The following is a 68523-nucleotide window of genomic DNA, read 5'->3' as shown; positions in this document are numbered from 1 at the left end:
GGATGCCTAGTATGGTAACATGGGATACCAAGGATGGTAACATATGATACCCAGTATGGTAACATGGCATACCTAGTTTGGCAATATGGGATACCTAGTATGGTAACGTGGAATACCCAGGAATGGTAACATGGGATACTAAGTATAACTTGCTTCACCAACACCATGTCATTCCTGTACCGAATACATCGTCAAAATCTTCAAATCACTAAATCCATCCCATAACATTCAATAACAAGCTCACTAAAAAACACTTAAGTGATACAGCAAAAATCTTAAGAACTATTACTCGACCTCCCGACGACTACTATCGCAAGTAATAGTCTCATTATTCTCTAACAGAGCTCAATGTAATTACTTCAGTTGGAATCTACACACAAAAAAGAAAATTTATTTATTCATGCCGCGTTCGATGATATCCATCAAGAAGATAACAGCCATTTGTTTGCGTACAAAGCATTGAAGCTTGAAAATGCTCAAATATCAAGAGTTATTTCGAAATGAAATTGACTTTTGTTAAACAGGAAATAATTTTTGACTCAACAGGCAATGCTTAACATGTAAAACTATAATTCAACCCCCAACTATGCCGTTTAATCTGACGGCATTTAACATATTTTATTCAAAAGCTCGAATATTTGTGGCTGTTTTTAATTTTTTTCAGGCATTGCAATAAACATTAAATTTTGGTATACCGCACAAGAATATTCCTCATTTCAACAGCAAGTGGAAGATTCATTTCCTACTCGAATAACCTGTTGAGTGAAATTTCCTTGCTATAAGCATAGATAAGTTTCGGTAAAGTCTTTATTAAGTTGAATGAGATGAGAAGTTATGAGCTTTATTTATGGGAATTAAATTTAATAATTTTTGCGATGCGACGAGGACTAGCATTATAGTTCTTAAGGTAAGAGGAATAAGTGCTTGACGTCTGTGTGAACTAATGAAGTGAATGAGTTATAATGTGAAGATATTTTGTAGTTTCGTTGCTGATATTTTGTAGTTTATAGGGATGAGAGGGTTTGAATTGAAGATTAAGTGGATTTTTGGATAGATTTTGATAGAATCTGATAAATTTTATGATATTTTTGGGTAAAATGAACAATTTTGGAAAGACTCTGAGCTCTGATGAAGAAATAAAGTTATGAAAATGTCTTATAAATGCTCGAGAGCAACTTGAGTGCATCTGTATTCACATTAATTGATAATTGGACGATTTTATTCTTGAACTTGCAAAATATATTGCTTTTAAAGTCAAAGTCACATCCCCATTACACACGGAAGTTTGATCACGATGATCCTAGTTATTATTATATTATATTTCAGCATTTTAGGATAAATTGTCATAAACCAGATTAGACAGCGAAAAAGCAGCAGTGGCGTGGCAGTTATAATGTCGGACAACCGAACCTTCCGACCCTGGGTCCGACCCTAGGGTTAGTCTAGTGGTATTCGGGTGCTTTTTCGCTGTTTTTTGCTTTAAAAACTTGGTTTGTGTATTTAAGACACACAAATTATGACTAGGTACATTGTTTTGGACTAAGCTGTGATTAATCTGTTTACTGTAGACAACCTTCCAATATTGAGGCAATTTACCCAATAAAACAGTCAATTCCTCTACCAGCTCACCATATATACGCCATTAAATATTAGTGCATCTTTAAATTTAGATTTTTTTTTGTCATTAAGATTTCTGAATTAAGCTTTTTTGTTTTTGCATAAATTTTCTTTATATTATTTTTTAAAAATCTATAATTTCTTCTTTTGTCTGAATTTTTTATTAATTTTTTTTTTCATTTGGAAGACAGCTTAATATTGTTTTATTTATTGAATTTCTTTATTTTTCGCTATAAGTTCTGCGTTATTACTTTCTTTTTATTAATTTATCCATTATTGAGTTGATGCAATCCAAATTGTACTCAAATGCTTTTTTAATACTTTGAATTTGAGAAAAATAAGAGGTTAGTAAGGAAAATTTTTAAAAAGTTTTAAATTTTGCGATTAAGTTGGATTATTTTTTGTGGATGATGCTGGATTTTTATGGAAAGATTTAGGATTTATTTGAATTTTTAATTAATTGAAAAATTTAATAAATTCGTTTAAGCTTTAAAATTTTAAAAATAAATTAAATTTTTTTTAAAGATTTAAATTTTCAAAATTTGTAAATTTAAATTACGAAATCACAAATTTTATATTTTTAAATTTTCAATTTAAAATTTCAGTTTAAAAAGTTTAAGTTTTTAATTTATTAAGCTTATTTTGAATTCTGTGAATTGTTAAAGTTAAAGCATCTGAATTTCTAAATTCAAAATTTCAAAATATTGCTTTAAATTTAAACTTTTTATTCTAAAATTTTTAAAATTTACTAACTAATTAATTAAAACATTAAATTTTTAATCATTTTGAAAAAAATTTACTTTTTTTTTTAAATTTAATTTTATAAAATTTTCTATTTTCTTTAATTTAGAAATTTAATGATAGAGGTTCAAAAAAGTTGAAAATTTTTTTCACAATAAAAAACCCCAATTTCAAACACTTTTCATTCCTTATTTACATGACTCAACCATATTCTGAACCTCAAAAACCTCAATTCTCATTCCGCAAAAAAATCCAACATACACAAAAAATAATTCTATCCTTTATCTCGAGCTTCCCACATTGAAGCCAATATAAGTTATTTTACTATATTCTCAAATTTTTTAATTAGCAGAGCTAGTCCATGCCAGCAAAAGTGAATGGAAAAAAATTTTTATTAAGTTTTTTTTGTCACTAGTTTGTAAATTCTCACTCAAATCGTACATTGAAAAAGTTCATATTTTTTTTTGTGTATATTAAAATCATAGCGTCATATGTTAATTATGGCTGATAATTAGCATCATTACGCCAGATTGTAAATCCTCGTCAAATAGTTATCATTAAGCCATAATTATCCCTCACAGTGGACAAATGTTTATAACAATTAGATTTATGCCACCCAAAAAAAACAGCCGTGAATGACTATTAATTTTTAATTTGTAACAATTAAAACAGCTTTAATGGGATGGTCGTTTAATTTTTAATTATTATGATCGTTTGCCCACCGGTCGTGTTCAATCCGTATTTGATTACTGTCGCAAAGTGTTTTATTTAGTTAGATTACTCAGATTACGGGCATCTAAGTTAATTTCAAATTTTTGAATTTTTAACGGTGTAAAGAATTTTGAATTTTTCAAACTGTCAAAAATTTGAACTTCAAATTCAAAAATATTTTAACTTTTCAAAATTTTATTTTTTCAATTTTGAACTTTTCAAGGTTCAATTTTCTGAATTTTGAACATTACAAAGTTCAATTTTTTTAATTTTGAACTTCACAAGGTTCAATTTTTTTAATTTTGAACTTTTCAAGGTTCAATTTGTCTCGAATATTGAAAGGTTAAAAAAAATTGAATTTTTAACGGTTAAAATAAATTTAAAATTTTTTGAATTCCTCAACGTTCAAATTTTTTTTGAACTTTTCGGAATTCAAAAAAATTTTGAACTTTTCAACGTTTCGGAGTTCAATTTTTTTTGAACTTTTCGAAATTCAAAAATTTTTTGAACTTTTTAAAGTTAATTTTTTTTTTGAACATTTCAAAGTTCAAATATATTTTGAATTTCCAACGGTCCAAAAAGATTTGAATTTTTTAACGGCCAAAATAGTTCAATTTTCAAAATTTCCCACCAGATTCCCGCACTCTGAGTTAGTAATTAATAAAAAATGTTCTAACTACTTAGATACAAAGAAGATATTAAGATCCGAAATAGAAATTTACACTTATCGATACATAATAAAAAGGGGGATGAAATAGAGATAAAGATAGAGCATCTATACATAGCATTTAATTTAATTAATTCTAATTTCTCATCTAAAAAATGATTGTTTCCATCGGAATTTTTTTCACAGAACCTTGATTTTTTTTTTATTTTTTTGATGAAATGATTTTTTTCTTCTTATGTCACGACTAAAAGCTATTTGGTTTTCACTTTATTATTTTTCACCTTATTACTCAATCAATCTTATTAAGGATTGTTATTCTTAATTTTTGTTGGCAAAAAAAAAAAATCTACAAATTTAATTTCACTTGTTTTTAATTCAAAATTCTAGCTACAAAAATAGATTCTATTTCGTAGTTCCTTCTATCATCATTATTATTTATTTATTTATTTATTTATTATTATTATTTTTGTATTTCTAGTTTTATTTTTGTAAATTTTTACATTTTTTTTTATTATTTTTTCACCGTCATTTATTTTTGTTTACTTTGAAATTCCGAAGAATATCTTCAACTGCCGACGACAATCTTGACTTGAATTTTATGTTTTGTTCAGATAAACAAACTCAATCCTCAACCACGACAGCAAAGTTTTATTTCTGTCTCTTAAGCATGAATTTTCAATAACATACAATTATTTTCACTGAATTTTATAACCCAGAATAATTGCAGGATCCCAAAATAGAAATAAAGCTATTCAATTTCTAGAGACACATTAAAGATTTATAGCTTTTAACCCCTGAAAATAGGGTTAATCCCTTCTAAATGAAATGGCTTGTGAATAACCGATGAATCATAAATTACCAATAGTGGATCCACTATTTTGAATTTTTAATGGGATGTAAAAGTTGCTGTAAGAAAATATTGGATTGGCACTTGTAGTTGCTGCTTGTGATGTTGAAAAGATTGTATGGATTCTAGTCCTATCGACAACTTTATTTACTTCCTTGGCTAAGGCGCAAGGTGTCCCATTGCCGCGTTTAAAGAACGTTTGTAGACAGCCTTATCTTTCGACAGCTGCTGCCAATTCGAGATATTGAGAAGCAGAGTTGCAAAACTGGCACTTGTGACAGGCAAAAACCTTACAAATTCCTGATAATTTATATGGTTTTGTAAAGAAAACCTTACAAGTTATCGAGAATTTGTACGGTTTTTGCCTGTCAAATGTGCCTGTTTTAAAACTCTGTTGAGGCAGAGTCAACACATCCAATCCAGGACATTTTCGATTTTCCTCTTGATCTTTTGCGGTCCGCAAAGTAAAATATCGACAACAATATGTAATAATTGAGCGATTTAGTTCCTAATGGGAATTGAACTCATGTCCTTAGAGATCAGAGCTTCAACTTCTCGATCTGTTGCCTAACTACTTGACCACCAACTGGCAGAAGGTTTCGAAGGATAGAGCTGTCTTCAGACATTCCCTACGCGCGGCAATGGACCTTCGTGCGCCCCAGCCAAGGAACTAACTAACTTAACAGAGAAGCCTTGCTCTAGTATTGGCTTAATGGCCTACATATGATTAAATTCTTATAGGATTTTTGAAATTTTGTTCACAAAAAGGATGGAGGATTGATCTTAAGGCCTCCCTCTCCCTAGATGCACCCCATATGTTCAGTAAATTAAGTCATGATATAGAATACCAATACATCCGATTCCGAATTCAATTCAGTTCAGATAACACAGCTCTTATTCTATTCTATCATTGTATACCCATAGCTAGCCATGAATCACAATTGATCTGAACGACCAGCGAAGTAAGCATCTATTCCATACCCAAACAAAAGTAGTATACTAGTGTAACACCCTTTAGATCAATAATTTTAAAATAGATCGCAATCTAATCAGCACAAACAAAAAATTCCAAAAAGCATTTCAGATTTATGAGCAATAAAATTAATTTAATTCGATGCATGCATATGTGCATTAATGTTTTAAAATACTCAAATAACAAATTTTTCCATGCTGTGATAGGAAATTTTTCATCGGAAAACCACATAGAGCTTTTACATATAAATGTGAAAATATTCCCATTTGGTTTCGAGTACGATGAAAGGTTTTTAAATATTTAATGTAAAAAGCTCAGTTAGACCAAATTATTTAAATTGGATTGGAACGAATGGAAAATTGTTTGAATTGTACTAATTTGTAGATAAACATTCATTAATGTATGTGCAATTTGAGAGGTAAACATTCGTGATATCGAATGTCAATTACTTGTCCTGTGAGTAAGCCTAGTTTGGAAGTATTAGTCAATTGATGTAGGTTGATTGAATGCCATAATCTGGATTAAAGGTCGAAGTTGAGTCGGATTTTGGATTGGAAAGTCAACTTTTGAGTTCTGTCCAGGACTAGACTTGATTACGTATCAAAATTGCTCTTTGTGCCTGTATGCTGAAGAATCTTGAGGTCTATGTCAATTCTTGTACCAGATTTTGAGTCTTTTCGACAAAATCCCCGTTAAATTTAAGCTTTGATTCCAGTTTCTTATACTCATAGCTTAAAGATCCAGCTCAGCCAAGTTTCGAAATCAAGACTTGCCCAAAGATCCCAATTATGTCTACCAACGCCATATCCACTTCACCACAAACCCTCATACATACTTCTATAGAGAATAGCACCACATCTTTCTGATTCAAATACAACACATGTGTTCCTTACTAAGGAAATTCTTACGTGCCAGCAACAAAGCATATAAAAACCGCAAGTGTCATCACTGTTTTTATTGTTTTCTGTTATTTTGTCGCCAATGACGTCAGCAAAATGACAATAACAGGATGCCTTAGCAACTGTGGAACCGACGAGCTTGTTTTTTATTCAGTTAACCAATTGTTTATTCTCGAATTGCTGACTAAACCATAAAGTATCTTAAGGCAATGCATCGCTGCTACAGAAGTTTGACATTCTGCGAGATTTACAGCTTTAATGTTACCCTCAAGGTTGAGGATTCACCTTACTGCAGCGACTATAGTGCCAATCATTCTCAAAAAATGTTTCAACCTTAAATACATCTCTCTTAACGCTTAATGCCGCATTAAAATTTACAACTTATGGCTGCACCAAAAAAAAAACGAGAAAATTTCTTCATTTCAATGCGGATGTTCTGTATTCAAATGAAATAAAAAAAAAAAGTTTATCTTTTGCTTTGAACATTACAAAAAAAAACAGTTTATTCTGAAGACATTCGCATCCAATAATACCTTCGTTGAATATTGAAAAGATCATAACATTAATATAATGATGATCTTTAAAGCATACTTTGCTATGATATGAGTTGGCATAAAAGTTTCATCAGGAAACTTCAGAATCATCTTGTTACGAGATGATTAATCAAAAATTGTATGGAACTGAAGTGTAATTTGTTCATTGTATTGCAGGAATAAAAGTTTTTTTTGTTTATTTTAATGAAATTTTTGGATGATGAAAGAAGTTGAAATTTTGCTATTTTAACAAGATTTCTACTTTTCGAGCTCATCATCTAAATTTAAATTAATTTTTTGAATTGATAGAATTTGTTTAAATTTAAAAAGTTTTAAATTTGGATTTCGAACATTGAGCAACATGAATTTCGAAAAACTTCGAAAATCGAACTCAGAAAAAATTTGAAATTTGAAATATTTGAATATCTCAACATTCTAAATTCGAAAATTACAGTTTCCGAATCTTTAAAATTCAAAAATCTAACGATTTGTAAAATTTAGAAATTTCAAATTATCATGGTTTTTAAAATTTAAATAATCTTAAATTCGAAAAATTCAAATACGATTCATAATACTTAAATTGTATTCAAAATATCAAAAAATCTAAAACTTTGAATTTCATGAGTATCAAAGCATAAAAAAATAGAAAAAAATTGAATTTTTTAAAATTTTACATTTTCAAAAATTCAAATTCGAAAAAATTCAAAATTCGAAATTTAAATATTCGAAAAATTATTTAAATTCGAATAATTTAAAAATTCAAAAAATTTTGTATTTTCAAAATTTTGGGATTTATTGATTTGAAAATTAAAAAATTTCAAAATTTTGCAATTTTTAAAATTCAACAACATTAAAAATTTGAAACAATTTGAAAAACTTTTCATGTTTAAAAATCAAGTTTGCTCATCACAGAACAATATTCTTTACAAAATTCAAGTCAAAATCATCACACAACTTTACAAGATGTTACTTAAAATTAGAATAAACATTTAAAAAGGTTTCTATTAGAAAGAATGAAAAAGGAAATTCGAATTTTTAAATTTTACAGCCAGATTAATAAGAATTTATATCATTTTTTTTATATCTTCGATTATACAAAATAGAAGTAGGAAGTAAGACAATATAGATATTGATAGGGGGAAGATAAAGGTGGGGGGACATATAGAGAGCCTTAAAAAAGTTTTTAAATACAAAAAAATCAGAAAGTCTATAAATTGAGTTAAACTCTCATACAACAGGTACAAAATGAATGAATTAAATTAATCGCATTCATTTGAAAAAGTCTACGAATTTTTAATATTTTTTTTTATCGAAACATTTAGATACGTTTTCATCTTTTTTTTATACTTTGTCATAAAGATATTCACGAAGAACACGAAGTGATAATGTAGGAATTTCATCTTAAAAATATATATTTTTAATATTTTTTAATAAAAATGATTATTGAAAATTTTTAAAGTTTTTTTTTTTGCATTCACTAACCTCTGAATTGTCTGAAATGTTCAAACTTTATTATTATTATTACTTATTAATTTATTTATTACTTTATTATTTTTTTTCATCAGCATAAAGCGATTCTTTATGCTTTCTATTTATATGTATATGAATGAGTCTCTATGTCTAATAAAAAATTATTGACGATTTACAAAAAATTTTCTTCATCTTCTTGCATCTCTTTTTTTAAAACTTTTGATTTCTTATTTGCCACATTATTTTTTATTTTAATTTTATGAAATTATAGCTAATTTAATGGATTTGGAGACGGGCGAAGAGAATGTTTATGACTCATGAACATGAAAAGTCATGTTTTATATGGAGTCAAATCCATACAAAATCCGAGAACTTCGAGTTGTTGAATCTTCAATATAGTCAGAGATTGACATCAACTTAGCGTAAGCAACTCTGCCTCAATAAATATTTGAATTCACCTTACTTCGCTGATTTCGATCTCTATTTAACTATTCCCAGCAGGCAAAGAGACTGCTTTTAGATACCATAGTCATATTTTTATACCACGAAAGCATGCTTTTGCCTGTTAGGGTATCATGATCCTCGAGTAGACAAAAATACGATATGACAAGTTAAAGACAAGTAAATGCCTAGTTTTAACATATTTTTGTCTACTTGAGCTCTTCGCAGGTTGGCATTTCGTACTTTGGTGGTTGAGAATCTAATGAGCTCTATTTTATTTTATTCTACAACAGATCAAAACTGTACTTGACTCGAATTTAGTATTCAAAAGTCGATTCGACTCCAGATAGATTTAAGTCGATGTCAAGCTATCTATCAAACTATTTAGTTTTAGTACAGTAGATTATTGATTCAATGCTTTCTATTGGTAGTGAAAAACTTATATTTCGAACCAGTTGCACTTAACTCTCGATTTGCTTAATCACTGAACAATAAGCATTTGTTACTGAGGATATTCGATTGAATTCAGTTAGGAAATTCAATTAATTGATACTCAGACTTTCTGCCTTGCTTCAACAGCTTTGTTAGACAATATCAGAATCTCTCCTTTCTAAAAAAGAGTCTGATACAGGTACTTTCTTGGTTATATGGGTAGAATAACCTATGATCTTTGTTAATTTGAATAGTCAAACTAATCTTAGACTGATATTATCTTAGTCAGACGATCTATTCCATATATCACCTTACTGGATGAATCTGTCTAAGATATCTGCATCTAGAATAGATGGTAGATTGCCCGAGTAGCACATCATGAGCTGAGTAAAGACTCAAAATAGCTCAAAATTGCGTTTTCAAGCTACAAAATGTAAGACAGTCTGTCATAAAAATGAGTTAAATTCTTCATAATATTTTTCTCAAGAAGCTTCCCTAGAACTTCCTATAAAAATCAATATTTTGATTCTACTTCATAAATTTCAAATCTCTTTGTCGACTCTAAGCTCCAAACAAAATTCCATTATTTCCCACCAAAGTCATTCAACCCCTCTCCAAAATGTCCTTAAAATAATAATCAAGACTTAACATAAATATCATTAAACAACATTAAATTCGAATGAATAAATACTCTTATAATTTTAAAAAAATATTAAAACTATATAAAAATCATAATCGAGTATACGATGTACTTGATTTCCACACCAGTGGCACAAAAATTATTTCGCTTCTTTGGGGATATTATACGCTCTTTAACCGCCTTGAATAAATGAATATATACAGTTTTAAAAAAATTATTCAAGGCGTGTATCGCACCTACAATCCTTTTTCCTCATTGAATTAATAGCTCCGATTTTTGCTGTTTGTTGTTGTTGCTTTTTTATGGTTTTTAACAGAGTTGTCAGATATGTGCCTTTATAAATGTGCTTTGGTAGCCTTGACATTGTCTATGCATGTGGGAATGCAAAGTTAGACATATGCAGTGCCTTATTGATAATTGGCAAGCAGTAGCTAGATTCAAGCGGAATCTAAGGTTGGTCTCGGATCACAATTGATCTGTATGACCAGCGAAGTAAGTTAACATAGACATAGGCCTGACCTGATACTACCCATGGCAAAGTCAGTGTCTGCCACACATTCTAACCATCCATAGGTAGTCGTCAGGCGACAACTCTGTCCTTTAATTTAAGCAATCACTTTTTATCGTTGTTTTGGAGTCAACAAAAGGACATAAAATGTCCCATAAATTCAATTGGATGAGAATTATATTATTTTTTCGTGTATGTTGACGATTTATTTCTGATAAATTGTTATTAAATTACCTGATGACCGGCGTATTATAGTCGATAAATTGCTAATTTATTCATTCATCGACTTTTTAAACAATAACAAAATTTAATTATCAGAAAAATATTTTTTTGCATTTTGTTGGATGTAGCAAAATATGTGCATGCTAATGATGGAATTCTATGAATATTTATGGTTTGCCAGGCCATAATTTTCATTGCATAGCTTAACAAATTTTTTTTAATAGATTGCTATGATGTTCAGCATAAAAAATTTGTAATGCACAAAAATCGCCAATACACTATGTAGATGTATCCCCTTTTTAATTGTGCCGCTGGTTTTCCTTCTTCTATTAAAATAATAAGAATGAAACACGCGTCCTTCGGGCGTCGCCTTTACCGCGACGCATCCCGTACTGTCACATGTTCGCTTCGCTTGTTGACGAGCCCTTGGAATCTGATCCTTGCATTCCTGAATTTCCTTCTTCGTCTCGTGCATTTCCAGCTGTCGAGCGTCCTAGACCACTGAAATCCAGCTTATACTGTTGGTTGTGGATTAAGAAAAAAGAGAAAAAGCAAAAAAAGTGTTGAAAAAAATTTTATCTATTGTAAAAAACAGTTTTTGGTCGACAATCAAAATCAATAAATTCATTAGTGTCTTCAAAAAGCAAAAAGATAAAGTTGGAGGAAAAAATGTAAAAAGTGGTCGTTCATAAATGACGTCAGTGTAAAAATTAGTGTGTCTAATATAGCCAAGAGATAACTGAGTATTAGACATTCTTGAGCGAGTGCAAGTAATATCCAAAAAGGCAAATAGTATGCTTATATGGTCTATAAAAGAATTAAGCTATAGAGCAGAACTGAAGCCATGGATCTCAATTTTTAACACTATATTGTAAAATCCATGAATTTAAGATTGTGTAGTGACTGAGTGAAAGTAAAGTGACTGTCATATTGGTAGCAAGGTGCCTGAGACCGAGTTACTAGGGTTCGATTCCCACTACAAGCCAATTTATCAATCATTTTATAGAATGTTGTCAATATCATCAGATTCTATTCGCCCAATGCTCATGAGTCATGACATTACAAGCTTTAATGGCTAACCAATGTGCCCTGCATCATTAAGAATCCGTATGGAACCATTGTATCACTTGAATCAGAAGCTGATCCAAGCAAAGTGTCAAATATTGAGCATTTGCTCTAAAAATTTCCTCAATTTCTTTAAAATTCCTGAATTTTCCAGACACTAGTTTGACAGATTTAAAGACACTCCTTTTCAAAAAACTGTATTTATCTCAATTACTCATTAAACCTGAACAGACAAGGAGCGCATATTCTCATGTATATACCAACAAAATTGAGCATTTTCAATCATATGGATCGAGTACACTCACAAGGACGCTAATTTAGGTGGGTATATCTTCATTGTCTGTTTGAGAAAGCTATTCAAAGTATACGTCATTTATGAACGAAACCCCAAAAAATATATAAAAAAAAAACAAAAAAATTTGTAACAAAAAACAGTGTTAGAAATATAAGACAAATTATGTGGGCTCTTAAAAATCTCAAGTGAATGTACAGAAAGAAGAAATAAGTAAGAGAAATGTATCCACATTGCCAGCAAAAAAAAAAACTTGTTGGTTTTGGCAATGCAAGGATAAAGTTGTTGCGCTTAATAGCAATAAGCTTGGGTTAAAAAGAAATATTGAGAACATATTTTTAGGTAAAGTTTGGTCACATATATATTTATGTTCCTTGTTACGTACGGAATCAAGCATGGAAAGGAAAATTATTTCACATTAGTCATTGTTAGCATTAAATCATCCAATTCGCAATGTGTTATGGCATGTGAGGTTAGAAGCACGTCACAAACAACACCTACAGTATGTACCTTTAAATTTATGCTCATCAAATTTATGCTCTTTACAAAAAATCATAATTTTTTAATGAATAATCGATGAAGTCAGTTACGAAAATTAAGATGAAAAAATTAAAGTCATAAATAATAATTGAAAAAGTCCGTGGACCTGCCAATATCATATCCAAGGTAATTGTCGGAATTATTTTGTGTAAATGGCTACTTGTTGAGGCAGACATAATCTATGCTAAAATATTCAATGAAAAATTTAAAGAAAAATGATGGAAATAATGAAAAGTGACAAAATAATAATTAAGTAGGCGGGTATGGACAACGAATGACTATTGTGGCTTAACAAGGAAAAACTATAATTTTCAATGTCGTCCAAAAAAAAAGTAAAGAGTGAAGAGGAAGTAAAAGCAACAATAATCATTTGTCCACGTGAAATAGTCATAAATACAAGAGCAGTAAAAGAAATGGAAGTAATAAAGATTGAAAGCATTTTTAGGTGAGTGATGAGTGAGTAGTTGTGGACTACAACCTGTAGTTTTGATATTCTTAGGACGCATTTTTCGAAAAAAGACGCATTTTTTTAAAAGAAGAACTGAAACTGGTCTGCATGTTCAGAAACTGTCTGTATTATTGTGGAAAATTACTTGTTCATTACTAAAGCAGCAAGGAAGAATGAATTTTGAATACAATAATTGACTAAACTCGACTTCAAAGTCAAAAATAGTTAGAGGCAACTCAGGAAATACTAAACACTACTAAAGAGTTATAAAAATACTAAACACTAACTCTTGACAAGCCCAAGTGGAAGAAATTCTAAAGCAAGACTATACACTGTCGGATTGAGCATGATTCCAGCACGACGATATTCAAATGTCACATTTTTAGTGTTTTAGGTATGTCATATGTCATTTAAGACCTTGTTATATCCTAACAGACAAAAAGTGTGCTCTTAAGAACATGCTTTACTTAAGTTTGTTAGCTGAACATGCTCGCTAGCATTACTTTTAGCTTGTTCGCTCTTTTTCTGTAAGGTATAATGTCGAAATACAGCTAAAAGTAAGAAACTTGCTGAAGTTATCTAAAGACAGATCCGGCTTTCGACGAATTCTAAATGCGGAAATGGGCCCCGTGCGCCTTCGCCAAGGAAGACAAGAAAGACAGCTTAAAGTATAAGAATTTGGACCAGAATAGTTCACCGGATTGAGAAATTAGGTCAAGAGTTCTTAATAATATTTGGAATTCAATTGGAGTTTAATTGGAAAAGAGGCATGAATCTTAAGTGTCTTGAAAACGCAGTTGATGAAGGAGTTAGTGTGAAATTTAAATTTCCAGGTTTGAGTCCCACTGTCAGCTTAGTAGTTTACATACTTTCTTCCTTTGTTTAGAGTTAGCAGGACTTTGAAAGTCTGTACTCCAAAATTTCTAAAAGGCACTTCTATTGGAATCCGGACTTCACTGGAACTCCACTTTCTGCTTTTGTAATTTCAAAATGCCAAAGATCTCTCAGAAAAATGCGCCTTCTTCACCTTTTGTTCTCAATCTAATTTACATAAATTAATTTGTCTGCCTTGAAAACAGAACCATGAATTTTTACGACTCTAATAGGTCTCGAAAGTGCGAAAGAAACTATCACACCACTCACAAAAAATAAAATAAAACTAATAAAAAAATTGCTTTTTTTTCTAAGAAGATAAAACAATGGTCATAAAAATTTTTTATAAGGAACTAACTAAAAACTTTCTCAATTTCATAAAATGGCAAATAAAAAAATAAAAGCCTTGAATGAATGAGGAGGAGGGGATTGTAAGAGTCAGGGCATAATTTACAGTTTCCTTAGATGATATCAATAAATTCATGAATCGAGTAAATTAATTCAATGAAAACGGAGGAACGGAATTTTTCATGAGCTTTTCTCTTCTTTACCCGTCGGTAAGCTTGAATAAATTGAAAGAGGTAACAACAAAAAAGAACAAAATGGAACCGACATCAATTTTATCAGGGTGCAGACATTTTTAGAATATAAGGTAGTTTCTTGGAATATTTTACTATTGGGTCTGTTTCTTTGGCAGTGCTGTCCAGACTGTGTTCTTCGATATCCTGATGCAGTGGTGGACAACCATTTATTTTTCAAGGCACACCTTTGTGGTAAGTCACGACCGAAACCACACACAGCATACGGTTCATGGTATTTGCAAACATTTTTGGGCAGCGCATTGGTTTGCCGCGGCACAAAGGTTGCCCACGATTGGGCTAGTGTGCCGCTGCAAACAAGTTGCGCACGACTGTGCTAGTGTGCCGCGGCTTACAAGTTGCTCACAACTGTCCTAGCGTGCCGACAATTTATTTGAAATACTAAACTGTATGCTGTGAGCAGTTTAACTCCTAACTTACCACCAAGGCGTGTCATGGCACAAAAAAGTTTGATCTACACTGCTCTTTGAGGACACACTTCTGTTAATATGTAAGGAAATTCTGAAAAATGATCCAAAATGAACCAAGAACTTCGACCCTTACTTCTTTTCCTTTTCTAATATCGAAGGACGTTCCTTTTTGACTACGTGACTCAATATTTTGTAATGAAATGTAGATACATGTGTGTAGTTTTCATTATGTAAAATGAATTAATATTAATTTGTTATCGTAGGTATATACTTTTGTAGATTATGGCAGGATAATAAAAGGCAATGGATTTTTATCGGTACGAAGGCCACTTTTCCTTTTTTTTTGGTGATTTATTTGATGTTTTAGTAGCAATGGACTGGAATGTAATGTTTATGGAATGAATTGAATAAGATTGAAATTTGGTAGATTTGCATGGATAAGCAATGGAGTTATTGGGGATTATGTATTGATTTTTGGAGATACTAGGGCAGTTAGAGGTCGAAGTCGAGCCGGATTTTGTATGGAAAAGTCTATTCGAATCGATTCGACTTCTTCATACACAATTCAAGTCGACTTTGAGTTCTAAGGCCAGTGGTGGGCAACCTGTGTGGCTCGATATACTGTTGTGTCTTGAAACATCTCAGATATGCCACAAAAAATGTCTAGCACCAAAAAAAAATTCCCCCAAATAAGCAAAAAACTTCCAATAATCAATGTTAAGCCCCGGAAAAGCTTTGACCAAGGTCAGGAAGAACTACGTCATCAACAATATTCTTTAAGAGCCGCCTTGAATCACCAAAAAATGTTATCAAAAAGGGATTTTAATTCAAAAGGACATAGGAGGAATATCAATGAAAAGTTTATTAAGCTGCAGTCCAGATATACTCCATCTGGGTACGATAAAAAAGTTAGACAATGAGACAACTGAGTGCTCATTGTGGAATTACAACAAAATTGTTTTTTTAGTTTAGTTTTTTCTATTTTAGAAACAAAACAACTAAATTTACAAAATTTATAATTTTGTTTTCATGTCATTTGTACATAAATTGGACATTTTTATGTTACAGGAATGAATATTGTAACTACTTTTTTTACAAGAAAACAAAAAAACAGTTTTTAACTATTTGAAAAAGTATTTTACAGCAAAAAAAGACGTCAAAGATTTCACGCCAAGGAAAAAAAGTCTAAAGAAGAATCTAAAATGCCTTTTTAAGAGGAAGAAAAGAAGTCTAAAGAAGGGCGAATCGATTCCAGATCCCATCTACCATCGCTTAGAGTAAAAACTACAGTTTTCTTTTTTTGCATCTGCCGGAAAGAAACGAGAAGGGAGAGAAAAGAAAAAAAAGTAAAAGAAAATGAAGACAAAAACATAATTGAAAATGAAAATAACACAAAAAAAAAGCTTGGATGCCTGTCAAACCTAACAATTGTTCGTGTGTGTGCAATTTAATTAAAATGAAACAAGGATAAATTGTTTTTGAAATAAAACAAACGAGGTGAAATCAATAAGAAAATTATTTTGATATTAAATTCTTTTTTTTGGCATTCTGCTTATGAAAAGCTTTAAAATTTATTAGATTTTCGTTTTTTTTTTTGGGTGATTTATTCTCTTTGTTGCATTAAAAATTGCGTTTGGGATTTGTTTTGTATTTTTTTTTTTAAATTTATAAGCTTTTAGAATTGTCAGACTTGGAATGTTTTTTATTGCAAAATCTTTAATCTAATAAATATGTTTCTGAAGTTTTGTATTAGATCCGGAAAATTTATTTAAAATAATTGTATAAAATAAACATAAATTTCAAGAATTTTGACTTCAAGATCGTAAAATTTGACCTTAATTTCGAAAAATTGTCAATAATTCCAAAAATGCGACTTTAATCTCCAAAAATTCGATCTTAATTTCGAAAAATTGTCAATAATTCTGAATATTTGACTTCAAACTTGCATTAAATTTTGAAAAATTCATCCTTAATTTCGAAAAACTCGTCTTAAATCTTGAAAAATTGAACCTCAAAAACAGTTCCTATAAATATTAAGTTCTCCAAAGTTATTCAAAACATCCCAAGCCTGAGAGATATCGCTCCCTACAGCACTTATCTCCTTTTTTTGATTTTATATAAACTTTCGTCCCCTACTACTGAGTAGCTCAAATGACAGTTGTTTGACTGCAAAATTGTAGCTTCTCTTAAATCACTCAGCAATTTATTTCACTTGGTTAAATTTTTGATTGTCACTTCAAACTTTTTTTTTAGTCACTGCAATTCACGAGATTTTCATGAATCTAGCAAATGACAGTGTACATAATTTAAGCCACAATGAGAAAAAAAAATCTCCACTGTAAATGCATGTTTAATTAGTTTTAGCCAAGTTGTGCATTTAAATAATGCACTGACATAAAAAAAATCTCCAATTCCCAACAAAACCAAACCATAAATTTCCATATACAAGAGAGAATAAACCACTTGCGTCATGATATCCCATATGAAAATAAGCTTACCTTATTTGCACAGTCAAAACATGTAGATACAACCTTTGATATGATATTCATTAAGTTTTTAGTTTCTTGTATGACATGGTCAACTTTTACGAATGTTGCTGACTTTCCTACGGTTGGCTCTTTCACTTGGAATTGGAGTGTCTGAACGTATGTAGGAACCTTGTCTAAATGATCTAGCAGTTCTTTCTTTGGTTGACCAGCTGGCACCTAAAGGCGGTAAATAAAGAATAATTTTTAATTAGATTCTGTTATTAAATGGGAAAGGTTAAAGTATGATGACTTGACGCTGTGGGAAATTAACGTGAATGTGAAGCTTGTGAGAGTTGCAGGCTGATTGACCTTGTGTCTTTTAAAGAGAATTTAAGAGCAATTTGTCGTAGATGAAATGGGGTTGTGCACTTATTATGTAATGTTCTTGACATGGGGAGGTGGACGAGGGAGGAGAAGACGTGGGGATGTGGACGAGGGAGGAGAAGATGTCGGGAAGTGGGTCGAAATTAAGCTACGCTTTAAACGATGGAATTTGCTTCTAAAAGGAGGTGGATGGGGTCAAAAAGCCGATTTTTCGCGTTACATAGGAAATGAACGATCCCTTACTTATACGGATACTTATACTGATTCCAGGTATACACACAATCAACACCACTTAACCCTTAAAAATTAAAATAAATTTGAATATTCAGAATTATAACTTTTATGAGCTTTAATTAAAAATTTTAATGCTGCGGTTGGAGTGTCCAAAAAATATAATCTCAAATTTACATAAATGTTGATGAAAAGGATGTTACCAAACAGTCACCAAATGTCTAACATCGAGAACTAAAACTATAATTCATAACAATTCGAATAAATCCTACAAATAATCCCCAAAATTATTTGTAACAAATCAGAAACAAAAGTTCCTCAAAACACATTTAATCCCAAGATAAATCAGACCAAGACACAAAATTCAGCTCATTTATGAGAAACAAAAGCATCCAAAATGTTTTTGTCACTTCCAAACCCTCTCAACATCACAAGAGTCATGAAAATTTTCCACAGTTGTCATCAAAATATGATGAAGAGTATAAAAAATGTCATAAAAGGAGTCACAGAATGAAAAAAAACAAACAAGTCATACCTGATATGAAAATTGTCGCACAACTTTATACAATCGATTTGCTTCCTCAGCAAAATACTCAGCTTGAGTAAATAAGTCTTGTGTTGTACGTAAGCTGCCTTGGCCTTTCGTAAACTGATACATTGAGAATGCCATTGCTGACATATTCTTTGCTCTCTTCACTATATCATTATTCTCATCTGTTGTACTATTCCATTTATCTGTTTCTGCATCCATTTCGTTTGTTATCTGATATGTGAATTAATATAATATTGAGAATAGTGAGTCAAATGGGAGAAGTGGTGGAGAAATTAAGTTCAGGGGTGGGTATCTTGGGTATTAGGTATTGATATGCAATATCTAGTCTTAGTTGGGTCTAAGCTAACTAACTCCGATTTCCTGTATGTTCTGAATTTAATTTAGAATATTCAGAAAATAGCCAAATTATAGATAAAATATCAACAAACTTCAATTTCTAGTCATGTTCTATAACATTTCACCAATAAACTATCAAAATTGGTCGTAACTTTTAATTTAATTCACAAAAATCCAATTTAATTAAAAATTTACATTTATGTTAGTTTTTATGAAGTTTTAGCATTAACAAAACTTTATTCCTGTACTTTTAATCGTTATTTATGTAGTTTACTTCTTCTTTTCACTTTAACTTACTCTTTTCCTGACTATAATTAACTTTTTTCACTTTTATTTACATTCATGAACGCGTTTTTGATGTTTTTCTTCTGCTAGAACCCTACAATTTATATGGTTTTGATCTTTTCATTTGTATGGTTTTCGATAATTCAAAATTTCAATGACAGATAAAATTCAAATTACAAAAGTTCGTTATTTTTTCATCATAATTCTTTAATTTTCAATCAACTAACTTCTTTAAATATCAACAGCTACCTCCAACCTTACCCAATATCAACCCAACACTGATTCAAATAACAAAAGAAAATCGAATCAAGAAATATATGAACAGAATATTGTAATTTAATCTTTTTTATATCTCCTTAATGTCACTAATTGGCATTATTTATGTACATTTCTTCCATTTTTTTTCTATGTTGTATAATTGACTTACCATTTTCATTTCCAATCCACTTTTTGCTATCTTTTCTTGCTCTTCAGTGTCCAACCTTGTTGGTTTTAAAGGCTTTGATGTCGTTCCGTGTTTCTATTTAAGTGTAGAAATAAACAAACAAAAAGATTTTTACGTCATTAGTCAGCAGTGCCAGATAATAAATAAATTAAGTATGACATACTCCAGGTCGTGGCAAACTAAGATAGCCCTGCTTTTCCGGTTTTAGATTTGTCTGTGCTAAATCCAATATGTCCTTTGATATTGCTGTGATGTCAGTTGTCAGCCATTGCCACATGTCAACAAACACCTCAAGATTCTCCTTCATTGCTTTCGAATTTGGATATGAGCATAATGCCTTCGATGCCGTAACAACTTGCGGTCCATAAATTCGTACATTTATTTCTGAAAATTTTGCTTGCACTTGAAATGTTTCCGTCATTGCGATATGTCTTAATAGCTTGCATATTTCCAACATATGATCGATATGTTCATGAAAACGATCAGCACTATTTTGTAGTCTATCGATTTCGTGATTTAAGGCGATTGTCCTGAGTAATGTCACCAATTCGATGCCAGATTTTGTTAGATGGGGTAAATCTGATGCTTGATCTTGTGCCGTTAAATATAATTGATTTATGAGATCCTGTGATGCACCAAGTACACTATCGACACATGAGTCAATGTCAAATGTTGAATTTGGATGTTGTTCCATATTAACTGCTATCCTCAACAATTGATTTAATTCCAACTTGGCACGATCACATAACAGTAGAATATTCTCACGATGCTCGTGTGTCGTATAAGCTGAATCGGTAAAGTCTTGTGTACGTTCACATACCTTGTCGAGTGCTAATATGAGCTTCTCCCTTGTGTCCGGTAGGAATATTGATATAGCGGCCTAGATTGTTAATTAAAAAAATATAAAGTTCAAGAGCAATTAATTAAAAAGAAAGAATCGGATATGAAAAGAAATATATGCTAGGTCATCGCATCGTTGGTGGATGACTATAGCGCATTATGTCTCTAAGATGCATAAAGAATGGATTGAAAAAAATTTTCAATTAAATAAAAAGCTTCTGCATCTATTGATCATATCCGTACGTTTAGTAATTTTGTTAAGTGTATGAGTCAGCCCGTCTAGACTCAATGTTGAGTAACTTCCCCATCAATCAATAATCTGTCAACCTAGTCAGTTAGGCAATCTATTATGCGACTAATAAGCTAGATAAAGTATGGTGAAAAATTCGTGTTGGTTTTTTTTTTTTGTTGATATGACAATCAAGTCAATTAAGTGATGATATTTTTTAGTGAAAATTGTGGATAGTTGCTTGTGGGAATGTCGATGCTGATGTATTAGGATATGTCTTGGAATGTTGGGAATCACTAGGAATGCAAGATCCTTACATTATGCTTTGAATCAGGTTCTATATAGCTCTATATAGCTCTATCAGAACATTTAAAGGCATGTGACCTTGAATTTTATATGCTATACACAGCTATGAAGCTGGAGTCAAAGTGTGGAGAGCTTTGGAGGAATGGATAATGGGGCATGGAGTCACGAAGACTAATCAGCTCTACCAGGGGTCAAAGTTGCAAAAAAAGGCATCTGTCACATGCAAAAACCGTACAACTTCTTAATAATGTGTATGACTTTTCTTAAGAATTTGTATGGTTTTTGCATATGGCAGGTGCCTGTTTTGCAATTCTGTTAGGTGATTATAAAACTTTCTGGCTTCGCCCCTGCATAACTACATCAGATTTCATCTGCAATATGAATTCCCTTTGAAAATATGAGTAGCTATAAGTCTATTCCAGTGCTGTCCAAACTTTACTGTGATTTGGTACATCTTGGTGGTATGACTCTACCAAAACCCTACAACATATACGGTTCATGGAATTTTGAAGGAATCTATGCAGCCCTCTTGTATCCCGCAGCACAAAGTTTAGACAATCCTGCAACTATCCCTTGAAATCAAGGACATTCATCCAATAAATCAGTTCTACTTCAATAAAAATGCTTCCCATAAACATTATTTAACACACCCACAACAAAAGTCTACCTAATAAGTCCCATAAAAAGCCCAAAATGTCCATAATTCAAATTTATTTACCAAAAAACTAAGTTAAAAACTTAGAAAAAAAAAGGCAAAAAACTTTTCCATCCAAGTCATATCGAAACCGAGTATGTCTAGTAGAACATACATAAGTGCTTTATGAGTATTCTTTACGTTTATTTACCTCTCCACGACAGCTATATTTTGCCAGACACACATCACGTTGATGATTACTATCATTAAACTCTCTCGGGTGACTATTACGATCTCTCTCGCTATTACTGCGCATGAGTTGTTCTCCTCTCCTCTCAGCATTCGCATCTTTATTGTCTATGTTCGTAGTGGCATTGACATTAACTATACACAATTTTTTTTTTTTCGAGGAGCGAGAATAAACGAGAGAAAGGAACAGAAATAAATAAATTTTTATGTGTTTGCGTAGAGAAAGAAAAAAAAAAGGAAAATTGAAAAAAATTGTAAGAAAAGAAAAAGTCATCATCAGTTCTCACATACACAATACATAATTATAAGGTGAAGTCTCAATTTCCACTTCATTAATGTGAAGACTTTATACCAATAAGACCATAAGACAAGTCTCTTCCACTTACCAGTTCCTTGTGCAAGGGATGCATTCGATATCATTGCTGGTGGCTTATCGAAACGAGGTCGTGCCATTTCAACAAGTCTAGAGAAATGCTTTAAACATGTATATGCTGTGTTACGTTCAGCATCCCATTCAATTGTCTGCTGCTTTGTATTAGCGAACGAGACGAGATGACAATGGAAAAAAAGTTATGTAAAATTAAAAATTCATAAATGATTTAATTTTTTTTGTGTGTCTGTTAAGAAAAACAACGAGTTTTTGGTAGGCGCTGTTTTTGGATGTTTGGGGTGATGTTGGCGTGAGATTTAGGGGTGGCTGTATGGGTGAATGTGGCAAAATTTTCAAGGTCTAAGAACCGATTCTTTAAGTTTTTTCTTGGAAAAGAAATCTTTAAGGTATCTCCTTAGATGGCTAAGGAGATAAAGCGTGCAATAGCGTTAACATTGCCAACACTCAAAGGGTATGCAGCACTCAGCGATGAATTCATTGAAATCGTACCCTGCACAACCTTAGCCATACATTCATGTAATGCTCAATTTTAGCGATACTTTAAGGATAATTCCTGATATTCCGACCTTAGCTGAGCATCATATCTGTCAAAGGCATGGCAAGAATTCAACAATTTAGGGTTCTTCACTCAAATCGCGAGCAACAGCTTATAAAGGAGCCACAAACTACCCAAAACAGCTTTAAGCTAGTATTGAGGTTTGAACTCCTTGAAATAAATTGAATAAATCTTCAAGAACGAAACCATTACGCCACCGACCCACTTTATCTCTAATAGTAAACCCTGCTATAATTCTACCTTAAAGCCAAACATAACCCTAATCAACAAATCAACCTAATTCAAGCCAACTTCACACTAGGGTTTCCAAAAACGGGAATTTTTCAGGGAAATCCCGTTCCCAATTACCGAAATTTCAAGGGAACGTGAATTCTGGAATCCCTACTTCACACAAATATCCATTACAAGATCTTCTTGAATTTTCATCTAAACTTTCACGTTTAATCAACATCCACAGAGGGGTTAATTCCCCTAAAAACATTTTTTTCTCATTCGCTTACCTGCCGCGAAACATTACGATCATTTGTCGATTCTAGCACTCCGTCCTTAACTACATAATGAATTAAATCCATGGCACGTCGCATTTGGCAGAAAACGGTATCGCGATTTTCTTTTGAATAAGTACATTGTGGATGTCTTAGAGTTGTCTGTTGGGATGGAAAAAAAGGAAGGACAAAGAAAAAAATAATCTTGCATAAATTTCAATTCTATTCACTATTGAATAAAAGGAATCATACTTTTGATGATGTAAGCAACATCATAGTTGATCGCTCTAATACTAATCTAGCTGCTGACATCTGTGCTCTTCTTCGTTCATCCTTCAGATCATTTTGTCTATCCCCTGCAAATTTTTTTGTGTTGAAAAAAAGACAGAATAAAAGGAAATAAAATTAGAGAGGAAGTTTGGTATATATAGACATTGCCTGCTTTCATTCCTCATCAATTTTATTTTCAGCGAGCTTTTCTGAAGACAAAATATAAAAAAAATTTTGTGCTTGGCATTCATTTTGGAAGAATAATAGATTGAGGTTATGAGATCTTGTGAGTTTTTCTTAAATTACGGTTTCGAGCATCAGCCATCAACATTTATGTTACGAATGGGAATTTGATAAAGTATTGTCCTGGGAAAGTGATTACTAAACATTTTGAAAGGTTTTTCTGATGAATATTGCTTGATTTTTTGTTGAATTATTGAACAAATTTGTGAATTTTTGATTTTATGAGCTGTTGAGCTTTGTTGAGAGTTAATTGCTAAGTTGTTGCCATGTTTTTGAACTTGATAATTTGAGTTGTTACTTAGAATTCATGATTTTCACGTTTAAATCTCAAAATTAGAATTCGAAGTGAGAAAATCCGCCATCTTTGTTTTGTTTTTCACAAACATTGAAAATTTAAATTTCAAAAATCCGTTAAAATTGCAAAATGTCTCAACTTACTAAAATCGCCTTAAAAACCAAAACAATCTAATCCGCAACTCATTCTTCCGACAGTAATAGACATAACAAAGACGTTAATCGATTGATGAAGAAGATGCGTCGCTATCATTAAGCCGAAATATGATAATGTGGTAAGCTATATACAAAATTCCTTTTGTGTTTTTTTCTTTCGTAAAGGAGTTACCGCGAACAATCGATTTGGAATGATATAATTTTTCCTAATATCTTTGCTGTCTTTTCATTCCCTCCTTCTATTTTGTTGTTTCTTTCTAGGTAGGCAATAAGTAGCTTTCGTTCGATAACGATGAACTTTTTGATGACCGTAGTCGTTCATGTATAGTATTGAACACACCCACTTATTCTCATTCGAATGAATTTTTTTTTTTTTTTGCAATTATAGAAATTCTAAGGACTTCTTCAATTAAATGGAATTATGTTAATTGATTTTCATTCGGTCTAGAAAATAATGTTTTTTAATATTGGTTCATGGACTGTTTTGTTCACGAACATATAAATAATATTGGAATGAAATTCTTGATTAAAGGGGTTTGTTTGTAAATGATGTCGCTACATACGCTATCCTCGCTCTAGGGACCATCTGCGGATGGAGCATTGATGGGGGCAAAATCAGGTTCTTGTCAACTCTGGTTACAGTCATGAGAAATCTAACTTTTGACATAAATGGCGTATTCAAGGGTTTGTTTTGGGGCACACTCCAAGGCTTACTAAGGTGTACTTAGGTATTCTAAAGTGTACTTAGGTATTCTAAAGTGTACTTAGGTGTACTAAGTTGTCCTAAATTGTACTAAGGTGTACTAAGTTGTACTAAGGTGTACTAAGGTGTACTAAGAAGTCCTAAGGTATACTAACGCATACTCAACTAGTGAAAGTTGGGATTAACAGAGTACTAAAGTCCTGTAGTACCTAAGATTGATATCGAGTACCAAGGATGGATCATCACCTTAAATTTTTCAGCTATTGAGTATTGAGGATTGAATATAATCAAAGCATCAATACCTGCTTCTAACCCTATTCCTCAACCTTATATTTCTCTCGTAACTACCAAGCAGCTCTATATCCCCTCAATTCTATCAAACATTCGACGTCATTCACGAACGAACATTAAAGACGAAATTGGTAATTTGAAGAACTATCGTTCACATTCATTGATCTCGAAAAAGCAATCGGAAAACATTTGGAGTGGGAAAAAGCCATTAAACATGAAAAGCATTTGCTGTATATACTTTTTAAATTATTCGCAATTTTCGTTGTCCCGTTGACAAATATCGGCGGATCGGCTATGAATTTTTGATAAAGGAAAATTATAAAGCAGTGTTGTTAGCTGATTTGGCACAAAAAATCCGCAAAATATTGAATTATATAGGATTATCAGGCATTTGCAATTAGTTTTGGGATCATTTGAACTTCAAGTCCCATCCTATAACTTCAATTACGGTTAGGATGGAAAACATTCCGGTTTGCCTTAATAAAAATTATGATTCTTGTGCTTTAGGGATCTTTGGGGGCGTGAAAAATGTTTTGAAATTAAAGTGCACTTTTGGAGATGAAAATGCTCATATGTAGTTATGGATGAAAATGTGGAAAATTTCTCATATTTTAGAGATTATTTCCCATAAGCAATTTTCCTTGTTGTGCCTTAATTCTAAACAAATTTATCATGCAAGAGATTTTTATGCTTTAAGCTATAAATGAAAAATCATTTGCTGCTTCAGAAAAGCTTGCATTTTAGGTCATAAATATTGTCTTGAGTGCAGCAGCTTATCATACCTGTTATATGCGCCAATTCAACCATCTCCGCTCCAAATACTGAAAATGCTTTCACAAATTCTGTAAATGTTGCTACTGATTCTAGTCTACCTAATGTCCTCGTTATCTGATGAAGAGAAGATGGAATATGGAAATTGGATATTGATTGAATTTTGAATTCAATGTCTGTGCTGTACATGGACGGAAGTGGAAATTTCTTCATTTGGATGCTATCTTGTTAGTTGAGCTCGAAGTCGACTTGAGCTTCCTATGGACTCATGCCGAGCAACAAAATGTAGTGGCTAGGACACCAGGGAGTTGCTTTTTTGACGACAAGACGCAAGGGTGCCCTGACGGCTGTTTAAGGCTCTTTAATCGCTAAAAGTCAAACTTGCTACTTTTTCCTTTAAAAATCTCGATTAAACCAGTCAAAAAGTCTAAATACAGCTCTGCAACAGCACCCTCAAGATGAATCAAGTTCCACTTCCCCATCCTGCACACCTCAAGTCCCCCATACTCACTCTATCCTTAGCTAATAGTAATTGTTTAACGACTACAATATCTGCTAATAATAATACACGAGTCACTGAACCCAGTAGTGACCTAGCCGCACGCACCATTGGCCCTCGATCATCCAACTGTGCATATCCCATTGGATCACTAGCTGCAACATCACAAAGTCGTTCAATTGATGATCCTGCATGATAGAAAATGAAAATAAAATTTTATTGTCTACAGCAATAAGCAACATTAATGCTTATTTATATTACCAGCAGCTCTTGCCTCTTTGCAAGCATCATACATATCTTGCTTAATATCAGGATTGTCATCTGCTATCGTTTCACCAACAGTCACAAATCTTTCAACAGCAAGATTTACACCTTGTCCTACACGTCCTATAGCACGTAACGTTCTCTCCGATGTTCCTATATGTGATCGCTCCGAACGATGCTGTACGAGTGTTGATATCTGTTTGGGGACAATAATAGTCGGAATTGAGTCACAGACACAAGAATACTCATGAACTTCACAATAATTTTTGCCGTAGCTTAATCAATTTGATTTATATGACAATTCTCAAAATTACCTGTCCTTGCCGATTATTATACGTTTTAGACATTTTTTGTTTTTAATTGGCTGTGTTTGTCAGTGAAAATCTTTTTATGCCAGTAAGATAATGAGTCAGTAACTCACAACGCGAAATATCTTATTATATCCCCCCCTTTTCTTTCTTGTTGATTCTCGCTTGGCAATTAGACGATGAAATGAAACTTTTTTTTTCAGTTCTCTTGCCACTTTTTTTTAAAAATATTTATTGCGAGCAATATTCTTGCCTTTATGTCGTTGTCTTCTGTTTCATTTAGTTGCTTACGAAATTATTTTTATTGGATGTTGTCTTGATATGGAGATGAAATTCTACGCAATTATCTGTTGCTTCTTAATAATCCTTAATTCTTCTTTATTTTTTTTTGGCGTTATTAGTCGTATTATAAGCTAAGCATGTAGATAGATTAATGAAATATATATATACATTATTTTATCTGTCAATAATGTCTGTTGTTACTTGATAGCATTTAATTAAATTATAATTATTATTGGAGTGATTTTGATTTTAATTTATTATCCCCATTGGAGAAGGGTTTGTGAATAAATGACGTTTATTGAGAGGAATTAGAGTGATGGTCAGTGGAATTTTTGGGACTCTTCGTCCTCACCCTGCTCCTTTGGTGTCCATTCTGGCGCTTGGTCCTGATTTTGGCTCTTCGTCCTCACCCTGTTTCAACATAACTATTCAATTCTCTATGGTCAATCAATTTCTGACTATGCCATTAGATATTATAGACCGCCTTTGTTAAATAAGTAAGGGGTTGGCTAAGGGTCCAGATAGCGAAAAAGCAGCCGTGGCGAAGTGGTTAGACTGTCGGCCTACCGACCCTAACAACTCAGGTTCGATTCCTTGGAAGGTCTAGTCGGATTAGGGTGCTTTTTCGTTGTTTCTAGTCATATCAACTAGAATTGTGTATTTGAGACACACAAATTGTGATTAGGTCTATTGTATTGGTTATACCCTGGGTCAAGCAACTGTACAGAGTTTGAAAAAAGGTAAGCGCCATAAAAAGGTCCAAGGCTCCTTGAGATGCAATGGTATTTTAGCTAATATTCTAGACTTATTTCGGTATCAATTACATCGATAATGTCCAATTTGGGCCCTACAGCCTAGCTAGACACTTACATCTCGATTTCAATAATTTGTTAAATTCAATACATCGAGAATCTTAGCATCTACACTCTAATGACTTTCTTTGAAAGACAGCGAGGACCATTAGTTAGTCAACCACCTCTACTAATCCTGTATTTTTTTGTCAGAGGTTTTTCACTCACTTTTTGGAGTACCAAACATCTTCCAAGTCTTAAGATCAACGATTGATGCTTGATTAACTTTTTAGTACTAGAATGTTGAGTACTGTATTGAGTTCAAAGTAGAACCTAGTCCAATTGAGTATTTTCAATGTACTTCAAGTCAAAAACAAATGTGTCGACTTCGAGCTTTGATACTGTATAATTTTGTCAACATATTGTGTAATTCGAGGACTGTGAATCAATTCTGTCAAGATTATCAATGCTAACTCTCAATTAGACGTCATTTATTAACAACCCCACCTAATAAAACTCTCCTTGTAGAGCATTAGAAGCATGAAAATTATGAAGGCGTATATCGTTTATGGAAAATAATTTAAGATGATTTAGAATATGTATATACTTTTTTGGAGCAATTTAGGGCATTCAATTCCATTATAGAAAATGTTCTATTATTCCATAATTGTTATTACAAGACATTTTATGTATATGCGTAATATTTTCTCAAAGTACTTAACATCAGCTTAGTTCAATCAAGAAATTGTTTCTCTCTCCTGATCGTCTGTGGTTAAGTGCTTGGAAGGGAGATTTTTTTTTGTTTTGGAATGTTTCCATTTTTATGTGAGAAAAAAATCGAGTCTAAGCAGAAGACTTTTGGGTTAATTTTCAGGTATCCGATATCTAATATGGAATGAATTCATACGTTTTATGATAGCAATTTTGAGTAGATTCTGTTGTTATAATAATGAAGATCAAAGAGGCTTTTTATCCTATTTTAAAATTACTATCTTATTTATAGCTCAATGAGAGGCATTCAATAGTGTTTTTAGGATGATTAGTAAAGAGTTTCGAGGAAGGATATGATGAGGTAGATATAATGGAAATTTAAGTGGATGGAAATGTATTTTTAATCATTTTGGCAGGCTTGGATACATGGAGGTATGTTGCCAAGATCTGTACAATTCTGAAGACTTTTATTGTATACTAACTAATTCTCTTAAGGACGAAGCTTGTAATGCTGTCCAAACTGTGTACCGTGGATAGAAATGCCATAAACTCCGTGTCATGTGCTGTTTAAATCGGGGCTTATCCCCAAGGTGTGCCGTGACACAAAAAAGTTTAGACAACACTGGCATTCTGTATGGGTAGTGTGATTCTGACTTCGACTCGGATTCGATGCCCGAGTGGACAAAAATACGTTCAAAAGACAAGTTTGTATCTAGTAAATGACAAGTTCTAACGGTTTCTTGTCCACTCATAATGAATCCTGGGACCACACTAGAATCACACTGATTTGAAGCACTAGATTTCGACAGTTCAAGCTATGTGCTTTTAGGATGACATTTCATAAGATTAAATTTCACAGATGGTCTCTTACTACTTCATATCTTCAATCATATTTTTGAAAAACAATCATCATAATACTTATTTTACATTCGACTGATTCAAAACAACTAGAACATATTCTTATATTTTTATTAGTATTAGATACATTTAGATTATATAATATATAATTATGTCGTCTAGACAAAACAAACATATTTGAAAATATTACTTGAGAGATGTCCAAATAAGGTTGTTAAAATTAATGAGAAAATGGACATTTTCGTGTGACATTTGGAAATATGTATGAGAAATTCTATGATTTTGGTTTGGATTAGACTTAGAGCTTGAAGTTTACTAGGATATTGCGGAGTTGCAAAGGCAGGTGCCTGTGACAGCCAAAACCCGTACAAATTATTTATAATTTGTATGATTTTGTAGGAAAAATCATACAAATTATCAAGAATTTGTAGGGTTTTTGCCTGTCACAGACACCTGCCTTTATATCTCTAGGACATGCATAGCAAAGCAGTCAGGAAAGTAGACTATACAGTTGGGTTTCAATTCTGTTTGGAACTTTCATTTTTCTAAGGTTCTAGAAAAAATCCATTGTGCTACATATATAACATGGCTCGAGTGGGACTCGAACCCACGTTTTACGATTACTGGACCCAGGTCTTACCACTGAGCTACCGAAGGCTGTAAAGGAGCGTGGCACAAAGTACAATAAAACCTTCTTTTCTCTATCCAGTGTTCAATGCAGAGTTGCGATGACAGGTACCTGTCACAGGTAGAGGTGACAGGTTCTGTCAAAAGATGACCTGTGGCAGGTCGTTACCTGTTGACAGGCAGAAAAATTTGGCCTGTCACAGGTCTGACCTGTCGCAGGTCACGCCTGTCACAGGTGATGGCCTGTCGACAGGCGAAATTTTTCTGCCTGTCACAGGCGCGACCTGTCACAGGTGTCACCTGTCACAGGTGATGACCTGTCGACAGGTCAAATCTGTCAGCCTGTCACAGGCCTGACCTGTCACAGGTGTCGCCTGTCACAGGTCTTCACCTGTCGACAGGTCAAATCTGTCTGTCTGTCACAGGCGCGACCTGTCACAGGTCTTCACCTGTCGACAGGCAGATTTTTTCTACCTGTCACAGGTTTGACCTGTTTCTATTATATGTACCTGTCATCTTTTAAAAAAAAATTTTCACTTGTGAAGTATAAAATTTCATTCAAAATTTATCCAATTTTTTTTTGTTTCCAGAGAAAAAAGTTCAAATCTTAAATTTCATTCATACATTTTTCATATTTTCATATTTTTAACAAAAAAACTTAGATTAAATAACCGAAACAGGTCAAACCTGTGACAGATAGATGAAAGTCTAACTGTCGACAGGTGAAGACCTGTGACAGGTCGCGCCTGTGACAGGCAGAAAGATTTGACCTGTCGACAGGTCATCACCTATGACAGGCGATACCTGTGACAGGTCAGGCCTGTGACAGGCAGACAGATTTGACCTGTCGACAGGTGAAGACCTGTGACAGGCGACACCTGTGACAGGTCAGGCCTGTGACAGGCAGACAGATTTGATCTGTCGACAGGTCATCACCTGTGACAGGTGACACCTGTGACAGGTCGCGCCTGTGACAGGCAGAAAAATTTCGCCTGTCGACAGGCCATCACCTGTGACAGGCGTGACCTGCGACAGGTCAGACCTGTGACAGGCCAAATTTTTCTGCCTGTCAACAGGTAACGACCTGTCACAGATGGACTGTTTCTGTTGACCTGTCACAGATTGCAACTCTGGTTCAATGTATAGCTATTATCGCTGTATCGAACCACAGTCTTATTCCAATCGACTCCATATAAAACTGGAATCCATTTCGAGCTCTTGGATTAGTCCTAAAGCCTAGCAAGCCAAGAGCATACTCTCAAGGTAAAGTAAGCTAATAACACGCTAGCAAACATACTTAACTAATATATTTAGGTAGACCTAGCTCTTGAAAGCATGTTCTTTGCCTGTTAGGGTAGGTATTGCAAATATAAAGTTTTGAAGGCTAAGTTCTCTCAATAAGAATGTCATTCAATATTTTCCGGAATATTTAAACAAAAAACCAAAAATTCTCCATCGAAGCTCCGATACACAAAGCATACCATAGTCAAAACATTCAAAATTATGTCATTAATAATGCAGCAAATACCAAAAATTCTTAATAATTCTATTATGTACCACGAAAATACATCGCAATAATAATTCCAAAAAATTCTCCATAAAGCCCTTGAAAAAGTTCCACAACTAAGTTTTTAAAACAACATAATTTATCAGGAACAAACGGAATATCAATTATTTTGATAGATTATAATTATTTCTTTGCCTTCCTGAAAAAACAATTTCCGTGCCAGGCTTAAAAAAAATGTTCACATGGAAAATTTATGTTCAAAAATTTTCCTTTTTTTCAAGCTTGTTTAATTTTTAATTTATTTAGGAAAATTAATTAGATTCATCGATTTTTTTTGTATGTAACTCGAGCAGCTCTCGTTTTGCCTGCTACGTCTTTCTATCTGTCAAAAAAAAGTTTCTCACAAATCATGTAATCAGTCAATTTCCGAAGCACATTTTTATGTTCATTAAGTTTCTAACTTGACACTTTTCACATATTTTTCGATGAAAAGCAATAAATATTCTGACTAAAAATAGAGTTGGGAACAGATTGAATAATGAAGAATGAAAGGTAGGGCTTTGTGGTGTGGTTCTGTAGAATGATGTGAGCTGTGAAATGAGGAGTGGATAGAGAAGAAGGTTTAAATGATCTTTTTGTCAAGATTTCCAGCAACTTTCGGTGGCTCAGTAGGTAAGAACCCTTTACATGCAATTAAGAGGTCGTTGGTTCGAATCCCACCAGGACAATGTAGTGGGAAAGTGTAATTTTCTCACTTGAACCTTAGAAATAGTAAGGTTTAGAACCATATCTTGGAGTATATGGCAGATCTAGTCGATATCTAAGGATATATCCAGATAAAGTAGCATTTCAACAATTACAACTTGAGTAGAACTATTTTAGGATGTCACCAAGACTAGTTCATTTCCTAGCCTGAAGAATCTTTAGCTCAGATCAATTTGCGGTTAATAATTGCTTAACGAGCGATGTCGCGCCAAGCCACAGCACTTCTAAATAGGTATATCCTAGGCTACACCAACCCAAAAACCCTCAACCCCTCTCCAAACCCCCTTCTTTTCAATCATACTAAAAGCATCTCCTCCATTCTCGCATAAAGATAAAAACCCATAAAAAACTTCCCTATCAATCTTCGAATACATCTCTGCACCAAACATCATAAATATCTAAAATTGCTTCCATTTCTCTCGCAGAAAAAAAAAAATGAAAAAAGAAAATTTAAGCAAACAAACTGTGAAATAAATTGGAAAATTTCAGATAGTCAACAACTTGCTGTTGACGAGCTGATTTGCGATAAATTTTCAATATAAAAAAAAATTTCCATTGAGTTTGTCAACAAATGGGGGTTGTGTTGGAAGTGATGTGTTTTGGGGTAATTGGATGGGGAGGAAGGTCTTAATAGCTCAAACTGGCAGGAGGTTTCGAAGGATAGAGCTATCTTAAGAAATTTCCAACGTGCGACAATGGGCTCTCGTGCACCTCAGCCAAGAAAGGTGAGGTAAGAAACGAAAAAAGGCTTTGTGCCTTTTAATTATAGAATTGCAGTCACGGTTCCATACTGGTATGCTCTTTGACAGTACAGGACACAGTGTTCAACTCTTTTACAGTCAGACCACAATAATCATCCGACATCACTTACGAACCAACCCCACAAAATTTATTGAATCCATTCAATAACAATCACAAAACTTCACTGTCGGTGTCATCAAATTTTTCAGAAAAAGGAATATCTACGAAAAGCACAAAATAAAGTTTCAACCACTGTAGTTTTTAAATTAAGATAAAAACTTAATTAAATTACAGCCACAATGTAACTTTCTTGCTGATTAAAAACTTTTCTCACTACAGCAAGTTCTTGCCCGCCTTTTTTTGTTAAACGCTATTTTCAATTTTAATCCTTTTTTGAAGCAGCGCGAGGATTTAAATTACTTAGTAATTTTGTAATAAAGAGGTTGAGATTAAGTATTGATTGCTCTCAAAATGGGAAGCGGTTTTGTGATTAATGGTGGTCAATGTGGTCAGATGGTTTGTGATGCTGTGCTGTATGTTGGAATTTTAATGAATTTTTGAGTTTTTATCTAGAAAAGAGCATCAGTCAAATGGGAAATGATGGAATATCGACAGTAAGGGTACATTGGGAAGCAAAAGTAAGAATCATTCAGTGCTAAATTGTCTTGCCTGAATGGAACAGGATGCATTGGGAAGTTCAAGTGTGAATAATTCAGGTCCAAATGGTCTTGCCCGAATGAGACAGGATGCAATCAGTCGACCTAATGTCTAGTTAATGAATCGACATTTATGGAACAGGTCATGAATTGTCAAGTTTATGAATTGAAACCTTCAGTCGCAACCGGAACTTATTGGCACTAATTGCAGCCTGTTCTACTCGAATCAAGGACGGTCCAACGTCACATTTTGTTTGAAATTGACATTAATTTGGTCCTAAATGACTTGTGAGATTGAAGACGTCGAAGTCCAAAGCTGACCAAATGTCAAGTTTATGTCTACTCATGGTATAAATCCAGCTATGTGCCTGGATAGATACGTTAAAGAATAAAATGAAATCTCATCAAAATTGCCTCGTCTGAAGAGTTGCAGCATGATTTTAGGAATAGGGATTATAAAGCTTGCAACTGACCATTTGCTTATGAACCATTAGCATAACCAGGATTATTAGATGATCGAATATCCATCATCCAACTAATCCATCTATGCACTCTAACAATTAAACTGTATTTCCCTTTAATTCTCATAACATTCGACGTCATAAGCTGGTTACAACTGTTAGATTGCCCTAAATATCCACATAATATTTCAGGGTTAATACTCACTGACCATGTACTGCATTGTCACATGTTGTGTGGTATTGAAACATTTTTTTTTAAAAGCGAGAAGTTAATTAGTTTAAGGTTATTTGACCATATGTGTGCAACATGCTGAAGGATGACAATATATTAAATAATATGACGCAATACCTCATAAGCTCCAGAAATTCCACAATTTTTTACATTTTAGAGATGTGATAAGGGATGCGACGCAGTTTGAAATTTATTGATAGCTATAAAGTAAGCCACCGTCAATAATTTAAACAAATCTATTCCAAACTCTACAATTCTCGAGTTTAGTCTCATTTTCAATCAACATTATTCCTCTACACAGTCATTGTAAGCATCTTCAAACTTAATGGGATGAAATCCTAGTTTTCCAGTCACTCACATTAACTTCATTATATCCCAGCTATATTCCGCATAATGTTCATTAGATTCCTTTCCCTATACAGCAATATGAAACATTCCACAAAATCACCAACAATTTCATTGTTTCGCATGACAAATTTTTATGGTAGTTTTGGTGCCTTTTTAAGGATATGCTCATAATTATTGGACTGTGACAGGATTGTCTTCTATTGTATTACAAAAACCACATGTAATTCTACATCTATATTTTATATCAATCAAAGTTTTAAAAGCTTTTAGTCGAATAAAATCCCTTACTGTAGATGTAAGACGAGCATCTTATTTTTACATCCATCAAACAAAATAAAGACACATTACTCAAACAAATATGTGCCATTTTTCACTCTTTTTGCACTCTTCACATGTTGTTTTCATTCATTTATTCAGTTCACTGTCATGAATCCGTGTGTTCTCATTGAAAACAATAACAATATTTTTCTCTTTTATTCATTCACGGAACGAGGAAAATAAGGCAGAAGCATTTAGTCATAATTTAATTACATTAAGATGAAAGTCGATAGTATAATTTTCACTTAATCCATTAGTAAATAAGTGAATAATGGAAAAATATTTTTAAATGGATACTATTTATGATGAAATTGTGGTTTTGATTGTGTTTTGTCGGAATGTCCATGTGGAAAATTATGAAAATTGACGAAAATATTCTAAATTAAGCTATTTTTGATCTGTTTTTTGATAATTATGATGCTTGCCACTTTTTTAAAGTGATAAATGGAGGAATTTTTGAGATTCATCACTTCCTTAGCTTAAAAAAGCGAAAAAACTTTTCGAGGTGGACGAAAATTTGTAATTTTTCAAATTTGAAAGGTTTTTGACCGTTAATTTCAGGCGAAATTTCAAATTATTAATTTTAATTGTTTCATATTGTCAGATTACAATCTAAAATCTAGTTAAGTACATTCAAGCTCCTATAAACAAGTAAAATGCGCCTTTGACCACAATCAATAACAAATTTCACATTACTTCCATATTATTATTAGTTTCCATTCAATCACGAAGTATTTAAAGTGCATAAAATTTATGCGATTTATTTTTTTATCAGCACCTCCATTTAACCGCTTCCTTTGTTGCCTTTCTGCATCAACTTTTAAATGAATATAGAAAGTTTTAATGAATTTTTTTTTTTTCTTGACAATTTTCTGTTTCTATCTACTGAAGAACAACTTGTGAAGTTTTTATGGTTTCTTACAGTGTCTTATTAAAAAAATCAATTTTCAAATCTTTTTCTTTAAAAAAATGAAAAAATTTTACATGCACAAGTGATTTTAAGAAAGATAATGAAAGATTCAATCATGAAACTTATGCTGAACATTTTAAAAGCTGTAAAAACTCAAACGTTCCAGATTCTTTGTCTCTAATGTTAAAAAAATGAAGCTACACTGACATCAGATTTTACGATGATCATCAAACTCATATCTCAATTCCAACTTTGGTATCAGAAATGTCCAATTTGTGTCCCGCTGTGCAAGGGAGTGTTGAGAAAAAAAAATATTTATTCTGTTGAGCACTGAGGGGTATTTTTTTTCGTAGCTCGACATGAATTTTAAGGTCTATTAGCTGTTTATGAAGAAGGTTTTTGGACTTGAAAAGTGGGCGTAAGACAATGGATGATTTAAAGAACGTTTGGAATTGAAATATATGAATATTAATGATTGAATAATAATTTGTCAAGATTAAATGACAATTTCGATGGTTTTTATAGAGTCAACTGATTGAAGAAGTGTGTTGAATTGATGAAATTGAGATAAAGGATTGAAAACTGGATTATGAACTCTTGTGTAACTCGAGTAAATTGAAGAGAGTATTTTGAGTACCATAACATCCATCTGTTAACATCACTGTATTTTAATCTTAACTTAGTCGGATTTGTGGGAATAAAATGGACTGTTTGAGACAGTGAGTCTCTAAATTTGCAGTAAAATGACATCAGTGTCCTAAATGTTAGTGTGTTGGTCTTATGCGACAGAAGTTTTGGGATCAATCTCATATCATATCCAGATACATCCACTTCGGAGAGCCCAAGCAGTAGAAAATGCTGAAAATTCAGCGCCATACCGACTTGACTCTGACCCTAGGCAAGATTCGATAAAATCCAGCCTCAACTTAGAATCAGAACAGTCTGAAAATGAATTTTTGGACATTTCAACGCCATGGCACTCGGCGAAGCACAAAAAATACTAGTATCTGGATAATTTATTATTGGAATCTTACAAACACGAATTTAAAACAGGAACATTGTATACTACAGTAGAGTCCCATTACTAGGGCTTTCTAGAGCATCCAAAGGTTATCTAAAAACCTGACCCAGGTGTTATGACATATTCGTGATTTTACAATGTTCAGAGCTTTCAACTGGTGGCTTGAACAAGGCTATAAACGAGTGAATCTACATTCTAGACAATTATGTGCTTAACCCAAGGTTGTTTCTCGGAGATTCCTGTATATTCTGCTTAATACGACCTTTTAACCTAACAGGCAATGAGAATATTCACCTAAATTAGTATATTCAATCAATATAGCTAAGTCTGCTCGATTTGATGAGCAGATACTCATGAGCATGCTTCTTATCTGTACAGTTTAATAACTTAAAAACTGTTTTCAGATCTTAATTGTATCTTTTAACCTTCAAAAGTGACCACTACAGAACTATATTTTGAACATAATCCTTACAAGAAGCAATTCAAAGTAACAAAACACTAGAAGTTCCTCTCAAAACAATTTAATGCCCAAAAAATTATTTTCTCATCAATTTTCCATCCTCACACAAAAATAGACTATCATCAAGAGCCATCTGATCTACTAAATCCCTAATTTCCAATGCAAATCTCTCTCAAAAGATTATCATCAACATAAAATCCAACAATGGCTACACATAAGCTTATTGAAAAGTGATTAACTTTATGCCTATTTTACAATGATATCTATTGAAATATGATAAAATGTTCAGCTTCCATTTAAAGTTAATGGCTTCTTCTTTTAGGTAGAAATAAATTTTTTAATAATCGGTAATAAAAGGAAGCACATCTCATGCTTACTAGGCAACAACACTATCATTTACACACATTTGATATTCAAATTTATTTATTTTTTTTTTCTTCAATATTCACTCATGCATAACCCCCCTCATCTATGTGCTGTATATGTGAATTCATAACAATAAGCTCTGTCGAGTTTGAATTAATTTTCACCGCAGCCACATCACGCTTTGCATTATTATATCGAATGAGAATGAATTTTAATATATTTTTTCATTATTATTTATTTATTGAATGAAAACTGATCCTTTCCGTTCACTATGCTTCCGTAAATATAATTTCATTTCATTCATTCACACACACATATACAGTAGAAAGCTAGTTAGTTAGATGAAAAGAAGGAAGTTAGTGAGGAATTTATAGGATTTATGGTGGATTAGAGCGCATGTTCTGTTTGTCTTGTAATGTAGTGATCTGAGGTAAAGTTGGTTCGAATCCTTCTGCATCCGAAACCTGATGGCAGGGTCATCCTAACTCTAGTAGCCGGGTGTAGCAATGGACCTATATTAGCAATGGATTATGGATGGATTTGCGATTGTTTTCTCGGAAACCCTTGTAAATTGACATTCTAACCAACCAGACTACCACACCCGCACCCTTCCCCTCTCTCTTTCATGACACGTCATTCACTGGTTGTATTAGGAGCTACTTCATCCAAAATCTCTGGGTTTGTGGATCTAAAACGCAGGATATTTACCGAATCATTGAATAAACTGAACAAACTAAAATATCATGAAGATAACTTAAAGCTCCACCTAGTCGTCAAGCCACCCCCACGTCTTGTCGTCAACACAACATCATAATGGCACCTAAGCTACATCTGGACTTGATTGTGTTACTCGGATCATCAGGACAAACTGTCTACAACATCACCTCTCTGTAAAAATTTCATAAAATTCTCTACAATAGTAATCAGACACAATACCAAACACTGATAATAAAGGAACACGCCACGAATCCATTTCAAATAACATGATTATCTTTTCGTGATTGTGAGTGTAGCTACACTATAGTAGTTATAATTGAGCAAATAGAATTGTAGACACGAGAAAGAAGAAAAATTCTTTTTTATCCTAGTTTAATTTTAGTTCGATAGTTTCTTTTTTGGTTATGTACTTGAAAAAGCATGAAATTTCATCAATTAGCTTGTTTAACCTCACGAATTTGTAATAATTTGATTTGTGCCATGCAACAATGTCTTGTAAATTAATTATCATCCCATGATTTGCTGGGAAAATTGAGTTAATTGAGAAAAACTTTTTGAGGTGGGAAATTTTCTGCTATTTTGGGTTTGAATTTGGAATTGCCGTTAAATTTGAACTTCGAATGATTAATAATTTTGAACTCTAAATGACCGTTAAATTCGAATTTTAAATAGTCGATAATTTTGAAATTACAAGGACTGTTAATTTTGAATTTCAAATGAACGTTAATTTTGAATTTCAAATGACCGTTAATTTTGAACTTTTAGTGTCCGTTAATTTTTGAATCTTAAATTTACGTTGAATTTTGAACTTCCATTGGTTATTAATTTTGAATATTAAATGACTGTTAATTTTGAATTTTAAATGACCGTTATTTTTAATGTATTTTTAAATTATTAAAAATGATACAAAAATTCAGTTAATTAAAATTTGTACTGGCACAACTCTCAAAAAGTCCATAAAACTTTGTCACCCAAAGCAATGCACAGCAACTCAAGCTAGCGTTAAAAACTTTTTAGATTTTATAACATAGCGTAAAATTTAATGCAAAAACTTTTTTTTTACGTCCTTCTATTTGTTGCATAAAAGAAGCACAAAAAATGCGCCGCACTTGGCAACTCATGACGTCATTGTCAACTCTTTTTATTTCTATTTTAGTTCAGTTGCGGTCACATAAGGAATAAGCTCCAATACTCAAGTGTATAATTTAAAACAGAGACAAACTTGTAGAATTTGTCAAATGATCCATAAATATTTCCCCACTTTCGATTTTTCCCATGGCGATAATGAAGATGATGCAAAAAGACTCCCTGCCATAACTAGCATCCGTTATGTGTTCGTTCGATACCACAGCGTGAAATATGAAAGACATTTTCGATAAATCTTCTCCTTCCTTCCGATTTTTATTTTTATTATTAAAACAGATAAGGTACGTAACAGCCAAAAAAAGGAAAAAGTATTATATGCCAGGCACGACCTTCATTTCATATATTTTTAAATGATAGACAGTGGGAAATTAAAAAAAATTTCTCTCATTGATTTGTGGCTGAAATAAAAATTCAATTTTCTCATTTATGTATTTTTTGTGGCTTTTATATGCGGAAATGAAAGTTGAATTGTCTCTCGACTAGCAACATTAATGGGAGAGAGAGGAAAAAATTTAATAAATATTTTTTGGGAGTCGTCCTCTTGTGATGTTGGTGATTTAAAGGGTGAGGTGGTGTTTATATTACGGCAACCCCATACGGAGCCTCCTAAGGAAGCAGCAAGGATTTCTTGATGGGAGCTTTTTAATGAATCATGACTTAATATTTAAAATCAAATCAAAACACTGGATGCAATATAGAGTCTAATTTTTAAGGGTAGTTTAGACGCATACAACACCTCCTGGTAAATCCCTTGTTACCCTTTCGCACAGGGGTGAGTAATCTTATATTTTTCGGAAGGTAAGCCTCGTCCAAAACAGCACTCGGATGGAATTTTAACTTAGTTTTCAAATTGCTGAACTCTTGTCAACTCATTTGGAAATTGCTAAACAACTCACATGATCAACCCAGTGGATTTAGATGCAGATAAGTATATAAAAGTTGATTTATGGTATCAAATCCCTTCCTAATAGGAACATTACAGATATGTACCCTTTTGACTTTACCAGCACTAACTATTCCTTTCATACGTCAAACCCTTACTGCATTACTTATCTCCAGAGCTCGAACTCAACTCAGGATTGTCGGATTTTGTATGGAGTCGAGTCCATGTGAGCCGACTTTTCCATACAAAATCCAGAGTCGACATCGAGCTCTGCTCATTGCGTTAAATGTGAAACACAACATCTGAACGACTCCCAATTTTCATATTTTATGGTGTGGGAAAAATTTATTCACAGCAGTTCCTAGGCAAAAAAAAAAATAATGTTGCTTATGCAAATTCTCTCTTTCTGCATCTCTCCATATTTCTCAAACTAAAATTTTTTTTGAAAACTCACCCGAATTCTTTCGAAAGAATTCTTGGTATTGTTGATACTAAAATGAAAGACATAAGAAGAAAAGGCATTACTTCCATATTACCCCATGTAACAAGTGCTTATGAAAACGTTTTGTACATTATTTTGACGATTATGGATATAAAAGATACGACTTTAGATTAATGGCCATGAAATTCCATAAAATCGTTAAATTTTGCGTCGGAAACTAAAAAAGGAACGGTCTGGATGTTTTCCATTTTTTCCCTTCCATGTCATTTTGCCCTTGAGAAATAAAGAACAATCTTGATAATAAATCTTTGAGGAAGAGAAAGACAGCTTTCAATCAAAAAATGAAGTAAAAATGCTTAAAAATGGAGAGAAAACTGACTGAAAAGGGTGGAAAATTGCTTGCAAATTTTTCTTTATCCTTCGTACATCATTCTTTCATCAGGTAGGACTTGATACTTTATTTCTATGTCAGATGGCTTTTATATGCCACAAAACTACGGTTGTTGTTTTTTTTTTCGGCACAGACTGAATTTTTAATTGACGAGTGAAAATCTGTGACTCTGAATGATAGGCACAAGGGGAAGGTTAACCTTGAAATGTTTATGGAAGCTATAGCTTTGACCGTGATGTTGGCATTTAGATGGAATTTATTTTTAGAGAGGGGAAAAGCTTAAGGCTGGCTTAAGGTATATAAGAGGTTGGGATTAAATGATGTCTAATTGGAATTTTGGAGTATTTTCTTTTGTTTTTGTTGCTTAGAGTGTGGATTTTAATGAATTTTGATAGTTATCAAGTAAGATTTAATCAATCTAAGCCTTAATTTTCTTAATTTAAAAAGTAGCGGTTTATTTTTCTAGAGATTGTTAAAAAACTGCAAGACTGCGCATCCAGGACTATAGTGGAAGACTAGGACGTACTTTAGGGCCTTGAGCTTATGGTTTCACCCCTTTGCGCTTCGAATTATCATTTAACAATTTTACAATTTTCAGATTAGTGCAATTTGAACGCAATGACTTTGCGGTGGTTTGCGACATTCTAATGACTATGTTTAGCTGCTCGGGATATTTATTAATCAATATATACGGAAATTCGCATACCCAACTTAAATGTCTTCTGAAATTCACATCAATACATCTCTTCATTAACTTTAAGATCCCCTCAATTTCATATTCATTCCGAAAAAAGCACAAAAAAATTATTCATTAAGATTCCTGCGTTCAAGATTAGAAGGGGGGATTCCGACCATATTTATATTATTATCCCAGATACAGCCTTCAATTTAATTTTCTTTGATGTTTCACATAAGAATTCTGAGCTGTTTCTTTCTTCCTTCATTCTCTTCTCTTTTTTCAGCGGGGGAAAAATTCTCAAGAGTTGTTAGGTAAATTCCCCTAACAGAATCTTAATCAACCTGATGTATATAATGTAATGAAATTCACAAAAAATGAAATGCAAACTGTTCGAAAAAAAAAGTTCTATTGTCATTTATTCAGTTTTAGTTCCTCATTCATTTTTAAAAAGTTGGCACTATCGGCTGAATAGCTGATGAATGACTATGGTTCTCTATTCATGAAAAACAATTGGAATTGAATGAAAGAGGCAACCCTATTGGGGTAGTTTATTTGTTTTGTAACGCTGTTAGGGGTAAAGCAACGCTCAAAAGAGAAGAGTAGCGCTCTTAGGGGAGGGACAGCGCTCATATGAGAAGGGTTACGCTCTTAGAGTAAGGGAAACGCTCTTAAAGGAAGAGGAACGCTCTTAGGAGACGAGTGACGCTCTTAGAAGAAGGGTAACGCTCTTAGAGGAAGAGTAACGCTCATAGAGGAAGAGTAACGCTCTTAGAGGAAGAATAACGCTCTTAGAGGATGAATAACGCTCATAGAAGAAGGGCAACGCTCTTAGAGGAAGGATAACGCTCTTAGACAAAGAATAACGCTTTTAGAGGAAGAATAACGCTCATAAAGGAAGAATAACGCTCATAAAGCAAGGGTAATGCTCCTACTGGAAGATTAAAGCTCTTAGAGGGGATAATACGTAACTTTCTTGAAAGGGAATCAATAAGTCGATTATTTACGATACATAACATGTGAACGACCCCATCCTAAACTACAATAAAACTATAGCAAGACCGATACTCTTTCAAATTAGTGATTGAAATTCCATTCTCATTCTCAAACAATAAAATTTCCAATTTTATAGTAAAGCTCTTGCATTTTTATCCTGTGTTGAGGTTCTTCGTCTATAATACATAATATATGTATATAAAATTGTTGATTTTATTCCATTTCACTATATGCCTTGTTGATGCAATGATGAAACATAAAAGAGAGAACTTAAGTAGGCAAAACTACCTTTTTTTTGTACTGAAAATTTTCCCATCATTTTCTTTTAGATCCTCTATTTTTAGGCTCTATTGTCTGCTACTGAATAATAAAAAATTTTCCTTTTATGACAAAATAATCAAATTTTTTCATCATCCTTTGCACTAACGATGGAAGGGATAAACAATTTTATGACATCTAGGCACAATAGAAGTTGTAGTTTATAAACGATGAGAGAATAGACGCATATCACTTTATGTAGCATAAAAATAAATAAAAAGTATTTTTTCGGATATGTTTGGTCAATTGTTGGATGATTTAGGCGCATTGTTGATGATTATCGAGCTGATCTGAATCTGCTACCCGATTTTAATGTTGATTTGGAATTTTGTATGGAAAAGTCCACTTGTAGGGTTCTCAATCCATATTCTACTAGGACGATTCAGTACATTTTGATCCCTAAACCCAAATGACCCTATCTTCTAGACTCTACACAAACTTCGAGTCGAATTCAAGCTCAGACAGTAATTAACGGTCATAAAATATTTGAAATTTAGCATTTTAATCTAATTTGAATTCTAACTGTTAAGTAATTTTTGAAAATTAACGGTTAAATAATTTTTGAAAATTAACGGTTAAGATTTTTTTTGAAATTGAACGTTTAGAAATACTTACGTACGTACTTTTACGTAACGTAAGACTATTTTACGTACGTATTTAGACGTAATTGAAGAGCATTTTTACGTAACGTAGAACTATTTTACGTACGTATTTACACGTAATTGAAGAGCATTTTTACGTAACGTAAGACTATTTTACGTACGTAGCTTTACGTAACCTAAGACTTTCATAATTCATATTTATTAACTTTTTGAACCAATTTCAACCAGAATTCTCACTTAAATGCACAAACATAGAACCTCAAACTCAAACAATATCTCATTAGACTAAGCAGTAGACTTAGTAGACTAAGAGACAAACAAACAGTAAGTCAGACAGAAAGATAAGACTATAAAAAGACTTTATGATAAGAAACTAGCTTGTTGCCATCGTCAGTAAATTACACTAAAATCTCAAAATATTGGGTCCTTTTAAGGTATCCATCTTTAGAATTACGGTTGCCGAAACACCAAAAGCCTACTTCCATTATTTACAATTACATACATAAAACACACAATCGCTTATATATTGTAATATTATTATTGCTCCACACACATTTTTTACATACATAACGAGCTTTTATACACATTTATATCATCCATCTTTATGCCATTTCCCTTCTTTTTCTCTCACTTTTTTTTTCTCATCTCTTTTTTCCTTTTTTTCCCTTTTTTTATATTGTTTTGGAATTTCTCATTTGCTCCGTATTTTTACTTCTTTTTCGTGACATTTATGTACGTACATAATCTTTTTATGCTTGTATATCAACATGTATGTATATAGTTATTCAATTTACATAATACATAAGCCTTATTCTTTATGTATTTTGATTTATTCCTTCACAATTTTCACATTTCCTTAATTTTTATGTTCCACAAAATTTGAATTTGGGAATTTTTATAAATTAAATCAAATTATAGTCAATTATTGTTGTTGTTGTGCATGCATGACACTGTCTGTCGTACTAACCATTATCTAATTCTCATTCCTCATTATATTAAATCATAATTAATTATTTTAAATAAATTCAAAAATTTTCTTTCTAAATTCTACAAAAAATTTAAATTATTTTATGTTTTATATGTTTTGTCACAGAGTCGCTTTAAGCGAGAAAGCTATAAGACTTGAAATTTTCTTCCTTATTATTTGTAGTTTTAAGTTTAATTCACGAATTTTAAAAACAAACTTTTTTATTTCCTTTATTTTTCACTTTATGGAAATATTTTTCCTCTCCATAACTTTTTTTTTTTTCTTTTCAGTCCTGTATTTTTTTCCGAGCTTAGCACGAGTTTCCCTTCACAGAACGGAAGACGATGTGCAACTGAGACTCACACAGAAAAAAAAGCTCAATATTATTTCGTTAATGATGGCTAAAAAAATCCTCTCTCGGAAAATTTCTTTGCCTGATTTTTCCTCTCTCGTGAGATTGTGTTCGTATGACGTATGTACAGGCACGGGGTGGCTTATTGAGAATTTCTTATGTACATATTCATTATACTCATGGATTGTGAATGAATGGAGAATAGATAACAACAAATAATAACAACTTCAACACGTTTTTTTTTTAACTGATACTGTTTCACTTCCTTTATATTCAGTTTCATCATCCATTCATTAATTTGAATAGATCCTTTATATGCGTAGTCATATGGAACTCACTCTCACTGTAAACATTGTTTGGATATACACAAAATTATTATTTTTATTCTCACACATTTATTTTTAAAAATAAATTTTCACATACTCAAAAGTTCTCATGAAACTTCCGATAGAGGAACAAAAACAGTAAAAAAAAATAACATAGGTATTGCTGGTTGAATTTGAGCAGAAAATCATCGGAAGCATTTTGACGTTCACAGGAAGGAGAGGAAGATATATGCTGTGCTTGAAGTTAATGAGTAGTGAATGGATGTTGGTGAATGCAGTCTAGAGTGCATTTTGGGGATTTTTTAAGTTATCTATGAATTTTAATAATAACATAAGTCGGGTGATGGATCCAAAATCATGCACTAGACTGGAGTGACTCTGACATGGTGACAAATTGGAATCGAATCCAAGAGCATCTCAGAGTCAAACCTAGAGCTCGAAACCGACTTGAAATTTACTCGACTACATAAAATCGACTTTGAGATCTGGTCACTATGCTTTCTCAAATTTCAATCCCGATTCCGGGATACGAGAAAGCATACTGGTCACACCGTCCTGGGCCGATTAACCGATTGTTGCTATTCGCATTGCTTAAATTGAGATCAAACTAGAATCAATCTGATTTTATGGTAATGCAATAGCATCACTACTTATTTAACAATAGGGATTTCCACTATTAAAGATACAATTATCTCTAATAATTTTTGACTTAAGCTCAATTAGCATGTTCTAGGGATCGTTAATTCTATTGTATGTCCGTAGCATTAAACAAACCTCATCAAAATTGTCTAGGATAGAGAAAGGTTTCTGAAATCTTATTTAACATTCAGTCATTAACCTAGAAAATCTAAAGCTTAAATACTACATTACAGCACCCTTTGATGAGAATCGAACTCATGACTACAAATCAAAGAGACTTCCTGATGTTGGTACTGCAACCTAATCATCCGGCCACAGAATACCTATTCTCAAACTGACAAATTAGTCTACATAATGTTCAAAATTTAAGAGTTGCAAGGACTCCGGCAGCCGCACGGTGTGACACACACATGGTTTAATTCAAAGAAGAAATATGATGGATGAGAGGAAAGATTTGGAATCAAAAGTGCAGCAATTAAAACGGAAGAAATCATAAACGGCTGTCTTTAGCCATTTTCTGTTTTCCACAATCGACAGTCAGTGGCCATTTGGTGATTATACAACAATGTGGTCAATGGTTGATTATAAATGACATTCTGTAGGATTTTTCCGATATTCGTCTATAACTACAATATTTTGTAAGAACATCAGACGGACGATCGAATACTATATCAGTATCTGTCAAAACGACGAAGACTAATGCTCTATTTAGATTAAAACCTCCTATCACAGCTCACAAGTACACAAAGATACAAAATTTCACCTATAAACCCATTCTTTAAGCAAACTATAATCAGCACATGAAGGCATTAAAACTGTACACAACAAAAAAAGAGATTCAGATCCCATTTGAATCTGTTGGCTCAATTTCTTTCAACTTGAACGAGCAATACTATTAACTTCAATTACACAAGTTTTATCTATCCGTTCATACAACATGCCAGAAGGCTGAAATAGCTCGTTTCGAATAAAAATCATAGAATCAGTGATGTATCGTCGACGTAAAGATATATGCTATGTTTCAACATGATGTACATAAGTTGTAGTTATCGTATATATGAAATAACAAAGTTTCCTTTCTTCCTATTTACTCTCTCGTTCGTCTTCCTTCCTACATAGTAGTTTGTAGGCAAAAACATACTCTAGCGAATAAATGACCGTAGTGAATATTTTTGTTTGGTCATGGTTAGCATAGCTTGTTCTCTTCAAATTTAAATATTTATGACTTTTGGAAGAAATAGAAGAGAAATTGGCACGATTGTTGACTGAGGGGAATTTACTTTCGCTTCTATGGACGTAAATTTTCTAATTATTCCCCATTTTTGAGAAATTTTAATGATGGAAGGAAATTAAATATTTTTTTTCTTTTCTTGCTGTTGTTTCTAAATGAGGTAATTAAATAGCTATGGAAGTAAGTAAAGTGCTGCTTGATATTCTTGCTTTCTTTATTTTTTGAATTTATGTAAATGGCAAACTTCCTTTGGGGTTGGTTTGGATGTGACGTCTTGTTAAATTTGGGGTTTCTGAATATTCTCTTTCATAATTCCATAGTTATTACTGTGCTGTATATGCTTTATATTGAGATCATTACGTTTGTTCTGTGATATGAATACTAAATGACTTGCAGAATTAAAGACAGTTGAATTAAGATATACATAGATTGGACAGAATGACAGTCATAACATTGTCGGACAGATTCAAATTGACGCAACCTACAGGACAGACTGACGGACAGAATGACGTACAGACTGACGGACAGACTGACGGACAGACTGACGGACAGACTGACGGACAGACTGACGGACAGACTGATGGACAGACTGACGGACAGACTGACGGACAGACTGGCGGACAGACTGACGGACAGACTGACGGACAGACTGACGGACAGACTGACGGACAGACTGACGGACAGACTGGCAGGCGGACTGACGGACAGACTGACGGACAAACTGACGGACAGACTGACGGACAGACTGACGGACAGACTGATGGACAGACTGACGGACAGACTGACGGACAGACTGACGGACAGACTGACGGACAGACTGACGGACAGACTGACGGACATAATGATAGTCAGTCTATTTACAGAATTAAAGACAGATTGTCCGACAGACTAACGGACAAACTGTCCGACAGATTGAAGGAACAAGATTGAGATTAACTCTAGATATCAATCCCCTAGCTTCCTAACCTTCAAAAATTAAACATTATTTTCCAACGACACCTTACCATTTAACATTTCCTCTACATTTTTCACAATTTCTGTCGAATGACGTCAATATTTTCACCAAAAAAGAAACTTTCACCAAAGGTAACTGAGGTGATTAAAAATAATTTATTGAAAAGTTCATGCTTGATGCAATTTTTTTCCTTTCATAAAATATCTTGAATTATTATTATTCAATTTAACTTTACGGAACTTTTTCCTTTCAAGTCAATAAATGAGTTCATTGATCACACTCGAGGAAGTTATGGTAAAAGTTAATATAACTGTTGAAATATCTCTTCAAAAAGTTACACAAAATAACATATTTAAAGAATACAAACAAGAAATTCCAGTATGAAAATCTGATGTAGAATGCTTAATGTTTGACCATACTTTGATAAAGATACTTGCAAGTATTAAGTAGAAAAGAAAGAAAGAAAAATTCTTCAACTCAATTTGGAGGCATTAGATGTGAGTGGCTTTATGTTGTTAGGATGATAACTTGTTTATGGTAGAGATGCTTAAGATCACTAAGAGAAATGAATGAGGAGAATTGGATTTTTAGAGCCTTGGATTTGAGAATGGGGAAGCTTAGGATGAGGGTTATCCACCCCATGATTGATTTGTATATGATTCTGGGATTGATCTCAGGATTCAGTACATCACTGACAATTTGATAGATTAGAATGCAACTCTTATATTTTAGAAGGTTTTGAGAAAAAAGAAAAGTGCCCCGGGGTAATCGAGGTCAGATCAAAATTATCAGGTTCTAAAATGGAACAAGACGCCCCGGGGTAATTGTTCCATATTTCGCATTATTGTTATGGCTCAATTCAAGGTTGAGTTCAAACCAACGTTATCAGTATATATAATGACTGAAGGGCCCAGCCTTATGAGCTGGAGGCACTGCGATTTTAAATTTGTTGTACCACACCCTTTAGACCTACAGTTTATAGTGGGATCCGAACCACTTGCAAGCTCTGCACATTGCAAAGACACGAGTACGTCATAAGACCTGCAATGTACCTAGTTACAATTCGTGTGCGCAAGATTTCGTAATGAAAGTCATCCAAATACTAGTATATCCTTGTAAACCTAGCAGTGGAGACACATTGTGTGCCAAAGACCTCAAAACTCCACCCAACACACGAACCGAGCTTCATAACTAGAACGGTGAAATGGAAAAAGAGCTTCGAAAATTAGACATGGCCTGGGATTGAACCCAGGACCTTTGGCACGTAAGGCCAACGCTCTACCATTTAGGCCACTGATGCCATTTCACCGTTATCAGCACTAAGATGGCAGATTAGAATGCATCTCGTGTATTTGGAAGCTTCTAGCGTGAAGTAAAGCGCCCCGGGGTAATTCCCTTGGTAATTCATCTACTTCTATAATTAGTGTTATGGCTCAGCTCAAGGTCGAGGTCAAATCAAAATTATCAGCACTAAGATGACAGATTAGAATGCATCTCGTATATTTGAGAAGATTCTAGAATGGAGCTCAAGGTGCTCCGGGGCAATTGATCCATTTCTCCAATTTTTGATAAAGCTCAAGGTCAAGGTCAAACCAACATTATCTCTACTAAGATATCGACTCGATACCCATAGCTTCTTACCCATTTGAATCAAATCAGTATAATCCCATATCTACAATCCCAAAACCTCCCTTACAGCTGTAAATTGATACACGTTGAAACTTAAAAATAATCATTAATTCTAGTGCTAGACCCGGATTTTCTTGAAGATTGCTGAAGAGGATTTTTTATCATCAAGACACTGAGAACAAACTTTTTACATTCGAGTGAAAAATTCATAACAAGTTGTTGAAATCGGATTAAAGAACAAAAAATACTCAGACATGCTTACTGTCTTGACATTCACACAAACAAAGACATGATAATAAGATATCCTCTCTAGAAAATTTTAAAAAACTTATTCAAGACTACTTAATTCCAAAAGTTTATTTATGTATATACATATTTTGATGTGCTGCTGCAGTCATCAAGAGTCAGAAAACTTCTGTGTATGCAACACAAGAAAATGTTGTTCCAGATTTACATAATACAAAATATGATTTAATTCAGCTCATGCTGTTTACAAGACATTTTATCATCATTACAATTGCACCAGCAAATGATTCTTCTCATCATGATGCTCGGGTACTGATGTAAGCACTCCATTTCGAGTGTTTTATGTACAACAATTTGATATTTAGTACAGGCAATTTTGTTGCTGTTTGAGTCTTGTGGCCTACAACAATTCCGAGAGACACAAATGAAGGAGGTTCTTTTAAGGAGCTTTTAAGGCTCTGCTTATGGAGCTTTTAAGGATCCGCATATGAAGCTTTTAAGGCTCCGAGTATGGAGCTTCCTAAAAGCTCCATAAGCTTCCTAAAAGCTCCATAAGCTTCCTAAAAGCTCCATAAGCGGAGCCTTAAAAGCTCCACACGCGGAGCCTTAAAAGGTCCATAAGCGGAGCCCTAAAAGCTCCGCTCCCTAAAAGGAGCTTTTAAGGCTCTGCTTATGGAGCTTTTAAGGATCCGCATATGAAGCTTTTAAGGCTCCGAGTATGGAGCTTCCTAAAAGCTCCATAAGCGGAGCCTTAAAAGCTTCATACACAGAGCCTTAAAAGCTTCTAAAGCGGAGCCTTAAAAGCTCTATTACAAAACCTTAAAAGCTCCATAAGCGGAACCTTAAAAGCTCCATAAGCGGAACCTTAAAAGCTCCATAAGCGGAGCCTTAAAAGCTCAACAGCAAAGCCTTAAAAGCTCCATACCGAAGCCTTCTTCACATGTGTCGCTCGGGTCTGGCCTACAACAATGTTTCACATATTTTTGTCTTAACAGATAATTTCTGGAAGTAAAGATACAAGCACCGAGATTGGATTTTTATAGAGTTCGTGACCATTGGTAAATTGTCTGTGCGAAATCTTATATCCGCAAGTATTTTTTGGTGCAATTTCTATGTTCATTTTTGGTAGCAGTGCTATGTACAGCTTGCGGGCTTGATTTTTAGTATATTTATCTTTCTTCTTCTGCCTTATTTTTATTGTGTATATGTATGTACATTTTCTTCCTATCTACATGTCTGCAGAATCAGTTTTATTTCGTATGCCTTTATAATGTTTATTTATGAACTACTTGATGACTGCACTGATATATTGATCTATTTCACAATTGCTTGTTGTTTTTTTTTTGTTGCCTTCTCTTCTCTCGCGAGACTTGTATAGGATGGATGTAATGTTGATGATTATGTACATTTAGTCTATGTACGAGAAAATAATTTTCTTTTTCGTCTTCTTTCTTTTTTGTTTCTTTTTTTATGGGTTTGTTCACTTGTGGTGTCTATGATCATAAATAGTGAGGTGCCTGGCTTATTTAAAGCTAAGCTAGAACAGGAATAGGCAGCTTATGTGTCGCAGCACAGGATTATATCGTCTACAAACCTATGTAGTGTTGCTGATGCTGTTTTGCTGTTGTAACACAGATGCCAGCGATAGAATCAGCTTTAGGTGCCATTTGAGTAACGCCTTGGTCCGTATGTCCAGGTGAAGTATGTAAATGGGTAATGATACTTCCCAACATACATAATTTGTTGGACGTACAGATCATCCTTGATCCATGCGATGTAGAAAAGACAATCGAGTATCGAGTGTGCCTATTGGGCAGTATTGATCTATCCAGCCAAGAAAATTAGTTCGTAAGTAACCACCCCGACCCTAAGAACCCATTTGCCCCCCTCATATAAACTTGGCCAATGCTACCCAAAATTCCCATACACATCACTAATATCCAACCCATTTCCTCATGGATAAAAAATAAAAAGTGATTCAGCTGAAAACGCTCATCGTAGCTGCTCTTTGAAGTCTTCTTTTTTTTCGGATTGACATATTTTATGAAAGCCCTTGATGATGTTTAAGTTTCATCACTTCACGTAAATGTTTAAAGTATAAATACAGAATTTAATCTTAACTAATTTGAGTTGAATGTTCTAGAATTAGGAGTAAGTGGGGAAGAACTTGATTTGGATGGTTTAGGAAAGTTGATAAAAATGATGAAGAAGGATTCAGAGGATGCTAGGTGTTGCTGCATGTTGAGGAGAGCTTGAGATGCTTGAGTAAGGGAATGTCACTCGCATAACACTGGGAATCAATAATAAAGCCAGAAGAAAGCATGAACGTGAAGTCAACGACATTGTATAGCTTCAAACTGGACTTATAATAACCTTGTGACTGTAATTTGATATTTTACTTTATCCTGTATATTAGTTATTCAGTAAATTCAGCAGAATAAGTGAGCAACCTGACAAATTGTACCAATCATGACAAGCTTGTTGGAACTTTGATTCATAATCAGACGGAACAGAGAAGTCAGCCTTAACGGGCCTTAACAAATCCATATTCTAGAGATCATGGAAAGAAGCTGTCGATAAAGACAGTGCCACAATTGGAATTGTTAATTGGCAAGCGGTAGCCAGTGATAGAGCCAGTTTCAGCACCCGACTGAAGTAGGTCATGGATCATACTTGATCTGTACGGCCAGCGAAGTAAGTATTCAAGAGGTCAGCTCCAAAAGTGTTGAGTTTGTTTTCACTGAGTCCTGTCATCTCTACCTTGACCTTCCTCCAACAATTCTAAATCCCATACCCAAACAACAAAAAAAAAAAAATGCACAACAATCCAGACCATCACATAATAAAAAAATTGCAATTCACATCAACTGAAGCGTAACAAATCTGTCATCCACAAATAGCCAATGATATACAATAAATTAATATTTGCTCTAATCTCACATCCAACACATGTTTGTCAAGTTTATCTAAGTTCAAGCAGATGCTCATAAATGTATGTTTTTTTTTATGTCGACATCATAAAATTGATATGAAGCAGCGATGCGAAATGAAGAAGAAGACAAAGTTTTTGAGTTAGTTAATTAAATAGTTCGCTTGCTTAATACATTTTTAATGCATAAATATTTCACAATAAATATCTATCAAGCTTTTATCGGCAGTGCTTATAACTTGTTATAGACGAAAACTCATTATTTTGACATATTCAGGAGGACATTGTGTCATGATGAATTGATGTGCTGTATGGATTATGTTATGGATTAGAAGTTGGAGGATTGGGTTTGATGAGTAACAGAAGCGCTGTTTTTGCTAACTAAAATATTAGCAGAATCTTTAGTCATGTAGAGTCTGACCATGGAAGTTTCCCTTGTTGTGCTCTCACAACTATAGTTTCTTAGGTCTGCATACAATATTGCAGCGATATAGCCAGCTTCAGGAACCGACTGAGGGAGGTCATGAATCACACTTGATTTGTACGGCCAGCGAAGGAAGTAAGTAAGCATAAATGCCGGAACTCAAACTGAGTCATAAAAAACCCTGAAATGCATGACAGTAACAGCAAGACAGCACCCAAATCTAGCTAGTCCCTCCCTAGAATCGAACTCGAGTAGCTTAACTTGTAGTAACTAGTCTTCTACACTTCTGCATCTACTCGAATGACTAGAATAGACTAGAATAGCAAGATAGCATACAAATCTAGATATTCTGGAATTGATCCTGGTTTGTCTAGATTATCAGCACCAGGAGTGTATTCAATCGAGGTGTTTAACTTCTGATCATGCCCTTGGGTCAGCATACTAACTTTCCACACTGTAGAATCTCCTAAAGTGACTTAAACAACCTGATTCCGCTTTGATCTAGCTATACAAACCCTTAATCCTTCTGACTATGTCCCTGAGTTAGGGTGCTAACCTTCCATATTGTAGCATCTCTTTAAATGACTAAAATAACCAGAATCTACCCAATTCTATTTAGGTCCTTCTTTAAACCTTCTGACTACACCAAAATATATTATCAGCACCCAAATTTTGAACACATCTCCTAAATCCAGCATAATGTTTCTCCATAAATGAATAAAACAGCCAGAATCCATCTAATTCTAGCTAGGCATTCCCTAAAATCTAGCCCAGACAGCTTGTATGAATGTCCAACACCTCAACCTCCCACTCATCAGCATACATACCCAATATCACTCAACACATCAGACAAAGTTGACACAAAAAACAACTAAAACTCATAAAATACCGTAAAAATCGCAATTAAGAATGTCCTCTATCCATAAACAACGATTATGATGTTTTTTTCCCAGCGATAAATGTCACGTTATTTCAGACAAAAAATAAGAATATTCAGACAGAAGCAGATTGGTCAATCAAAAAAAGAAGTATTTTTGTGACTTATCGTCGATATTTTGTATGAAGATTAAACTTTATGCTGAATGACACAACAAATTTTGTTTGTCATCAACAACATCGAGATATGATCATAAAAAATCTTTGTAGATGCTTAACTTAATTGCCAAGACCTTAAATGGACTTATGACTGCTATTAAATTTATTCATATAAAAGAATGTGAATGGAAGCTATAGTAAGGCACAAAATGACAAGTTACAAGTTGAAACTTTTCATATCCAACAAGTGTAGTTACATTGTTGACTCCGTCCTTATGGGAAATGAATGTGTGTAGCCTCTAAAACAATATACCTAATTGAATAAACTTTCCTCAATAGCCTTTTTTGAACTTTACCAAAAAAAGCAGATAGAATGTATGGAATTTATAGGCAAGTACTTTTCCAAGTGCAAAAACAACAAAATGGAATCAAAATTTAGGTAATGCCGGATAAAGCATGCAAGCTTTATAGTCACGTAAAATAATGCAGAAAAAAAAATATTTTCGTGTAGGTTGGAAGCAAATTTGTGGCAATTATTTGTGTGTAGTCGTTTGGAAATGATGTTTAGTATCAATTAGGGTTGCTGGGATATTGAACTGTGTAGGCATTTTGTGGGTGGGAAGAGCCCACGAGTCTCAAGGGCCGACGAGTCTCAAGAGCCGATGAGTATCAAGAACCGACGAGTCTCAAGAACCGACGAGTCTCAAGAGCCGACGAGCCTCAAAAGCCGACGAGTCTCAAGAGCCGACGAGTCTCAAGAGCCGACGAGTCTCAGGAGCCGACGAGTCTAAAGAGCCGACGAGTTTCAAGAGCCGACGAGTCTCAAGAGCCGACGAGTCTCAAGAGCCGACGAGTCTCAAAAATACTCATTTTAAAATTGACATCACTTCCACACAACTCCCCAAGAACGTGTCATCGTGTTTGCATCATTATGCTTCTTTTTACAGACCTTGAAGCAATTATTCAGCCATTCATTTCCTTTTAATTCAACAAAAATGACCTCATCGTCTCTCTTTGACCCCCCGAGTAGCATAAAGTTTGTCTTGAGCCACCGCAATTGGTGTGGGATGAATAAAATATAATTATTGTGACATTTGCCTCGAAGGTACTCAACCTTCTACCCATCAACATTTTGAACTATGTAATGACGAGTACTTGTAGGCGTAAAATTTTCATAGAGTCCTATCCAAAATACATCAATATAACCTTTTTCCTTTATATTAAATTATAAATGATTCCCAAAGGAAATTTTTTTCAAGTACAAATTCCTGAAAATTGCCTCAAAACTTTTTTATTTACAACTCCTGCTTGATTATGTGATATATTTTGTCGACATTTCGATTGACAATATGTTTGATTGTTTTGATAAAAATAGGAATTGAAGGAAAAGAAGAAATAAAGGTTTAAATCAATTAAAAGTGACATAAATTTACAGTCGGACATGAAGCTTTAAAAATGGTATTTTAAGCTCTAGTTGTTCCTACTGACAGTGGTGTATTCAGGGGGTGACCTGACTCTGGCTATGAATCTCTGCCTCAACTCCGCTTGCTTCTATGGCAACGAATCTCTGCGCCAAGTACCCTTCGATCCTCTTTCTTAGCCACAATCCCCTTCCCTCTTCGGACTATGAATCCCTCTTCAGTCCCTGCGCAATCCCCTCCCTCTCCTTACCACGCCTCTCTGATACTCATCCCCCACCTCTCCTCTGGTCATGAATCTCTACCCCACCCAGTCCGAACTCTGGCTACGACTCTTTGTATCCCTCTTACCTCCCACCTCTGACTTCACCCCTGACCCTCCTTGAACTTGAAGACTTTCATGATGAGATACATTGATGAATAAGAGATATTCTCTCAAGTATGCCTCAGGATGCCTAAGCAATAAAATCTTCAAATATTTACAAAGGAAATCAGGGTCGATTGACCCTCAAATCATTTATTTGTCATTAAAATCATTCGAAATGAGGGAAATTTGTATTTAATTTGATTGATTCTTTTTTTTATTTCTGAATGAATCGTCAATCTCAGTCAATGTAAATATTTTATGAATATAATGTTTTAATAGCTAAGTCATTAAATATTCCATACAAAAAATAATATATTTTATTGAATCATAAATATAAAGCAGCAAAAATTTCCAAGAATATCCAAACCCATTCCATTAAGCAGCTAAATCGCATTCCTTATTTTATTTTATAAAAATGTGCTTAATAAAATAAAATAAAATAAAATAAAAAGGATTTCTCGAGTAGCACCAGCAAAAAAATATTATAAAGATACCTATAATTCAGTTCATGTAGCACGCGATTCCGTTTTTTTCGTGTTTAAATCAAAACAATTTTATTAATTTTTAATTAAGTTTATTGATTTTTCATCATGAGATATATAACAAATTGGTTTGACCGAAAAGTGCACTGTAATTGACAGAACAGGGCATACTAGAGAGTATGGCTACTAGTAAACTAATGCTGGTAAATATGGCGGAAATATAATGATAAATATGGCTAAGATGTACTACAAAATATTGCTAATATACTAAAATATGGCTGTAATATACTAGAGAATATGGCTGTGATATACTACTAAATATGGCTGAGATATATTACTAAATATGGCTGAGATATACTATTTAATATGGCTGAGATATACTACTTAATATGGCTGCAATATACTCCTAATTATGGCTGAGATATACTACTAAATATGGCTGTGATATACTACTAATTATGGCTGATATATACTACTAAATATGGCTGAGATATACTACAAAATATGGCTGAGATAAACTACAAAATATGGCTGTGACATACTACTAAATATAGCTGAGATATACTACTAAATATGGCTGAGATATACTACTAAATATGGATGAGATATACTCCTAAATATGGCTGAGATATACTACTAAATATGGCTGCGATATACTACTAAATATGGCTGTGATATACTACTAAATATGACTGTGATATACTACTAATTATGGCTTAGATAAACTACTAAATATGGCTGGAATATACTTAAATACGACTATGATATAATAGTGAATATACCGCTCGGGATACTTTTTCTAAATTGACAAAAATTGTTTACAATTTAAACATTTTTAATGGATATATTTTTGTATCAAAATTGCCATCTCTAATTATTTTTACAGCATGTAATAATTTTCTTCTTTTCTCATCTCTCAATATTTTCATTTTTCTTAAATTTTCTCTTTTTTCTAAAGATACCCAAAAAGTTGTGTGTATAGTAAACTGAGCGAGAAAAAAAAAAGTCATGTCTTTTTTATGATGCTTTATGTTATTTTTAGAGCCGTAATTGATGAAGCAAACGAGAAGAGAAGGAAAGAAAAAAAAAGAATTCAATCGTCTCAGTTGTGAAAACGTGAAATTTTCGTTTCGTATGTACACTTATTTTCATGTCATCATCATGTGCTACGTCAAAGAAAAGTACCCTCTCAATTTTATTTGTAATATTGTTTTATTTTTTCGACGGGAATTTATACATTTTTAGCATATTCTTGTGATGTCTGCAAAAAAAATGAGTTGTTTCAGGTGCTTGAATAATGAGATCGAGTTGTGGGGTCTTTGTGCTTTGAGAATCAGATCAGCATTGAAGAAGAACTCAATAATGACCTATTTTATGTTTGTTATTTCGAAGATTAACATGAATTTTTTGTCTGTCAAGTGTAATAAAAATTTAATTTTTTGGGATGAAAGGATTTTTGACGGGATTTTTTTGTTAAGTCTTGAATCCAGGTGTGGGGAACTTTGTATTTATCGTGGCACACCATAGTGGTAAGCTTCAACTAGAAACGTAAAGGGCATGCGATTCATGGCATTCCCAAAAATTTTTCCAAAACCCACTAGTGTGCCGCAGCACACAAGTTACTGATCACTGGTCTAGATTGTGTCGAACTGGAATTTTAGGACAGAAATTATGGTTGATTAAGATTTTTTCGAAACTTGTACTTAAATCGACTTCTAGCTCTAGTGACTATGACTTTATGCAGCTAAACAAGACAATATTTCGGTGTTGCCCAAACTTTAATGACCGACGGCAGACTTCGACTATAGGAATTTGGCCGCTGCACACAGTTTGGACAACTCTACTCCATTTAGAAACCATTTGTAGATCGGAATTCGCATACATTTCATATTATCGCTTCTGTCTGCTTTTTATCGATAAAGGTTCAAAGGAAATTAATGAATTTTCAAGTGAAACTCAATTGTGTTCAAGTTCTACCTTCTGTTTAATATGTAAGTGGGCATCAATGTGCCGTCGTTTTAACGGTGAGACGAGAAGTTTCTCCGACGGCACCATGATGGCGAATTTTAACCAAATTTTCCGACAATATATGCGGCTTGAATTGAATTAAATTCAATAAATAATCCTCAAAAACACTCATCAATTAAATTACAAAACTCAAACCTACTCTCTGATCATGATTGAAAATGAAAAATTTCCAAAACATTAGCGTTGATAAATCGACAAAATAAAAATATTTAAAAGATTAAATGTATCCACACGTGCTAAATTAAAAACAGTATGACCACGATTGTGTCAAATCGAACTTTGTTATTTATTAACATATAATTTGTAGTTATGAAGGTTTTATTGAGTTTTCATTAGGTTTTTAGAAATTTTTAAATTTTTGACCATCCTGCTGAGCCGACTTTTTGATACTATAAAATATGTAAGCAACACTGTCCATTTAATAGTAATTTTTCTGTGACCGAATGGTCGGCATACTAACAGATTGACGATTTTAATCTTTGTAAGTATGACGATCTAGGTTCGATTCCCATCAATCGAGACCGTGATCAAGATTTGATTCCCAGATTTGTTGAGATCGAGAGCTCGAAGAAATCGCTTGTGTCCTCATCTCGAATTGCACTCAAAACAGTAATCATTCCTATCATACAAAGAGAATGCTTACATACAACATACAAAAGTGAGTATAATTAGAGTATGTTCCTTTGTCTTTTAGGGCATGATTTACATTTCACTGATTTTTCACTATTTCGGTAACTAGGAAGACCGATGTCGTCTCTAGAAGAACTGATACACTGATCAATACTGTTCATGTCTTTGACTACAATATGACAAACAACCAGCCAATTAAAACCTGTCCACTTGAGAGCTCACAAGCGGAATTTCACTACACAATTTCCATAATCTAAAACAGCGCCTTAGTCCATTCACTCCAACAACATTCTCAAACAACAATTTTTCTTGATAAAATTAGAATGCAAAATGAAAGAGAAAATAATAATTTTGTTTTTTTGTATCTTTATGATGAATGAACTGTAGCTTCGCAATATCGTAGATGATTTAGATGAATACATTCATCAATAGAATCTGATCATCTTAAAAATAGAAATTCTATGATGATCGATTTACAGCAGAAAGAAAAAAATTTTACACAAGTAAAAAAATGAGTTTTTTTTTTGGGGAAACTTACTTGCTTAATAAGAGGTAAAAGTGTCTTCTCAATTGACTTTGTCTTCACGTCATGCAGCAGTTGATGAGGTCTTTTCCATTCGTCCATTATTCTAATCTACTTAATTTAATTAAATTTTTTTGTGTCTAAAATTATTTTTTTTTTGATATTTTTTAATGAATTTTTTTTCACTTTTTTTTCTCTCACTTTTTTTTGTTACACAGAAAAAAAATAATAAAAAAAATATCTTTTTAGGAACGTTTAATCGATTTTCGCGTGATCATCTCACGTAAAGCACTGAAAGAATTCAAAATAAAAAAATTCAAAAAAAAAATATTCGTAAATTTTCTCAATTTTTTTTTTCACATGTGGTGATGCTGAATGTTGCTTCATATTCTTTTCAATATACGTGCCTGCTTATTAATATGAATGTATGAAGGCACACATATGAGAAAAACTTTTTTTTCTGCGATGCTGAATTTAATAATAAAGGAAAGAAAAAAAAATTTTTCATTTGTTTGTAAATTTTACAAAACTTGAAAATGAGTGAAAGGTTTTAGCGCAGTTTTTTTGTTAACATCTGGTCAGAGAGACGTGACTGTTGTTGCTGTTGTTATGTGTGTATGATTTTTAATTTGGATCATGGAAAATTCGGGAGGTTTTTAATTAATTTTTTTTTGGGATCAAAAATGAGGTTTGGTTATTTACTTACGTGGGGGTTAAGTGGATTAAGCATTTGATACTAAAATTGTGATTTTTAAGTGCAAATGATACTGTGCATACACTTTAAGAGGTCATTTACCTGTGAAATTTTTCTTTTTGGATGATCTTAGTTAGTTTCAAATTTGACGATTAGGTTTTGATTGTTTGATTTTAATGAACATTCATAGAAAATATTGTTCAGGTCATTATCCTTTCGAGCACTGGAATGCAACAATTTTGGTTCAACCCAGGGGCCCATTTAGGGGGTCAATCCCTCCATAATTAATCTAATTGATTAATTAAATCTTAATTTAAAAAATTCTTCAATTTGCAATGGTTTTTCGTAAAAATTCTTTTTAATCTTTGTCATCCTTCCAAAAATTCAGTCTTCCCTTTACTTTCTCAAAAAAATTATGGCTGCGCTCCTGGTTGAACCACAAGAATAGACTTCGAGTTAAAATGCATACTTTGTATTCAAACTTAATTGCCAATATTCTTTACAATCAAGCAAAACTGCTTAGATTTAAATTGAGTAGAGTACGGGTTTCTGATCAGAATCTGGACAACAGAATGACTATAATGGCAAAAGATCAAGTGGCCAAGTTAAGGAAGTTTGGATTATTGATACTGAGGCTTCAAATTTCTCATTGTCGATTCTAAGATTTCATGTCAAAAATCTAGAATTCGGATAAATATTCGTATCAGAAATGCAGAATATTTAGTTTTCGGCCGAACTCTACAAAATCGGCCAGGATGCGTATGCCTATAGTTTTCGACAATATCTTATAGTTCGTCGAAAGTTGCAGACCAAGGGTCAGACACTCCAGAAGTACAGTACTGTACTTACTGTACTTGTTGAATTTATATGAAAGTACAGTAAGTACAGTACAATACTTACAATACTTACTGTACTTGTATGGAAAGTACAGTAAGTACAGTACTGTACCTACTGTACTTACTGTACTTGTATGAAAAGTACAGTAAGTATTGTACTGTACTTACAATACTTGTGTTATCATTTTTAAAGTAAAAAAGTGATAAAAATTATTTAATTTCACTAATTTTAAAAGAAATTTAATAGAAAATAATGTTTTTCAAAGTTTTTCACCTTTATATAAGAAAACTGATGTACTAATTTACATTTTTAAGAATTTTCCAAATTAAATTCATCAAATTGAGACAAAATTTGGTTTTTTTGAGAGACTTTTCAACCGAAATATGAAAATGTAATCCAAATTCGGCTTCTCCGAGTGATTTTTCATCTCAAATAAGAAAATCGAAGCCAAATTCGGCTTTTCCGGGTGATTTTTCATACCAAATAAGAAAATCGAAGCCAAATTCGGCTTTTCCGAGTGATTTTTCATCTCAAATAAGAAAATCGAAGCCAAATTCGGCTTTTTTGAGTGATTTTTTATCCCAAATAGGAAAATCCAGACCGAATTCGGGTTTTCCGAGTGATTTTTTAACCTAACTATGAAAATCCAGACCAAATTCGGCTTTTCCTGGTGATTTTTCATCCCAAATATGAAAATCGAAGCCAAATTCGGCTTTTCCGGGTGATTTTTCATACCAAATAAGAAAATCGAAGCCAAATTCGGCTTTTCCGGGTGATTTTTCATACCAAATAAGAAAATCGAAGCCAAATTCGGCTTTTCCGGGTGATTTTTCATCCCAAATATGAAAATCGAAGCCAAATTCGGCTTTTCCGAGTGATTTTTTATCCCAAATATGAAAATCCAGACCAAATTCGGCTTTTCCGGGTGATTTTTCATCCCAAATATGAAAATCGAAGCCAAATTCGGCTTTTCCGAGTGATTTTTTATCCCAAATATGAAAATCCAGACCAAATTCGGCTTTTCCGGGTGATTTTTCATCCCAAATAAGAAAATCGAAGCCAAATTCGGCTTTTCCGGGTGATTTTTCATACCAAATAAGAAAATCGAAGCCAAATTCGGCTTTTCCGGGTGATTTTTCATCCCAAATATGAAAATCGAAGCCAAATTCGGCTTTTCCGAGTGATTTTTTATCCCAAATATGAAAATCCAGACCAAATTCGGCTTTTCCGGGTGATTTTTCATCCCAAATAAGAAAATCGAAGTCAAATTCGGCTTTTACGAGTGATTTTTCACTTGAAATATAAAATTCGAGGCCAAATCAGGCTTTTCAGAACGATTTTTCATTTCAAATAAGAAAATTCAGATCAAAATTGGCTTTTCCGAGTGATTTTTCAACCTAAATATAAAAACCTAGGCCCAATTAGGTCTTTGTGAGCGAGTTTGCATCTAAAATAGAAAAATCGAAGCCAAGTCAGGCTTTTCCGAAAGATTTTTCATTTCAATTATGAAAATTGAGGCGAAAATAAGAAGAATTAGCCAGAATTCGCATTTGTAGTAGTTATTTTTACACTAATTAAAGAAAACTAAGGTGAAAAATTATAAATTTAAGATTTTTAACATTAATTTCACATATTTCACAAGAGAATTTAACAAAATAATCCTTAGAATATTTTCCATATAAGTACAGTAAGTACAGTAAAATATTTACTGTACTTATATGAAAGTACAGTAAGTACAGTACAATACTTACAATACTTACTGTACTTGTATGAAAGTACAGTAAGTATTGTACTGTACCAACTGTACTTACTGTACTTGTATGAAAAGTACAGTAAGTACAGTAAGTACAGTACTGTACCACTGGAGTGTCTGACCCTTGTTGCAGACGTCCCTAGATTTCGACTTCACTACCTTTTAATTAAAATGCGCCTTCCTGATTCCACATCCAACAAAAGTACCATCTCATCTTGATCTCTTCATATCTTCAACTCACCTAACTTCCATATGAGAAACAAAAAACTCAATTTTCAATACAAAATTTTCAAGAGAAGAAAATCGACAGAATAAAAAAAAATTGAGCAGCAAAGAAAACCAAAAAACTCAATTTTTCATGATCGAAATGAGAGAAGCATCAGGTTATGAGTAAGGAAATATTTTTTTTTTATCTAATAATAAATTTTGTGCTGCATATTCGCACACAAACAATTCAAAAATGTGTTATTGATATGCTTTTGAAAGGAACAATTGTTGAAAATAAATAGATATTTCAATACCTTGGCGTTATGTTGACAGAACAGCTTATTTGTTGTTTGTGTTCCTTCTTTTGTCGTTTAATCGCTTCTTTTGTACTTGTTAAGTGAGTTTTTTGAATTATGAAAAGTTTTATTGTTTGAGTTTGTTGTTCTTTATGATGAATGTTTGCAATTTATTGGAGGATTTATGCTTGCTGGAGTTTGATTAAGTTGATGAAATTGGTTTTAAATTGAGTTTGTAAAGTTAATAAGGTTGGATGGAATTATTGTTGAAACAAGAATCATTAGAAAATTTGAGAAAATTGATCTAGAATTGGAATTGCAGTTATTTGATCCAATTTGATGAGTTATGTACATGCAATGGCATGAATTTGACTCATTTATTCGAAATTCAAGCTGATTCCAAAGGTAGAAGGCATGTTTAAAGTTCAAAAAAGACTCCCAGGGCCTACTTTCGGGTGATGGTCAGATGTAAGACACATGGATGAATCCATGCATGAAATGTCGTGAGCATTGTTCGAATCCTTTATTCATATCGACAACAATCTTTATAATGATTGAGAGATCGGCCTCTGGTAGGAATTGAACCCACAAACTCACTATAGAGTGATATCAATATCCGGTCTGTAGCCTAACAACTCAGCCGCAGAGGCCTTACTCTTGCACTTGCAGATTCACCTATTTATGGCTCCATATCTCAGATGCAACTTTATTTAGACGGTTCCAAGACGGTTCAAAGACGGTTCCAAGATTCTACTCAACCATATTGTCAGTAATCTTCCTCAAACTCTGCTAAAACACCACAATGCATGAGCTTCAAATTCAATTTGACTTCATAACATTACATGTACAAAAGTCAATACATCATAAAAGCCAAAACATCATCTAACGTATTTTGATGCCATGCTTACGTACATGTTCGTGTCTGTTCTTAAATGCCAATAAATTTTCATCAACCACAATGTATTTTTCGCGTGGAATTTTCACGACAGACTCGCGAGGGAAGGATTTAAAATGAAAATTTTCAGTTATGCTGAATTTCAATTTTATTTTATTTGATTATTAAGAATTTAGGAAATTGAATATTTATCAGAATCGACTCAAATTTTGTATGGAAAAGTCGACACGACTTCATATAAAGTTTGAGTCGACTTTGAGCTCTGATAATTAATATTTGCTAGAAAAGGCTTTTCTCAAATTGCCACTTGATAACTTCTTAAAGACTCCTTTTGATCCAACACAATCACATTCATCTGGTGGATGTTCATGAATGCAAATAGTTTTAATCAAATCCTTAGCAGCACAACGTGTAATATCAGCTTTGTAGGTTTTATCGAAGAAGTTGTAGTCGACCTGGAATTAATAGAAGAAGAAGGGTAAAAAGGATGAAGATCTGAGATCGATAATGGTTGGGGAATCTTGGACATCGATCCATATATAGTAAGGATTCTCGAGACCGAGAGCAATGCATTCCAAAGACAGAGCTAGACTTGGAATCTAGACCTGAGTTTAAGACTTGGTCTCCAACTCAAAAATTCATCGAAACCAAGACTTTGAGACCCTGTATATTGGCGATTCTGACAAAATAAGAGCAAGGCTTCTGTGGCCAAGTGATCGATTCCCACCAGAAGCTAATTTAGTTGTATTGAGTGTCGTGTATATGTCAAGGATTCATTCAATACTCAATGAAATGGTCAAAATTAACGGTAAACGGCCAGTCTGACATTGCCTTCGAGTCAGATTTAATTTTAGAGCCAATTCCTGCCACAACATTTCAATTTTCCCCCCAAAATCTCCAAGTCTCTCCCTTCTTATTCATATTTATACTAAAAACCCATTACTATCCACCCTAACATCCATAAAAAGAATCTTCAAGACAATAAAAAATGTTGTTTACATCCTCAAACTCTTTGTCCTTACCTCAATGTACTTCTTTTCTTTCGGCATCAAAACAGATTGAAAACGATGACCCCATAAAATTTCACATGGTAAATAGGATGTTCTAGCCTGTGCATGCAAGCCTGTTGATTCAGCACCTCCTTCCAACATCACAAGAATTTCAAATTGCTCATTCTGTAAATCATCAGCTGTCATCTCCCAAAGGGGACTATTTGCATCAATTCTGTGGTACACAAGTGTTGGCCATAGCAGCATAATTTGATTATCACAATTATCAACATTCATTGGCAAGTCATCTTGATGAAATTCCAAAAGTTCTCCATTATCAGAGTAAATTCTCTTTATTAGCCTTGCCTTGACATTTGCATGCACAATATATCTCTTCTGTATATCTCCAATTCGTATCATAAGACATACTGAGCCATCACGATGACATATAACTGCATTCTTTGAGAATAAAATATTGTGTGCACGTTTCTTTGGTCTTGCAAGCTTTGCTGTTGTTGGAATTAAATTTATGGAGTTACTTTATTTTGGATTTCTTATGATGATAAGATTGTTGCTTACCTATGATAACACCTAATGTGAACTGTATTGTTGTGAATGAAAAGAGCAGATGATGTGCATGTGCTGTAAATTAATTAGATTGCAGGAGAATAAGTAAGGGTGACTTACTGCTTCGATGAGGACTCCAATTAAGCTAGGAAATAAGAGTTTGAGGAAAAATTTAGATGAAATTTTGTAGATTTATGACCATAAATCAGGTTTAGCTAGCAACTGCAGGTTTGCATTTCCTGAATTGTGGATGCGCAGACCTGCGATATCCGAATGTACCTTATAGTTCGTCCAAAGAAGCAGGAATGCAGCTTTCGACTTTAGCTTATAATTCATACAAGAATGCAGGTCTGAAATTTTGACTGCAAGTCTGCTATTTTGGACAAACCCTCCTTATAAGAGAACAGTACTTACATTTGAATGATAAGGATGACTGGTGCGCCTGTAAAATAATTAGATAAAAGCATAAAAATGATCCTCAATATGCAGAATTGCTTGGCTTTACAGAAAAATCATACAAGCTTGATGACCTTTTGTACATTGATAATAGAATGGTATGAATGAACTCTTACCTGAACACTCAATAGTCACATGTCGGAAGCCATATCCTGTGAATTGAATTAAGATTTAGAAAGACATAATGAGAGTCAAGGAGGTGACCTCAAAATTTGGTACCGAATTTGGTTTATATTAGACATAATGCCAGAGTCGTGTCAGCAATGTGCTGAATTTTGGATCGATTAATTGACTTAAGCTGTTCGGGAAAGTATCCATTTGTTATATACTAAAGTAGTGTGACTGCTTGTTTGCTTTGTGCCAGAGCTGACGTAAGTTCGCTCAGTGAAAACCAGCCGAATGATGCCGTAGGTTGCTATTTTCCATCAGTGACTCTTTCTGCAGGCCTCGAGTCAATTATCAATCCAAAACCCCTTAGTCTACACATCAACTCTATAAGATCCACTTACCCACAGTGCTCTGAGCCTCAATAGAATAAAGCAGTGCTGACGAGAATGTAAACAAGTTATTGACGCATGGTGTATGATTTGTGATCCCCTCAAACATTTCCTTATCATCAGCCTTCATCCATTCCTCATAATAATCAAGATCATCATGCAAAAAGGCTATTAAGTACCAAAAGACAGCAAATATTATCCAAGAAAATAGAAAGTTAGCAACAAACACGAATAAAAGGTATCTCCATTGCATGTCGATTAATGTTGCAAATATATCGGTAAAGTAATGCTTATGATGTCCAATATTTTCCTTTGAAAAGTTGACTTCACCATTTTTGTAGATGAGACGGTCGTCGGATGATGGTGGAATTGGTCTTAAATTGTGGAAATTGAGATTGAATAATTGAGGCTGTTCACTTATTAAGTAACGATTTTAGGGAAGGAAGGGGAGATCCGGTTTGAGGAGGTAGACAAGGGGATGAAGCTTCAATTTTTAGGGGTTTTTAGGTTACTTAATAAGTCAGTGGTGAGCAACCTGTGTGCTGCGACACTCTAGTGCGTCGCGAATGTCCTGGAACGTATACCATATGTGGTTTAGGTCCAGACTTACTATCAATGTGTACCGCGAATAACAAAAGGTTGCCCACCACTGTATTAACTGAACAAACCCAAATCAAACTTACAAATCATACGAAATAGCTTCCCTGCTACCCATCACGCACTAAGTTCAGACAACAAATGAATAAGCTACAACTCTACTCAATCTTGTCATTTTATCCACAACTGCTTTATTTTGGAACAACAGCC

The 68523-nt window shown here is 33.4% G+C and overlaps 2 protein-coding genes and 1 long non-coding RNA gene across 5 annotated transcripts in view; 1 reads left to right on the top strand and 2 right to left on the bottom strand.

Annotated features, from left to right (window-relative positions):
• Positions 1-8851: 8851 nt before the first annotated feature.
• On the bottom strand, positions 8852-60771 carry alpha-Catr (alpha-catenin related). 3 transcript variants are annotated; one of them, XR_011544004.1, is made up of 14 exons: positions 60541-60769; positions 26809-27007; positions 26560-26735; positions 26060-26165; positions 23573-23676; positions 23336-23482; positions 22275-22416; positions 21851-22023; positions 19794-20510; positions 19613-19705; positions 18547-18774; positions 17427-17633; positions 12569-12782; positions 11086-11219 (listed from the first exon to the last, which is right to left on the bottom strand). XR_011544004.1 is itself a non-coding variant. In XM_070634802.1 (13 exons), the coding sequence occupies exons 1-13, from the start codon at positions 60625-60627 to the stop codon at positions 11097-11099; spliced, it is 2502 nt and encodes an 833-aa protein (XP_070490903.1). In that variant the 5' UTR covers positions 60628-60771; the 3' UTR covers positions 8852-11096. The 3 variants fall into 3 exon arrangements, 2 of the variants coding, with proteins under 2 accessions (XP_070490903.1, XP_070490904.1); XM_070634802.1 differs by lacking the exon at positions 12569-12782 and having other exon boundaries at positions 8852-11219; positions 60541-60771; XM_070634803.1 differs by lacking the exons at positions 11086-11219; positions 12569-12782 and adding an exon at positions 16098-16234 and having other exon boundaries at positions 60541-60771.
• A 1608-nt stretch (positions 60772-62379) lies between these two features.
• Positions 62380-68523, top strand: part of LOC139086457 (uncharacterized) — a 6755-nt gene continuing 611 nt past the window's right edge. Inside the window, exons 1-3 of the long non-coding RNA XR_011544017.1 lie at positions 62380-64199; positions 67271-67994; positions 68058-68523. The exon at positions 68058-68523 is cut by the window's right edge and continues 611 nt beyond it. This is a non-coding gene — a long non-coding RNA (uncharacterized lncRNA). The remainder of the gene's footprint in view (positions 64200-67270; positions 67995-68057) is intronic.
• LOC139086408 (G protein-activated inward rectifier potassium channel 4-like) lies at positions 65477-67099 on the bottom strand. The gene is made up of 5 exons (XM_070634857.1): positions 67043-67099; positions 66884-66908; positions 66776-66838; positions 66230-66705; positions 65477-65662 (listed from the first exon to the last, which is right to left on the bottom strand). The coding sequence occupies exons 1-5, from the start codon at positions 67097-67099 to the stop codon at positions 65477-65479; spliced, it is 807 nt and encodes a 268-aa protein (XP_070490958.1).

Source organism: Chironomus tepperi, unplaced genomic scaffold (genome assembly GCF_022539635.2).
Source record: "Chironomus tepperi strain 1889 unplaced genomic scaffold, CSIRO-AGI_Ctep_v1 contig_85, whole genome shotgun sequence".
Classification (NCBI taxonomy): domain Eukaryota; kingdom Metazoa; phylum Arthropoda; class Insecta; order Diptera; family Chironomidae; genus Chironomus; species Chironomus tepperi.
The sequence above is the reverse complement of the archived record's forward strand: the minus strand, read 5'-3'. Positions and strand labels throughout refer to the sequence as shown.

Bases quoted from the DNA above. Each gene is read 5' to 3' on its own strand.
- alpha-Catr (XM_070634802.1), bottom strand. From the start codon at position 60,627: ATGGACGAATGGAAAAGACCTCATCAACTGCTGCATGACGTGAAGACA. The intron at 23,483-23,572 runs GTATGATTCCTT...CCATCCCAACAG, and splicing joins TGTTGCTTACATCATCAAAA to ACAACTCTAAGACATCCACA. The intron at 22,024-22,274 runs GTAAGTGGAAGA...AATTGTGTATAG, and splicing joins ATCCCTTGCACAAGGAACTG to TTAATGTCAATGCCACTACG.
- LOC139086408 (XM_070634857.1), bottom strand. From the start codon at position 67,099: ATGAATTATAAGCTAAAGTCGAAAGCTGCATTCCTGCTTCTTTGGACG. The intron at 66,706-66,775 runs GTAAGCAACAAT...TTCCAACAACAG, and splicing joins CACATTAGGTGTTATCATAG to CAAAGCTTGCAAGACCAAAG. The intron at 65,663-66,229 runs GTAAGGACAAAG...TATTAATTCCAG, and splicing joins AAGAAAAGAAGTACATTGAG to GTCGACTACAACTTCTTCGA.